General features: G+C 33.9%; 1 protein-coding gene, 1 long non-coding RNA gene and 1 pseudogene across 2 annotated transcripts; 1 reads left to right on the top strand and 2 right to left on the bottom strand.

The window, feature by feature from the left end:
• Positions 1 to 39518: 39518 nt before the first annotated feature.
• LOC149551974 (putative sugar phosphate/phosphate translocator At2g25520 pseudogene) lies at positions 39519 to 40082 on the top strand (annotated as a pseudogene).
• A 16113-nt stretch (positions 40083 to 56195) lies between these two features.
• Positions 56196 to 56994, bottom strand: LOC149551973 (uncharacterized). The gene is made up of 2 exons (XR_016353344.1): positions 56587 to 56994; positions 56196 to 56463 (listed from the first exon to the last, which is right to left on the bottom strand). It is a non-coding gene; the product is annotated as an uncharacterized LOC149551973 (long non-coding RNA).
• Positions 56995 to 60365: 3371 nt separating this feature from the next.
• LOC149551972 (lachrymatory-factor synthase-like) lies at positions 60366 to 61659 on the bottom strand. Its single transcript, XM_089787461.1, has one exon. The coding sequence runs from the start codon at positions 61323 to 61325 to the stop codon at positions 60852 to 60854; it is 474 nt and encodes a 157-aa protein (XP_089643587.1). The 5' UTR covers positions 61326 to 61659; the 3' UTR covers positions 60366 to 60851.
• Positions 61660 to 72089: the final 10430 nt, after the last annotated feature.

Raw genomic sequence — 72089 nt, 5'->3', positions numbered from 1 at the left:
ATTAATTGTGTATTTAGAGATTCACAATGACATTAGAGGCTTAAGCATGAACAGTAAAATAAAATATACAAAGAAACATATATAAAAAATAATAAAATATACAAAAAAAATATATTTAAATACTAAAAACATATAAATTTTAACTAAAACAATAGAAGAAGGGAAAAAACAAATGTTTCATACCTTTTTTGGATGGTTGATAAGGCGGATGCCTGTCTGTCTCTAACTTTCGATCGAAATAATGAGACAACCGGCTGCGCCCCTATTTATGCCAGCGGATTAGGGTTTACCACTATAATAACCCCAATAGGTTATAACTTCTTCAAACACCAAAAATCTTTATACTTCAGTGGTTTGACATTTTGTCAAACACTTTACAAGCAAGCTCTGATACCACTATAATAATCCTGCTCAATTTCGACCTTAAAATGCTGATTGAAGGCTCGAAGAATTTTGTCAAACACTTTGCATACAAGGGGTCATATGACTGATATAACTTTTCAGATTGCTGCAATGACTCTTGTTTCGATTTGCATCAAGGAGAATGCTTACAAAAAAAACTCCAAAGTGTCTAAACAATGACCTAACATGAATGTGCAACTAATTTTGACAATATTCAATACAAATATGAGACTTAACTACTTGCAATATGCAACTACAGCTACTAGTGATTATGAAAAATACTTTGGATGCAACCTAAGATGGAATTAATGCACTTACAACCAAGTGTCATTAATATAAACACTTAGTATGCAAAATTATAACATTATTAATACCAAAAAGAGAACTTACAGCCAATTGACATTTTGTCAAACAATTGGCATGCAAACTAATAAGCTGATCATCAAACTCTAGGTTTGCAATATAGATAGTCTAAAAATTACAATGCTCTTTCAATTGCAAAATCCTAGCCTTCCTTTGATACCAATAATGCCAAATGGCAAACAAAGACAAGTATAAGGTGAAATAATGAAGTGCTGAAGCTATATTTTGTACTCAACTAAAAACCTACATTACTCAGAAAATATGCCAAATGAGAAGTGAAGAACCTAATTGTGGATGGCTGTAATATTTTCCTTCGATGCTGCCCCTTCTGCTTGCTTTTTTTTCCAATCTTCTTTTTCCACTTGCTTTTTCCGGATTTTCTTTTTTCATTTTTCTTTTTTGAACTGCTTTTCGGATTGCTTTTTTCGGAGCTGCTTTTTCAAATTATCTTTTTGACCTGCTTTTTTTTTTGTTTTGCTTTTTCGGCCTGCTTTTTTCAGACTGCATTTTTTGCGATTTTGCTTTTTCGGACTACTTTTTCCGAACTGCTTTTTCAACTTGTGGACCTGCTAGAAATGACCTCCAATAAGTTCGACCCTCCTAAAAAAAACCTCCTAAAATGCTAAAATGCTAAAAATGGCCTTAGGCCCAATGATACCCTAGCAAAAGTGACTGAAGTATCACCTCCAAATGTGCAACCCTTTAGAAGATATTTCACTTCATCAGTTATGCAAATCCAAGGGAGTTTTCGTTCTGAAAGATCAACTGACTATCTGAAACCACTTGGCTCCACAATAAACTATGTGACTGAATCACAATTTGATGTCAAGAGAGAAATAAACAATTGGATGAAAAGAATGAAGCCCGAAGTGCCTATTTATTCTTTTTTCTCCACTTTCTCTAGAAGCTTCTAGAACATTATTTTATTTTATCTATTAAGTGACTTTATAAAATATTTTATGATTCAAGTCATTTTATTAAATTAATTAAATATAAAGTTACCTTTTAATATTTATTTATTTGATAACTTTGTAAATAATTAACTTAATACCACTTATTTATTTAATTAAAATAATTAATTAGTCATCCTCATAAAATATTCATTATTTTGGATAACCTAATCAATTAAATTAATTAAATCAAATTGCCTCCAAAATGGGGACATGACAGTCCGCCCTTCCTGAAATTGCTTGTCCCCAAGCAGTGGCTGAACAATAAACCAATCAATCCGCCTGGATCCCAAATGTCGTCATGAACTATGCTATTGTTAATTAACACAGGCTCCTGTAATACCCTCTACAATATAACCAAGAGGAATCCATAGTCAAACTGACAATTATAGCTCAACCAAACTCCAAAATCACAATTGCCACAGTCTGAAACCCATGAGACACAAACTCTTAGAAAATCAAAACCCAAGTAAAGTGGACAAATCAAACTGCCAACATAGTAAATACCATCAATGCATCCCACTAGCCTATACAGAATGTACAATCCAATACTGCAACAATGGTGAACGCTCCTGAATGAAACTGTACCAAGTATGGAAAATCCACACACTGTACCTATTGCCATGTCATGCCCATCACAACTCTCATCCCGAGGCATCAAATCGTCCCATAACTGATGACAAGCACTAGGAACCAAAGTACATCTCTGTATCATCATTTCGTCAACATGGTCATCAAAGGTAAATCGATGAGCATAACTCATAGTGTAATGCCGATAGAATGCACCAATCTCAGTCAGTGGCTTAGACTGCAATCCAGATGAAACTAACTGCAATCGATCACTAACCAAGTTGGAATTGACTACTACATCCGAAGACATCGCCAAGGGAGTAGTATTACTAGCAGGAGCCATGCCAACTGCTGGCTCACCAATATCACACATGATCTTTGATACAACATCTATAGTCTCTGTGCCATCAGTACTAGAGGCCACCACTATGTTAGGCATACCACAACAATCTGCGACAACACCCAACTCAACTGAACCTGACTCTAGTGGGAATGAACCCGATATGCCAGTGTCAGTATCAAGGATGGATGCATCCCCATCTCCACTGTCTTTGACAATCTCAACCATGGACATCCTTGGATCACCAGACACCACAACTTGTGACTGTACAAAATTTGGTAAAGACTGTAGTTTCTCTAACTCCATGGTCACCTTAGCCAAATGAAACTATGACTTCTCGTAAGCCAACTATGTACTCTCAAGAATCTCAGAAGTCACCTCGAGCTGCTGAGTAAGCTCACTCTACCTCATCTTCCTTGGCCAATAATGCATCATATGTTGTACTCCCCCACTCCATAAGATAATCTCTGTCGGCTACCAACTGCATATGATTCTATCTCAGAATCCGAATAGCCTCCCATAAAGAGTGGATCTCTGTCAAGGAAAGATAACTGCCTCCCTGATCATCACTAGTAGGAGAACCCCATCCATAAACTGCTAACAACTGACGAGCAGCATCAAAATGCTGGCAAGTGATAGCAATGTCTCGCTCACTAACTCTCAACTAACTAGACACATGATGACACTGGCTAGACTGTCTCCTATAAACCTCCTCTGATGCACTGTCTAAAGGAGTATCCTCAAAGTTACTGGTCTCTAGAGTATTACCATCCATATCCTGTGAATGAACTCCAAAGCTCATATCAACATACAGAGTATCAAAAACTGTAGCACTGTTGTCCAACTCTTCTGTACCAAAAGAAACTACCAAGGAAACTAAGTCTTCAAAACTGCCCACTGCATCCTCTTGGATGTCATCAATGCCAATATGATCCTAGGACTCATCTGTACACACTGCCAAATATGAAGGATCATCAACACATTCTAGCAAGAATGGTCGACTAGATATATGAACAAAGCCCAACATCGGTGTATAAAAACTAATACCAACATCAGACAAGCTGCTAGTGCAAGAAAAGACAACACCGTGCAATTTGCTAATCAAATCCATGATAGCACCCAAACAATCACTGCTACCAAAAAGTGTTAAAGATCTCCAATCAACTGAATCCCAAATGCCAATATAACAATCTTGAGTCCATATCCGTAAACTAGAATCAGCTAGTAACTCAAGCAAACTCCTCACCTGAGTAATATGACCAATACCAACTAACTCCACATACCTATCTGACATTGTCCCTGTATCCTAGATGTGAATGCAAGATGAACTCGCAACATTATCAGTGACCACATATGATCCGCCTGCCGCAGAAAGCTGAGTATCAGGAGTGCAAGATGAAACTAAACTCAACTTCATGCCATGCTTATTCCCATGTCTCTCCCAATCCTGTAATGCCAATGGAGTATTTACCAAAGAAGCTTGAGTGTCCTCAAGCTCGCGATAAAGCTTGTCAACTTCCTCCTCCTTCCTCCTCAAGGCATTTGAATAGTCTCTGACAAGGCTAAGAAGATGGTCATGATCTGATAGAAGATGTAAATAACTCAACTTCATCGTTCCCATTTTTTCCCTAATCGCCTGTAAGTCAACACAAGAAGACTTTGCCTGAACTCCCTTATGTCTACCCTATAACTGAATCATCTGAATGTGATCCTCTATCATATCTTGCATCCTGTCATGATGAGATAATGAAGTCACAATACTATCTTCGCTCACCTTCAGCTGGCTGGACAAATCATGTGAAGTACTACCAGCCTCAACCTCATGTGATGAAGCATCTATCTGTGCCTAGTACTCTCTCTCAGCAAAGTCATGAATGCTCAATGTCTGCTCGTCTCTACCAGGTATCTCACCATCATGATGATCCATCATCAAAATATGAAAATATGAATTTTTTTTTAGGAAAATCAAAATATTCCCAAATTAAAATGATGAATGATGAAATTTGCTTCAAAACATTAACAACAATAAAATGATAAAATCTGTTTCACTCACCCCAAGGACAACAATGCCAACCCCACACCATTCCAAACACCATGATGATTTATCCTCACCCTTTTCCAAAAGCACTATCAAAGCAACAGTTTCAGTGGATCCCAAAAGTGCTATGAGTGTTGACAGGGATAATGGGGTTGGAAAGCTTTTCATTGTCTTTGTCTGCATTGCATGCTCTCAATTTTAGTCATAACTCAAGAATACAACTACTATATAAGAAAATAGCTTTATGAATGAGACTAATGTTTCTATTATAGTAAGAAAGGACTAAAAATTAGGAAAAGAGGATGACAAAATCAAATAGAACCAAGGCAAGAGTCTACAACATATCTATGAATTGTGAGCCTCTCAACTCAATTAATCATGAAACATAATAATAATTGATCTTAGTTTCCACTTGTACAATCATGGCAAATGACATGATTGTCACAACTGTTAAGAGGTGAATGCATCTAGTGATGGTTTTGTTTAGATTCCCCTCATGTAGAAAGTTAGGGAATTGATGTTTTTTGAGGGAGAGTCTAATGAAGGCTAGAGCTGGCTTATAGCAGGACCATGCAGGAAACTCATGGCCATGGCTCTAGACACACACAACACTTTACCCACAATCTTGAACTAGCTACTTGCAGACTTAATGTCTACTTTCTCCATCCTACAAACACAAAAAAGTACTAATTAGACCATAAGAGTATAAAAACCCAATATTTGAAGAAGTAGAAAACATGTGATTAGAGAGTACTACTCACCCAAAATACTCGCTTTCTCACCATCTTTCTCACCACCTTGTTTATGAATACTTATCTTTCTCACCATCTTGTTTATGAATACTTAGCTCCATACTTAGCATTATTTTGTGTCTAGAGTGTCATCAATGTTTTTAAATGTAGAATGAAATGGTTGTAAGTATGCATTTCTACCACATGCAAATGATTTTGAGATACATACCTGTGCAATCCAATCTCCCAAGGAATAGACAACACCACTTATCACCATCTTTGTCAAAACAGGATTTGTCATAAATCGATGTTAGAATAGTTACTAAAATGGTCATAAATTATGTTCTTATAGTAAAAGAATAATTTGACTTAAGAAAAAAACTACACAATATTAAAACATGATATTGTGCTTTAAAAACTAAAAAGGTGCCTGTAACGAAGAACTTCATTTGGACTTGCTAATTGGTTGTCACTATTAACTATAAGCTTATCTTTAAAATTTTAGCTTCACTTGGTTTTGAGAATAGTTTAATATTCTCTACTAAACAAGACCAACCATGTGAAGGTGGAAGCTCATTTGGCCCCTTTCCCCCCTAACATCACTCTAAATTCCCCATTAACATTTAATAACATTCATTCATTCATCCATTTTTTAAATATAACATTCAATCATTATAATCACATGATAACATTCATTAACATGTAAAATTTATTAACATACAACATTCATGAATAATTCATCAACACAAAATTCATTAACATGCAACATTCATGAGTAATCCATTCATGAATAGTTTATTAAGAAAAAATTCATTAACACGCAACATTCATGAATAAGTCATTAACACATAAAATTCATTTACACACAACAATCATTTCTTTTTGTCTTTCTTGCTTTTTTTTAAAAATAAAATTTCTAAGAGGAATATCAATGTCCTCATCATCCCCCTCCTCTACTAGTTCTAATTGCAATGCATGTCTCCTCCTCATCTCTTGAGGAACATGAGGTTGCTGCACCAAAGGGGGGTCTGTTGCAATAACAAGTACTTCATGAGTTAAATTCACACCATTTTATATTAGTGAATTATGAGTTTTTACTTAAGTAAAAGAACTATAAATCAAAAAATTAATTTAAAAGAAAAAGACATAGATTTTCTTTACCTAAATGTGCGACATGAGCTACCTGCTGATTAGTCTGAACATCCTTTGGCACTTGTTCATCATGACATGATTCTATATCCTCTAAAATATACACAAAAAGGTTACACCAAGTTCAATTAAAGATGTTAAATTGTATTAATAATTACATAATTAGTTTTAAATAGCAAATGAGTACCTCCATGGATAGTACGATGCACATCAGGGGCTTCATGATGCGGCGTATGATATGTGTCATGATTAACAAGTTGCATTGCAATGTCATGCACATTATTATCAAATAGATTGTTGCTCAAGTATTCAATCTCTAATATATTTTTTGGCATATTTACTTGAGCACATGATGCAGGAGACTATTCGATTGGGGCAATGGAAGTTTGTTGTAGGCGTTCAGCCATGGTTGCATAGCCTTGCTTAAAGGCAATTCTTTTGTATTCTTCTGTGGCCTCCAGATTAAAATCAGTGCCCTGCATTTTTTTATTAATTAACAAAATTATTTACATTTTATAAATAATTTTTCTCTGCAATTCATTTACTGCTACTTACAACTCATGCTTTGATTTTAGAATATCCCCGAGAGCCAAGTCTATGCTGCCCAACCTTTTCCAGGCTGGCCTTTGTTGCCTTTGATGTATCTTGCAACCTATGAAAAGTTTGAAATATGTTAGATGATATAGATATAAAGATCAATACTAATTAGTGCATTATTACATTAATGTACTAGTAGTTAATACTATTGCATATCTTCTCACACTTGTTGGTTTAATTTGTCTTCGACCATCTCCTTTCTCCTTTGCATCCAAAATGAACTCATTCCATTCCCTCACTATAATAAAGGGAGGATGCTTGTACTTTGGGTTTAGGATGAGAATCTTTGTATCTGAGTCCCTCACAACCTTCAGATTTTTGCAAGCTTTTTGTAACATTTTCTTATGATAAAAAATATTAATACCAAACTCATGCTTTAAATCTTTGATGAGCTGATCTTTTAATTTGTTATCTTGAAAGTTCCACCTTTTAAGAAAAAACACAAAATTGTTAGCTATAGCTAGTAAAAGAAAAGACTCGAATGAAAAAAAAAAAGTGGGATAAAATTAGTTCACTTATGATGTTCCACCTTGTACGTATGGTGGGTCTGAATGTTTGCGGTGTGAGGTCATAAAGCTTCTTATAAAATGTATCATTTCATGCAAAAAATGTCATGGGATAATCAATCCAAAGCTTCTTATGAATAGGTAAATACATATTACAATATAAAAAATAATTATTTAAAGTACTTGGAATCTTAGGACATTTTAAAGGCATCGATTCATCATTGTCAATCAAAAACGATATCTACATAGCTCCCGGGTTAGAAACATGGATAGCTCCAGGAAATGATGGTGAATTTTCATCAATACACGCACTATGATCTGTATCTGGCATAGCAGATGGTGCATCTCCTACCAAAAAAATAAATCCACTATGTGATGCACCCAAGATAAAAGTACAAATTATCAACTCATAATTAACACAAAATCAAATATAGCAAAATAAGGATTTACTAGCTAGACTCCCCTTTGTTGCTGACATTGTAGCCAACAATCTCGTATGGACATCCATCGACCTCCTAGGAGTCTCCTACACTTGATGACCTAAACAATACATTGTTAGCAAAGACATTCTGAAATAATAAAAGAGTTAACTTAAGAAGTTTTTGAATGTTCAAAAGAAAAAATTCCTTGTAACTTGTCAACTAAAAGATTATTTTACCAGTGGCAGTTGGAGCTCTGCTAGTACCAACCTCATCATGTTGTCTTTGACCAGGTTCTGGATCAGTTGCTAAAAAATCCTGTAACAAGAACACATATTACATATTTTACTTCACAACATAACAGATTATACAATATAAATCTTCATTGAACTTTTGTTATAACTAAAGATTCATTACTGCTTACTTCATAATGATGAGCTTGCACTCTCAAATCAAATAGCCTCTTCATCATCTCCTCAGATGGAATATTTGCTTCATCCAAAATTATCATTATTTCTAAATTAATTTTTAAAATTTTTTTCTTCGACATTATTGTTACATTGGGAGTTTCTGTAATATCATCATCAGAAGGGGTAGCTAGTGGCTTTGTACTTACTGCAAGTGTTTTTCCCTTATCTTGAATATCAAATTGTGAGAGGAATATCAGTAAAACTATCGTAAAATCTCAAAAATCATAAATAAAATAATATAATAATATAACATATTTCAACTATCTAATTTATACAATTTCAATAAGGTTTACCCTTGCTAAAGAATGGGTGGGAGTAGCATCCTTGTGGCCTCTATCATCTATCGGATCCATATCGTCTTGTCACAAAGATTAAACATAAAAACTTCAGCTAATTGAAAGCAATAGACAATAAAAAAAACTTATTAATAAAATTGTATATAGTACTTACAACCCTCATGATAGTAACTTTTTTTATATCTATGCAATTTAAATGGTAATCTATTAGCAGTTCTTCCCCTGCACTTCTTGATTTTATTGCACAAACAAAAACTTCATTCCCCTCACATGCCTCAAATATGCAATTGGGTTGCTTACTAGTTGGGGAAGGTCACGTACTATTTATAAAACCTGCAATATTACCTGTTGCTTTTGGTCTCCCATCAATGTACATAGAAAATCTTTTACTTTGATCATTTTCTTTCCATTATATATAATTAGTTGATAGTGCATACCTACACATACTTTTTTTATATCGAACAATTTGCATCGAATCATTGTAATTGTAACATGGACCGACATACTTGAACAATTCGACAAATTTTTTGTAACATACCTTTATCCCATCCATGGAAAATAGGCCCAAACCATGTAATGAGGATGGAGCAATGTGATATATCTTCTCATTAACACAAAAATCTGTGTTAATTGGAGGTAGCTCATTGGGTACCCATTCTTTCTCAATGTGTGTGTACCGAAAGGGCACCTTGATGTTGCCTTTGGTCTCATCATCATAAGAACATGACCCCCCATTAGCAAGGAAAAATTTCATGCGTTTATCAAATTTTTTTCTAATCTTTTGACCTCGAGTTGATCTCCCTATTTTAGCCATACTACATGTAGAGCTTTCATCTACCATTTCCTCATTTCCCTCATTCGATGTAGATAGATCTGACATGTACCTATTTGGTGGGTCCTGCAATCCATCAAATAGAAATTTGATAATATTTAAATAATATATATAGAATAATCAAGTCGTGACTCATACATGCAGTTCTTCCTTGTCTATATGTGAGAGATATAAAATGTAGTAAGTTGAAAGTGATTATACAATTATATTTCTATATGGACCTTCTTTGTCTATATATACATTATATGATTATATAATATGTCTATTTATAACATACATGGTCAATGATAAACAAGAATAATATAAAAAAATTATGTCTATTTATTGACTTATACTTGCTGATCCATGTCACTGTGCACGATCCACACCAAAGGGGTCAAATTTTCAGCATATGTTAATCATTTATCTTAAGTTAGCTAAAAATTATATGATACGCATATGCTACAAATAATGTAGAAAACAACACGAAAAATATGCAACATCATAAACATGAACAAATTTACCTTATATATGGAATGCAAGATCGTCAACAGAAGGGGTGACGATGTCTGCAATCATTGATTATCTTCTTCATCATCCTCATCATCATCATCATCATCATCATCATCATCATCATCATCGCCATCATCACCATCATCATCACCATCATCATCGCCATCATCACCATCATCATCGCCATCTTGATCTTCATCATCTGCTTCTTCATCATCTTTAATATCTTCTTCTTCCATAACATTATACTTTATCGGCTTTCCTCTTGGATCATGTCTAACAACAAATGACCAACCCTATTTATGTGAAACCTCTGAGTAAAACATTTTCTCACATTGGCATGGAAGAACATAGGGCTCATCTCCAATTGGCTCAAACGACCTTGTATTAATCATTGTAAATCCATTATCATGTTGAATAACTGTTCTATTTGGATCATTTTAATTTAGTCGTAACCTATACCATTTGACGATGAATAGAACTACCTTGAAGGAGTTGAAGTCGCACTTAATTATATCATCCAAGATGCCATAGTATTTATTTTGAGATTGTTGAGCATGTATGTCATTTCTGGATGATATATTGGTGACCTAAAAAATTGCAGTTATCCCATAATCACAAGTTTTTTTGTGTCATCCAACTTTTTTATGTGAAATTTGCGGCCATGATAGTACATAGCTTTGTGGTGCTTGACCTACAATTTTTGAAGCATGTGTAAATTATTTTCATCGTGAGTTGATATGAAACATACGTCGAGTTATGATCATTAATAAATTTTTACATGCCTCTCCACCTCTTAAACTCTTTACTAGATCAACTACCATTGGCGTAACATTGGAATCTCCATTACGATGAGCTTCTATAACCAATGAAGCAACACCTTCCCATGTTAATGAGCAACCATTTTGTTGACATCATTCAATTCATACTATCATCCAATCAGGATTGTTCACAATATACAAATGTATTGCATCCCACTCTCGACCACCTGTATAAAAAAAAAACACCAATTATAAATAACTTATATTGAAGATTTATAAGAATTAATTAACTAGAATAACATCTTAGATTTACCTCTCACTTTCCTCAATCTACCTTTTTCCATCAAGTACTTCCCTTCAAATTTGTTAATTGAGTTGGGATCCCAAATGCGATCTACATGGATCTTTACTGCAAACTTAGGAAGATATTCACTAATGTACACCATGGTTTGGTATACCATATATCCCTCCACCATAGAACCCTCAAGATGTGCTCTCTGTCGAACCAAGCCTTTCAAAAATTTAAAGTTCCTCTCAACCATCCACATTGACTTGGTTGGTATAGGGCCACACAATTCAATCTTCTCAACTTGATGTATGAGGTAGTGTTCTTGTGCATTGAAAAAATTGGTTGTAGACACTTTTGCATTTCACACATAAGAAGAGGAATTTTTCTCTTCCAATATTTTATATCTTCCTTATTGATTTCTTTAGATGAAAACCAGCTCATGTATTTTTTAAGATCATATATAACTTGTTTGACATTGTTGGCAAAGTGGTGTGGGAGAGATAGAGGTAGAACGTACTGTAATATTCGATCTTGTCAATATTTTATAAAAGAATGCAATTAAAAATACATGCAATATAAAAATATATAGTGAATACAAAATAACATGAATTACCTTAATAAATGTATGCCAATTGTGTGTTTTCAACCTTGGCCCAAATTCACTTTTCTTTGATATGAGATTGCTTATGTTCATAGCAAATCCTGTGGGAAATCATATTTTTTTTATGACTTCTTTTATAGCATTGCTCTGCTGCTCTAACAATAACCAACTAAGGGCACTTCTATCAATTTGGTCTCCATTGTTATTTGATTGAATGCCATTTATCATTGCATGGTTGGATTCTTCAATGTCACTACAAGTTTTGACAATTTGGTCTTTGTCATGCCTTCCATCCAAGATTTTCCATAATGTCTCTGTTACATTCTTTTCAATATGCATAGGATCAAACAAATGCACAATTGGGAGTTGCTTGTAGTATGCCAACCTAGTAAATTGTGTATGATACATTTTTAGTCCTTTTGGAAGTTTGCCATTGATGCCTTGACAACCTTCACAAGCATCGATTACATCATCAGTAAACAAAACACAATATCAAAATATAAATTTGAAACAAAAACCATTAGATGGAATGACATTACCTTGATGATTTATTTTATTGTATGCCAACTTCCATAGGTGAGGTTTCATTCTCTGTGGCTTTGACATAGTCTCTTCTTTCCCATTGAAAAGATGTTTTTTGGTAATTCGGTACTTATGATTTCTGTGCAAAAAGTGTCTATTCTCATCAAACACCTGCTTTCTTAAACTTTTTGAATGACCAAATTTCATCTTTGGACCACAAACTGGACATGCAAATTTTCCTTTTGTCTAAAGACCTATAAGATTGTGTATAATTGGATTAAATGTGTTAACCTTGTGTTGTCACTATAACATACCAAAAAAGAGGTGTTAAGAAGAGAACATACCACAAAAATGTGTTAGTCTAGGGGCATCATGTATTGTCTATACAAGCATTGCATGAAATTGAAATTGTCTTTGTCCTATTGGTCTACAGATGTCATACATAGTAACCCCATTCCATAACACCATCAACTCGTCGATAAGGGGTTCAATATATACATTGATATCTTTAACTTGGTACTTACTTAGTTGAATGAACAAAAACATTACATAATTATTATGACCATTTTGATGGATTAGTAATAATAAACTAATTTAGATGACTATTAAATTAAAAAATACCTGAAACAATCAATCTCAACATTATGTGCTCTCTCTTTATGGACAACCAAGGAGTTATGCTATTGTTGATAACAAAAATAGGCCACACCGAGTAAGTAGATCTCATCTCTCCAAAAGGATTGACACCGTTTGCTGCCAATGAAAGCTTTAGATTACGAGGTTCTTCTTTAAAGTGTGGCCATTTTTCCTCTATTTCCTTAAATGTTGAACCATCTGTAGGCATTTGCATAATGTCATCTTGACTTCTATTGCATGCATGGTAATCCATAAATTGTGCCAAGCTATTGCACCTGAATAATTGTTGCAGACGTGGAATTATGGGAATATGTCGAAGAACCTTGCAAGGCACCTTTTTTGTTAATTGATCTTATTGATATCTACTAGTATGACAAATAGGGCATTGTGTTGCAAATTTATGTTGTTTATGATATATAATATGATCGTTCGGACATACATGTATTGTTTGATACTCCATTCCAATATCTTTCATGATGGCAGATAATTCTCAGTATAAGCGAGGTAGAATTTTTGATGGTGGTAACAAACTCTCACCTATCAACCTATGACCGAAAATATAATTTGTTAATTTCACAAATATTAATTGCTACATGAAACCAATGTTAATTGTAAGGGAACTACGAGTAAAATAATGAAAGAAGATGACATACCTTAACATACATGTCATTGCTATGTTTGATAAACCATTCATAACCTTCAAGTTCACCAACAACAATACAACAACAAGAAGAGTTGTTTTGGAGCCTTCATATAGGGACTTGTGTGCCTTCTCAAGTATAGGTACATCAAGCTCTACGTCAACATCATCAATATTATCATCATGTTGATCATTGTGATCTTCATCATCGTGGTCTTCTTCCATGGTATCATTACCTTCTACTTCAATATTCACACCTCCATGTTCCCTCATTTGGAAATCCACACTCTCTGAATTGTCATGGTCCATAACATGAAACTCAATGACATTGACCTATATGAAAATGATGACGTTATATTAGCCATGACCATGATGTCATCATCAAATCATGTCTTATGTAATTTATAAATTATTAAAATACATACCAATGGACAATATTCGTTTCCCCCTTCAATGTGACCATGTTGCCTACAATGTTCCTGAGTTGTTTTGATTATATATATTCAAGTCTTTAAGCCCTTACAATTTTTGTAAGGAGAATAACATTTTCCATCACCTTTTCTTTTTAAGTTAGACCACAGTCTAGCAATTTTCTCCCTTTTTTTTTGTGCGTTGATATCATCAAACATGGTCTTTCTTGAATGGAATGACTCATTGGTGGAAGAAGGATGATTTGTTTGCAACCTACAAATGAAGCAATAAGAGGAAGACACATATAGAAATGAATACTAAAGTGAGATAGATAGAAAGAGGTATAGATAAAGAGATAGATTGATAAAGAGATAAAGAAATATAAAAAATGAAAAGAAACAAATACTTAGTTGACCTTCCATAACTCTACCTCTACATATTGCACTTGCTACATACAAGCACTTTCTAAGAAAATGGGCAACAACAGCCAAGAAGGGAATTGGAGAGTCCATTTGGCTCAAGAGGAGAATGTACAAAGTGACCAAGGGGCAAGAGGAAATGCTGATCCAGAGAGAGGAGAGTCTCTAATGTTCTAGTTCGCTCAAAGAAAAAGACAAAATAACTGGCATTCTTTAGATCTAATATTTTTTTCAACATAAATGTTCTAGTTTGCTCAAAGAAAAAGACAAAGACCCTAGGAGAGTGGGTTTCACTTGGAAAGGTAGAGAGCCACATGTGGTAGGGCTTGGTAATACCTGTGTACTAATGCACAATCTATGTTGTGCTGTCAACCATCTCAATAAAGAAAAATAGAGAAACTTTGTACTTGAAATTAGATGGAGAAAGATGTAGCACATGACTTCTGAAACCAACGCTCGAGATCTATAGTATAAAAGGTTGGATTTTCAAGTGTAAAGAACTAAGTTTAAATGCCTGCATTTTTTTTAGTCTATAATGTATGCTAAATGCCATGCTATGCAATCAAGGGTTAAAATTGAAAACATATTGGTCTATGGTAACCTTATACAATCCTATTGGTCTATTGTAACCATATACAATCCTTTGCTATGTTATAACTCTTTAAAAAGGGTATTAGAAAGTGTCTTTAGATTGTTAAACATTTTGAGGAAAACTAAAGTTGTCCCCATTCCAAGCATGTAGCAGGACTGACAGGTAGGGTATTGTGCATTTGAGCCAAATTTATAGAAGTATGGTATTGTCTTAAAGTCTTAAAGATCCCTGTGCCAGTTAATTGGGTGTATAAGAAACCAAGTCAACATCTAGGAATATTGTGATAGACTTAAACAAGTTAATTCCTTGAAGAATTTGAAGTTGTCGATAGGCACAAGTATCTAAGTCTCTTAAGTTTACAACTTTTATTGTGTATTTAATACCAACCACCCTTCCTCTGCATCAGTAGTTATCATAGAAATTGCTCTAATTTGATTTCTAATTGTTGGAACACATCAACCTTTAGGAATCTATACATAACTTGGGGTCAATATGAAATGGTCTTCTATTTTTGGAATCAATCCCTAGGTGGATTCAAGCATACCCAACAAGGTGACTTGATGGTTATAGGGTTTGGATAGAGTATTAGTTTGATTGGTTTGTGCCAATCAAGGATTGGAGTATGTATAGAAATATCTAAAGGTATAGTTTCCAAGAACTAATAAGGATTTGAATCTTTTTGTGTTCCTTTTGAATCTTTGTAAGGCCTGTCAACAAGTAAAGTCTTAAAACCCTTGTAAGCAGGCTATTTTATAGGAATGAGTTATATGGAGGGGTTGAAGAACTAAAACCTTGAAAATATTCAAGCTCTCTAAAACCATAACTTAATTGGTATCTTCTTGAGTTTTTTTGAAATATTTTCAAAATGGAAAATTTGGAGGCCTAATTAGCAGTGCAGGGGCACCAAGATCATCCTATGAAGACACCAAAACACATCATGAAGACCAGAGGAGTGACTACGACAAGGAGATATCCAAGCAATACAAATGGACTAGAATTAAAAGCTATAATGGTTTTCATAACCAAACAATGTAATTAGATGATTTTATTTTGTAATTTCCTAAAAGGAATGAAAGTCATACTTGTAATGTCGTTAAAGGACCAAGAATTTGTTTGTATTGGACTAATGTTGTCCAAACCTAAGTTATGTTTACAAGAAGTTTAGAATGGGCAGGGGATAGGTCTAGGTATTAGAATAAGGGTTGAATATAAATTTAAAACCATTTTTGTTATTTAAAATTCAAATATTTAAAAACAAATGGCTATAAAGGTATTTGGAGGGAATTAGTGTTTGGGGTGTCTTTAGGCTTAAACTAAGCCTCCAACTAGTGAGAGTTGGTTGTGATAGTTTGGGGAAGTCTATTAAAGCATAAATGCATCTATTGTACTACAGAGATCTGGCTGTATGAGTTGATAAAAATAGTGAGCAATAAAATTCTCATTTTCCTGTTTCATTGATTTTTTGAACTCTTCATTGTTTGGATTGACATATCTATGAATTAGCAAGGCTTACTAATTCCATTTTAATCATTTTTGAATGAACCTCACTTTGTTTTGAGAAGTCTGTACGCCTGGTGCAAGTAAACAAGTGTTGATTTTGTTAGTTATCTTGTAATCAGTCCTAAGACCTATTACTTTATGGCCATCCCATGAATTCTAAGGGCCCAGACCTCATGGGATGTGTATTTATAACATGTATAATTGTCTTCTAACCTTTTAATTGTAGAGGAGAATGCAACATTGGTTGACTATTATGAAACAGTGCAGGTTTCCAAGAAGGAGTTCGTGGGTACAGAGTAGTAGTAGAGTTTTGGTCTGAAGGAGGAACCTATTTTATGGTTTGAACCATCTTAGTATGATCATCTAAAGGAGAAAAAATTATTATTTTTTCTTGGAATTGATTGGATATAGTGGATTTGAGAAACCCTTGGATTAAGGGTTTGGAAGTCATAAATTGGGGTTTTGGGGGTTTTCGGTGGATTGAGTCTTAACCCTTTGGGATTTGGTCATATTTAGCCATTATATGACTCTGCTGAGAGTTTGGAGTGATAAGGATGAGATAAGAGTGAGGATGCTCTATTAATTGATGGGATTTTATGCTACTTAAGGGTCAATTGTGCAGACAGTCAAACCTGGTCCAAAGAAGTCTATAGTAAGGTCTGGGTATGTTAAGGTACTTGGAAAAGGGTATTTGAAAATGCTTTTACTTTACCAAGTGTTTTGGGAAAAGCTAAAGTCATTTGGGATTTTGAGGGAGGGAAGAGCTATGGTGTATGTTCTAAAATTGTCCCATAGTGTCGTTTGGTTTGTGTATGGGTGGATGAATTATTAGAGACAATTGATGTTGCAAATTGAGGGAATTTGGAAGTTTGAGGTGGCATTTGTGCAAATTGGTGAAGTATAGGGGGTTGGAGCATAAGTTGAAGAGAGAAGTGAGTTGAAGGATCATATGCATTGCAACCATTAGAGCTCAATGCTTATGTCAAGGATCATTTTTTGGGTCTATGATGGGTTGCCTATTTGGATTTCCATCATTTCTCACTTTCTTTACTACACATGATCATGTATTTGATTCTAAGGAAGGGTATTTCACTTGTAGATTTATTACCACAAATCTTCTTGGACTCCCAGCTCGTGCCAAGATGAGGCTCTACCCAAGCTCAACTCATCAAGCCACATGAATACTTGCAATAGAAAATGCCAATTAAATTCCATCCCATCATTTGGGTTCCTTGCCTTTTCATTAATTCCACTTTTGCAATCAGACAATGAGAGTGTAGTTTATTTTAATGTAATGAGGTTGGAGTATGTTGAATTGTGAATTTTGAGTAACGTGATATGTGGAACAATAAGAAATTGGTATTTGTGTGGCTATGATAAAGCCTTATGTGTTAACTCCTCCCTCCATGTTTGCCTTTGTAAACTATGACATCAAGAAAAAGGAATTGAAATTGTACAACATGGAATTGATTGTGAGTTGGAAAATAAAATGGTCAAGTAAGAAAACCAATGTAAAAATGGGAGACATCATAGACCGTAATAGGTAAAAGTGATGGAAGATTGATAGAGATGAAGATATATAAATATGGAGCATGTGAAGCAAAGAAAAGGGGTAGATAAAGAGAGAGGAGAAAGGGGAAGATAGATATGGAAGAGATAAATATTTATAGAGGTGACATAAGAAAAGAACAAGAGAGGGAGATATATAAAGTTGAAGATAGATATAGGAAGTCGTGCATGGCATGCATGCAGGTGCGCACGTGCACACACACACAAAAGGGGGTGTGTTAGAGAGATATAAAGATAAATTTAATTAATTTGGTTTACTTAGTGACCATGGAATATGCAAATTTTTTTTATTAAAATTCCTAGAAACTTTCAAACACATGCAATCAACATGTAGAAAGTCAGTCTCAAAAACCTTTACATGCATTCTCCTTAATTGTGTCAATAAGGGAGCTCTCCAAAAAATTGACATCCACTATAACCTCATGGAAGGAAATTTCACTAAAATTTTAGTCATTTTAAGATAATCAATATAATTTTATATTTAGATATAATAAAAATATTTTATCTACCTATATCTCTCCCTCTCCATCTTCAACTATAGCTTCCTCTTTATCTCTCTTCCCAATCTCTATCTTTTTCACCATGTCTCTCTCTCTCTCCCCCCTCTATTTCTCCTAGTATAAATGTCTAAATATCTCTCCCTTGATCCATATATATCTCTCATCTCTTATTTCTTTATCTTTATATTTATCTCGCTTTCCTTCCCTCCTTTTTATCTTTGTCTCTTTGATGCAAGTAGGACTAATGAAGGCAAGGGAAGTCCACAATTGTTCAAGGTAAGCTAATACAAGGAATGTTTCCAATTTCCCAATGGGCCAAGAAAGTAGGTAGAAGGGTAATGGTACTCACAAATCTACCAAGCAACACAATCTCAGCTACTTCTACTCCCACACACAAAGATTCACCAAACTCTAAGATGACTCTTCACCTTTCTATCACTCACTAGCACCCCCTTAGGATCTTTCAATACCAACACCTTCAAGGCACACCCTAAGCATACCAAAGGCTTTAAGAAACTAAACCAACATAGAATCACCCAAATTCAAGATTACAAGATTCATTTCAAAACCACACAAGAAGAACTATTAATCCTATCTAAAAACATACCCAATTCAATTAGGCTTACATATCAAGTTTTTGGAAAATAACTTAAAATTCTTCCAAAAAATCTTCAAATCAAATTTGAAACTTTGATGTGTTTGGGATTTCTCTAGGATTCTAAAATTTTAGGTCTCCAAGATAATGCTATGTCACCAAACGTAGGTGAGAACAATTTTTTGATGTGTGAATACTAGATGTATGTCTGGGAAACTCCAATCGTGTATCATTTTTTATTGTGAGGTTTTAGATTTATTGTATGTGAGAGTGTGATTTCATGAGATAGAATCATCATTTTTTGTGAAGCTAGAGTATTGTGATTCATAGTGCAATTATAATTGATTTGAACTAAATATGGTTTTATGGTGTTTGATTGGCTATTTTCGTAGATTTTCCTTTTGACTCGGGCTGCTAATTCTGTAATATATTTTGTATCATGGAAGCTTTCCGGTTAAAATGTTTTAAATTTCATTCCAAGTTGATTGTGTTTTTATACTACAGTTTGGAGCTTGTGAATTTGCATAAATTAAAGAGCACGCGCTAACCTCTGGAAAATATGAAAATTTGAGAGTTGTTTGATTGAAGTATTTGGAGCAAAAATATTCGGCTTTGTCCCAACAATAGTCAACTTTTCAAAGGATTTTCACATGTTTTTAATTTGTAAATTCTAGACCTTGAAGTTGCATAAAATTCTAGCTGTGAAGATAAGCATTACTGTTATTTTTGAATTCCACTAAATCCCTACCCTAATCACCACTCTCAAGTCAAAATCATGGACTTTTCTTTAGAAAGCATTAATTTAGTGCATAGTTTTGATGGGCATGAGGAAGATCGGTTCACAAAACCCTAAGATTAAGGGTTTTATTTTTCTCCAAGGACATCGATCGTAAGTTGATAAGAAAATCGAAAATATCAATAAAAAATATCAAGATTGGAGTATAGTACTTCGCAGAATGTACCTTCATTCAAAACAAAATCCTTTCTTTTCTATTTTGAATGCTTACCTGATTTGCTTGATTTTCATGGCAGGATTCCCAGAAATGGTGCCTAAAGGATTTCTTGGGTTACATTGCTCATGACAAGGTTTTCAAATGCTCGAAGGATGCAGAATGCTGGAAAAGTGAAATGCTCAACTAATATGGTGCTCAAGTGAAATGCTCAACTGATTTGCTGCTTTTTAAAAAAAATCTTTATGTTGCCATGTTGGCTGCAATTGAGATCAACAAAAAATATAAAACATCGGTCACAATTGCAACCAACACGGGCATGTATTAAAAAAAAAAAAAAGTTTTCTTTATAATGTGACCAACCAAGCAATTTATATTTGATTGGTCAAATTTTAAGGTAGAAATTTGGGGTTAAATGTACTAGTGCCTAGATGTCCATCTGTAGGTGCATCGTGAAATGCCTTTAGTATTACTTCCCTAAACTGTGATGAAGGAATCAAATACATCCTACCCTGGAACTTAATCAATCCATCCATCACCATGTAATGATCATCATGTATGGTGCCTACAATTACTCTAGAAGCCTAGGTGTCCCTCACATACTCTTCTGTGATCTTATTTCTCCAATCTCTTGTAATCTCAACTAGAGCACAAATATGAGGTCTCCTAGATAAAGTATCTGCCACCACATTCTTCTTACCTTTGAAAAACTCAATGCCAAGGTCATAGGCCTTTAACTTTGTAATCCACTTCTGTTGTCTATCATCTAGATCATGCTGGCTCATGAAGTATTTGATATTGTTGTGATCAATTTTGATAACAAATTTCCCCCAACTAGGTAGGGCCGAAACTTAGCCAATGCATGCATAATGGCCAGCATCTCTCGATCATAGATGGAATAGCTCCTCTGAACTCCATAGAGCTTCCTGCTCTCAAAAAAAATGGGATGCTTCTCCTGCATCAAGACTGCCCCAATCCCATCTCTTAACGCATCACAATGAAGCTCAAATGGCTTTGTGAAATTTGGTAGAGCTAGTACTGGATTGATGACATTACCTTCATGAAATGGTCAAAGCTTCTCTAAGCTACCTCTATCCATGTGAGATCTGATTAGGATCTAGGACTATTACAGAGGAATGCTAATTTATCACATAGAATTAATTTAAAAATTTTAACGAATCAAATTAATGTAAATGAAATAAGAGAACAACAAGATTAAGCTGATAAAAGAGACAATGAGAGAAAGAAGACGCAAACAATTTGATCTCGGAGTTCATCTGTATGGACTACGTCTCCGGGTCCAGCTCCAATAGGGGGACCGATCCGATTATCTCCAAAAATCATGTACAAATGTTTACAAAGTCATTCCTTTGAAGTACAACAACATCACACTGTTTCAAAGTACAGGAATAAACGCTTCAACAAATCTCCCTTACTCTCAGCACTTCGACGTTCTCTCCTTTTTCTGAATGCTCCAATAGTCTCCTAAACCCCCCTTTTTATACATGAAATTAGCCAAAATAAGGCTATAACAAAATGATGTAATATTAGACCCTTCAATTAATTCCTCCCTTCGAATTAACCTTTAGCCATTTTTGAAAGATTTGGCTTATGTTAATTTTGGGGTCAAAATAGATAATAACCTTATTTTACTAAGGTTAGGCCATCGGTTTAAAGGGATAAGTTAAATCTGCGCTAAATGCATTTTAAATCGCCAAAATAGCGCATTGGCAGTTAAACGTTTTGGAAGAGGTGCCTGTCGGGGGTTCCAACCCCGCTGGCGGCCTCGTTTCCCTCCAAATTTTGGCGGGGACGGGTTATATCTAATGTGCGCCGGTCGTATATTGAAAATGATGCAATGGGCCATCGGCCACCAACCAAGCTTTAGAGCCGGGCGGTCACGGGTTCAAATCCCCCCGACCATCAACTATGATTTTGAATGGCATTTTAAATTTTTTTTTTTTTTAAATATATGTATATTTAAATGTCACACCACCTCAGACTTCAATCGGGCGCCATCTTCACATACGATCTCCGTTTTTGACAAAATGAACGTCGTTGGAGAGATCTTGACGAGACCTTCGATTTGATGCCGAATTTGACCAAATTTGGAGAGTCTATTTTTTTGCCTTTTTAATAGCCTCTGTACTTGAATTTGACCAACCTTTGACTGGTCGTAACTTTTGTGTATGGACTCCTTTCTCGCCCATTCAAATTGCGTTGGGTCCAAAATTTCAAGGAGTTTAATCTAATGTTGATTGTTAGAGTTTTGGAGATATTTGAATTTTGACAAAAATATCCCCTGGATCAAGCCTCCCCACTAAGAAGCTTTCGGACCACCAAAAGTTTGGATTACTCAGAAAGAAGGTGAGGGTATAGTTCCCTCACTTTACCAATCTCCATCCATCTTGCCTTGCTTGGATGCATCCCCTTCAATCACACTCGGAAGTATTCAATTGGTCCTCTTCGTGAAGTTCTGACATTCTTGTCTAGGATAACATCTTTTGGAAATTCTGACATATACTCTGGTGAAAGATCATCAACTAATGGAACCTGAACACTGATGTCTTCATCCAAGATCATTGGAGGTTCATATAACTTCAGATTCTCAACATTGACAACTGAGTAAATCTGCATGTATGGAGGAAGATTGAGGCGGAAAGCATTAGTACCAATCTTCTCTAAGATTTCAAAAGGACCATACCTGATAGGCTTGAGCTTCCTTCCTTCACCTTGCATTCTTTCCTTGCTGATATGTAACCAAACTCTGTCACCAACTTGGAATTGGTGATCAATGCAATGCTTATCATGGTGAGCCTTGTATTTTGCTTGGCTCTGCTCTAATTGTGCTTCTACTGCCTGATGGATTGCTTGAACCTTCTGGATGAACTTTAAAGCCTTTTTTGCATCATGGCATCCATCTACAACATTGTCCTTCACAAAAGCAAAATCCATTGGTGTCTTAGGCAAGTAATCGAAGCAAGTCTCAAAAGGAGACCTCTTTGTAGAAGAGTGTGTTGCATGGTTGTAAGCATGTTGCACATAATGAAGACTTTCATCCCACAACTTAGGATGTTTGTTGCAGTAGCCTCTAAATAGATGCACAATTGTCATGTTCACTACCTCTGTCTGTCCGTCAGTCTGCGGATGGAAGGTTGTACTCTTCTTCAGCTTGGTGTCCCTGAGTCCCCATAAAGATGACCAAAATTCCCCTAAGAATCGAGAATCTCGATCCGATACAATAGAAGTGGGTAACCCAAAATGAACCCATACATTTTGAAAGTACAAATGAGCAGTCAGTTCAGCAGTAACTTGCTTTTTACAAGGCATTAAAATACACATTTTGCTGAACCGATCAACTACTACATACAAATAATCATGACCCTTCCTAGAAATAGGTAAACCTCCCACAAAGTCCATAGATACACTTTCCCATGGACGGGATGGTACAGGTAATGGTGTGTACAAACCTAATTTCCTATTACTTGGTTTACTGGTTGCACACATTACACATCCTTTTATATACTTGGTGACAGTTTCCTGCATACGAGGCCAGTAACAATATTTCTGCAATTGAGCTAATGTCTTACTTACCCCGAAATGTCCTGCAATCAATGAGGTGTGTGCTTCACGGATTACATGTGCTTGTTCATTTCTAGGAATACATAATTTTCCCAAGTGGTACAACAAATTATCCTGCACATAGTAATCTTTCTCTTCTACATGTTTACCCTGGATTAAAGTTGCATAGATATCCTTAAAGTTCTCATCATTAGCATATTGTTCTTGAAAACTTTCATGAACCATAGAACTATTTTGAAGGATTATCAAAGCATTCTGAATAGGAGGTCTAGACAGCATATCTGCTACTTTGTTATGGGAACCCTTCTTATACTTAATTACCAAATGAAACTGTTGTAGAAAACCCATCCACCTAAAGTGCTTACTTTGTTGCAACTTAGATTGTGAGTGCAACTATTGTAGTGGTTGGTGATCAATGTGGATTACAGTTTCCTTTCCCATTAAGTAATGTTTCCATTTTTTAACACTCTGAACTAAAGCATAAAGTTCTTTATCATACGTAGGATAGTTACTTACTGCTCTTGAAAAAGTTTCAGAATGGTAGCAAACTGGTTTACCTCCTTGCATGAGTACAACTCCCATGGCAAACCCGCTCGCATATGTCTCAATCTCAAATGGTTGATGTAAATCAGGTAGAGCTAGAACTGGTGTGGTGCTCAACTTTTCCTTCAAAGTGTTGAAAGCCTTCTGTTGCGGACCTCCCCACTGAAAAGTTTCCTTGGTACTAGTTAATGCATGCAACGGTGATGCAATGAAAGAGAAATTTGCAATGAACTTCCTCCAGTACTGAACTGCACCTAAGAAACTCCTGATTTCTGTAACTGTACTTGGCTTAGGCCATTTTACAATACATTTGACCTTCGCAAGGTCTACTTTCAATTGACCATTCCCTACAACATAGCCTAAGTACACTAAGGATGTCTTAGCGAATTCACATTTTGACATCTTTACATAGAGTTTTTCTTTTCTCAATATATCAATAACTTTCTTTACATGAATTACATGATCATCCCAAGATTTACTAAATACAAGAATATCATCTAAATAGACTATGACAAAATCATCAATAAAGGGACGGAAGACATCATTCATGACTCTCATAAATGTAGCTGGTTCATTACAAAGCCCAAATGGCATGACCAACCACTCAAAAAGTCCCTGTTTTGTCTTAAAAGCAGTTTTCCAAATATCACTTTCTGCGATTCTTATTTGATGATATCCACTACGTAAGTCTAGCTTAGTGAAATAAATTGCATGTTTCAACTGATCAAGTAAATCATCAATTCTAGGAAGAGGGTACCTGTTCTTTACCGTTATCTTGTTCAGAGCCCTGTAGTCAATACACATTCTCCAAGTCCCATCTTTCTTTGGAACCAACACAATAGGAGAACCACAAGGAGAAGTACTAGAATGGATAACTCCTTTCTCGACCAACTCTTGAACTTGCTTTTTGATTTCTTCATTCTGTAACATTGATAAGTGGTACATGCCGATATTAGGAAGTCGTAAATCTTGCTGCAACTGAATCTCATGTTGTATCTCTCTCTTAGGAGGCAATCCTTTTTGTTCCTGAAACAAGTCATCATAGGCAGAAACAACTTTGACCAATTCTGCCTTATGTTTCAGATCACATCCCTTAAATGCCTCAGATGTTTCATCTTCTTTGGCTTTTACAATCATCAATACAAAATTCTTACTAGAGTTGACTAACCTTTTCATCTGACCAGCATTAACTAGTGCCAGATTAGTCTTAACCTTATGTGCCCGTACAATGTATTCAATCTTGTCTTTAAACAAATGATATTTATTTTCCCCCCTATAGAAGATAGCCTGGCGATCATACAAATAGGGACTCCCAAGTACAAGACCACATATATCTAAAGGGACTACATCAGCTTCTACCTCATCTACAAAGTTTGCAGTGATAGCAAATCTTAACTTGCATTGTTTAGTTACCTGTAACTGTGCATCATCGCAAACCCATCCAAGAGGGTATGGTTTTGGATGAGGTGTTGTATTCAGGTTAAGCTTTTTAACAACTTCCTCAGATATCAAATTAACTTGGGAACCTGTATCGAATAATGTATCAACCTTATTATGCTTGATAACAACTCGAATGTGAAATAATTCATTCCTTTGCTTATCATTCTTAGGACAAGATTCTTTACTTGTACTTGCACTTATGCTAGAAGAACTTGGAGCTGATGAAAGAGATATACCTTTTCCTTTACCTTGAATCCCGGTAGCAACAATCTTTGTCTCATCTCTGGAGTTAGATCCAAGATCTTGTTGAATTACAGTAGCTATTTTTTGTTTACCTTTGTTTCCACCATATCGCTTTGGTCTCTTTTCAAGATATAACTTCCAGCACTTAGAATCATCATGCCCTTCTTTCTTGCAATGTGAGCATGTGGGTTTCTCACCCTCTTTCTTTACTGTTGCTATCTTTTTACCCTTTCCTTTTCCTTTGGACTTTTCCTCAGACTTAGATGGCTTTTTATCAGACTTATCAATGAAAGTACCCTTACCCCTTGATTCTAAATGTGTTGCCTGGACACATACTTCATCCAAATTACAAGGATTCAGGACGAGAATAGAATGCCTTAGGTAAGAATGAAGACCACCTATATACTTGAGTAAGGTGTCCTGGGTATACAATGGGACATTTAATGAAATAGCCTTTTTGCGAAATTCATGGGTGTAATCCTGGACAGACTGACCTTTCCCTTGCCTAAAACGTTGCCAGTTCATCATTAACTGTTGCATATGGCCTAGGGGGTAGAATTGTTTTTTTAAAGAAGTAACAAATTCTGACCAAGACAAACTAAACTTACCATGTTGTGAAGTTTCATCCCGAGACCTACTCTCCCACCAAGTTAGGGCTACACCACCTAAACAAAGAGTGGCTAACTGAATTTTGTCAACATCATCTACAAGGTTTTGAAATCTACAGTAGACTTCTACTTGCTGAATCCAGTCATCTAGTTTCTCGGCATTTAACTCCCCACAATATTTTGGTAAGTCAAACTTTACATCCAACTTAATTCGAGGCTTATGTCCTCCTTTGAAAATATTAGAAGACTCAGAATGGGTAGAAGAAGGAGAAGAGGGGGAAGAAGGAGAAGAGGGAGAAGAAGGAGAAGATGGAGGTGTCTTTGGTGGATCACGATCAGCTCCTTTCTTTTTCCCTTTGTCCTTTCGAGCTACACGTCTTTGCATCTTCTCTTCTCTTTGTCGTACCAAAACCTCTACCATTGTCTACAAATTCTGAAGAGTCTTCTGAATACTCTTATCTTGAGAAGCTTGTCCACCTTCGTCTGCCATTTGTGATGATGGTTTAGTCCTTCATTTTCCAATCTCAGGATTGTATTCCTCAAGCTTTCCTTTGCCTTTCTCAATCCTAGATCTTGTTAACATTCAAATCTGTAATACTAGTCCAACAAAAGCTCTGATACCAAATTTGATCTGATTAGGATCTAGGACTATTACAGAGGAATGCTAATTTATCACATAGAATTAATTTAAAACTTTTAATGAATCAAATTAACGTAAATGAAATAAGAGAACAATAAGATTAAGCTGATAAAAGAGACAATGAGAGAAAGAAGACGCAAACAATTTGATCTCGGAGTTCATCCGTATGGACTACGTCTCCGGGTCCAGCTCCAGTAGGGGGACTGATCCGATTATCTCCAAAAATCATGTACAAATGTTTACAAAGTCATTCCTTTGAAGTACAACAACATCACACTGTTTCAAAGTACAGGAATAAATGCTTCAACAAATCTCCCTTACTCTCAACACTTCGACGTTCTCTCCTTTTTCTGAATGCTCCAATAGTCTCCTAAACCCCCCTTTTTATACATGAAATTAGCCAAAATAAGGCTATAAAAAAATGATGTAATATTAGACCCTTCAATTAATTCCTCCCTTCGAATTAACCTTTAGCCATTTTTGAAAGATTTGGCTTATGTTAATTTTGGGGTCAAAATAGATAATAACCTTATTTTACTAAGGTTAGGCCGTCGGTTTAAAGGGATAAGTTAAATCTGCGCTAAATATATTTTAAAGTGCCAAAACAACGCATTGGCAGTTAAACGTTTTGGAAGAGGCGCCAGTCGGGGGTTCCAACCCCGTTGGCAGCCTCGTTTCCCTCCAAATTTTGGCGGGGACGGGTTATATCTAATGTGCGCCGGTTGTATATTGAAAATGACGCAATGGGCCATCGGCCACCAACCAAGCTTTAGAGCCTGGTGGTCGCAGGTTCAAACCCCCCCGACCATCAACTATGTTTTTGAATGGCATTTTTAATTTTTAATTTTTTTAAATATATGTATATTTAAATGCCACACCACCTCAGACTTCAATCAGGCGCCATTTTCACATACGATCTCCGTTTTTGACAAAATGAACGTCGTTGGAGAGCTCTTGACGAGACCTTCGATTTGATGCTGAATTTGACCAAATTTGGAGAGTCTATTTTTTTGTCTTTTTAATAGACTCTGTACCTAAATTTGACCAACCTTTGACTGGTTGTAACTTTTGTGTATGGACTCCTTTCTCGCCCATTCAAATTGTGTTGGGTCCAAAATTTCAAGGAGTTTAATCTAATGCTGATTGTTGGAGTTTTGGAGATATTTGAATTTTGACAAAAATATCCCCCGGATCAATGTGAAGTCCCCTTTTCCGGTAAGGTCTATCAAGGGTGCAACAATCTGTGAAAATCTTTTAACAAATCTCCTATAAAATTTGCAGAGACCAAGGAATCCCTTAAGCTGTGTAAGATTTTTAGGAGTAGGCCAATCAGAAATAGCCCTAATCTTTTTAGGATCTACCCAAACTCCATCTGCACTGATGATATGGCCAAGGTATAGTAGCTCAGTCATCCCAAAATCTCACTTAGATTCCTTGGCATATAGTGACTCTTTCTCCAAAGTGGACAACACCATCTCAAGGTGTTGTAAATGCTCCTCCCAAGTCTTACTAAAGACTAAAATGTTATCAAAGAAAATCAAGACAAATCTCCTAAGTTTCTCCCTGAATATCTAATTCATGTAACTTTGGAATGTAGCACGGGCATTGGTTAGCCCAAATGGCATAACCAAAAACTCGAAGTGGCCATAGTGACACCGGAAGGCTATCTTCTCAATGTCCTCCTCCCTCATCCTAATCTAATGATACCCTGACCGTAGATCAATCTTTGTAAAAAAGCATGCATTATGTAACTCATCAATCAACTCATCTATTCATGGGATGGGATATCTGTTCTAATGATCTTCTTATTTAATGCCCTGTAATCGATGCACATGCGCATCGTCCCATCCTTCTTCTTTACCAACACTACTGTTGAAGCAAAGGGGCTCTTACTAGGCCTAATATGCCCTATTTCCAACAACTCCTTAATTACCTTCTCTATCTCATCCTTATGTTTCTTAGGATGATGATAGGGAGTAATCATGACTGGTTTGGCTCCCTCCTCAAGCTCAATAACATGCTCTATCCCCTTGTCAAGAAGAACCCCATGCAGAATCTTGCCAAATACCTTAGTGTGCCTATCAAGTATCTCTTGGATATCTGGTGGATGATTCTTTACCTGTGGCTCTTGTGAAGTTGGCATAGTGAAACATTCTGCTGGCCACTCTATGTTATTATGCTGAAAAAGTCTTTGCATTCTCCTCAGGGAAACTACTCTGCAACTCCCATCTAAAAGTCCTCTAAGTACAACAGTTCTTCCCTCATGCTAAAGCTTCATCTCCAATTTTGCTAGGTTAAGTGTGAACTCTACTAGCGAGGCCATCCATACCATGTAGAGGATGACATCATAGTCACCCATGTCTACCACATAGAACTCATCTTCCAACTCATAGCCATCTCCAAACCTGACGTGAAGATTAGATATCTTTTGAGTGCATAATAGTTTGTCACTATTAGCTACCATAACTCTAAATCCAACGTGCTCCTCAGTCTATAGGCCTCTCTTAGCTACCAATTGTGCATCTAGTAAATTATGTGTAGCCCCAATGTCAATGAGTGAGATCACTTTTTGCCCTTGGATAGTACCTCTGACCTTAAATGTGATTTCCTTCTGAGCCCTCGTCAATCATGTTAATGAATTCTCATCCTCAGGAGTGCTGCTCTCCTCTATAGTGCTATCCTCATCTAAATCAGAGTGCTGATCCTCCCTCTCTAATTGTGACTCTTCTGTTGAGAAATACTCCATTTTATTTGACTTAGCCTTGAGAGGACACTTATGAGATAAATCCCAAGGCTCTTTGTAATGAAAACATAACTTCTTCTTTCTTAAATCATTCAAGGTGTCATTATCCAACTTATCTCTTTTGAGTTGAGCATCCTTGTGAAAAGGTTTTTTGTCCTTCTCCTTGTCCTTTTTCATATAAGAATCCCTGTGCTGAAATCTTCTCTTAAATGAAGAAGGTGCTAAGTCACGAGCCTTTTTAGTGGCCTCTTGTGACGTAGCTGGGTCATGCCCCTTGACCCAACCTCGCAAGGGTTCTGAGAGTCCATCCATAAACAACACTCCTAACCTCCTCTTTGAAATATCTGTGACCAACACAACTAACCTCTAAAGCTCACTGATATACATCTCAACTGATCCCCACTGCTTGAGTTGTGCCAACTCCTTAAACTGTAATTCAGGATCCCTGGTATCAAATCTCTCTATGAGCTTCTCAGTGAACTCCTTGTAAGATGTGATCTGATTATGTCACAAGGTGACGATGCCATGGTGCCACCACTCATGTGCTGGTCCTTCCAAGTGAATAGTCACATACTTTATAGCCTCCTCTTCAGGCATAGGATTTAGTTACAAGTATATATCCATCTTCTGCACCCAAGCTCGTGCGGTCATCTTCCCTGAAGCATCATAATAAGGTAAAGAAAGTTTCCCAACTTTCTTTCTTAGCTCAAGTTTTTGACTTCGTCCTCCTGATCTGGGCATGTGTCTCATCCTCAAGTCCAAGTAATCTCTGAGAGAACTGTCCACCTAAAACTCCAATCCACTAGCCTCTCAATCCCTCCTGAACTAATCATGTAACTCTATAATTTGTGGTTCATTAATCAGCTAAACTGAATCTCTAGGTGGGAAGGTGGGCGGAAGAGGTCTCGAGTTGGTTGTTCGAGCTAGGCGTGCAACATGTCTAAAGTTATCAGCCTCATTTCTATTGTTGTCATGTCCATTATTACTATTAATGTTGTCTTGGCCTCCATTATCATTGCCCCTATTATTGTTGTTTCCATTGTTGGAATCACCTAGATTAATATTCATGCCCATCTGTCTAGCCATTACCTCCAACATCATATCCATTCCCTATTCTGCTTCTGTTGCATCATATCCATATGCTTATTCTACTCCTATTACATCCGCCACCCCTCCTCTAATGTACCTAGTAACTTGAACATTACATTTTCTTGATCTAGACTAGTATTCCTATCATCTTGGTCACCCATACTATTGTCTTGTTCAAAGAATGTCTCCTCTATGTCTGTATGACTGGATTGTATGTCCCTCTGCACGGATGAACTAACTTGTTAGTTATGCAAGTTTGAACTCCTACTTTTTCTTGCTCTGGTATTGCAAAAATTATAAAGCCCTTTTCGAATGCTCAAACATAAATTCTTAAGATCTCCACAAGATGGCAAGACTTATAGCTGTGATACCACTATAATGGGAACCCTTGAATGCCCAAAAATTGAACCAACTACCGAAATAGTTTTTTATGCAAACTGAAGATTGAACCGATGCTGAAATTATATTAATTCTCAAAATGATGAAATCAAGTACCAAGCAATGTATTCCAAAGGCCAAACACCAAGGGAATGATGTCTACAATGTTACAAGAGAGGATGAACGTCCTCTATTGCTAAGAAAGATATGTGATTCACACATCCAAATTCTTATCAAATGTCATTCACAAAAATCCCATGCTAAACAATGAGACTCTCACCTCTATTTATCTTTTTCCTTCACCCTTCTAGAAGGAACTAAAACATTAATTAATTGCAAGTGCTAGAAGCTTCTCCCCCCCCCCCCCCCCAATAATTAATGCACTCTCTAGAAACTCCTTCCTTGCAATACAACAATTAATTATGCTTCTAGAAAATTAAATTACTAGAGGCTTCCACCTTTCCAATAATTAATACACACTCTAGAAGCTTCTCCCTTGTAATACAATAATTAATTTAATTAATTAAATATAAACTCACCTTTTAATTTTTAATTTAAATTTAATTTACGACTTTATAAGAAATTAATTTAATTTCCTCTTATGCTCCACTTAGACTTTGAAGAACGTAAAGGTTGAAAGATGGGGTCATTACACAAATTCATAGATTTAATGGCAGGTTTTCTTTGATTCTTCCTTGAGTTTAGGTATTTTACAGGAATAGTGTGGCTAGGTTTATCAGATAGATGAGAATATGCAGAGAGAGATCATAAACAACTATTTTTTGTGTCACCCCAATAATTATTCACTTCAAATAGATATAGCACCTCGAGTTCTATGTATTGTCTGTAGTTGAGGGGAATTATATCTAGTTGTAATGCTCTTTCTTCTTGTGATTTGTGGAAGCACTAGTAATGCATGCAATCTCTTTGAAAGCATGCTTCCAAGAAATTTCCCCTCATGAATTCCATTTTAGAGGACTACACAAAGTGGATTCAAGTTTATTGATAGTGTTCCATGACATTTCCAACATCTTTCAAGGCTGTGAACATATTATTGGCTCACAAAGGCTCGTGAATGATATAACTAAAGTGTTGATCTATATGGATGTGAATTTATGTGTAACATGGGGTTGTTGTAAACCAAGAGGAACCAAAATTGGATATAAAAATTGTGGTAGAACACATATGATGAAAAACAAAACCCTTATATAAAGGGAACTAATTATGGCTTCAATGTTCAAATTTGGCAATAGCCTTGTATCCTAAAATTGGAAATTAGTATTAATTGATGGAGTTGGTTACCTTCATGTTACCTCTACCATATTTCAAGGACATTAATATATTTATAAAAGCCCTAGATATATAACAATTTGATTTTCAATATGAGTACGGTATAAGAGGAAAGGGTGTAATTATTTTACATAATAACTTACGATAGGATAAGTTGACATATTCCAACATGCAACAAACCCTTGTCAAAAAAAAGTGTGTTCTTTAATTGTGAGGTGTTTGTGGTGGGTAAAAGTTTGCACATGTATTATAACCCTAGAAGATGTCAATTGTGTTGGTTGTGTATAATAAAAGGGTTTTAAGTTCCTATAATCCTATGGAGATGTCTATTGTCTTGGAGGTTTGTACTTGTCCAATTAAGGACAGGAGATGAGATGAATATTGTAATAATATGGACAAAAATCAAGAAAGATTGATCATCAACAAAAAAGGGGGTTAGTCATGCAATAATAATTTGGAGAAGAGATTCAATAACAATAGAGGAAAGAATATCGTAAAGAGAGCTTTAGTAGAAGAGGATGTTTTTATTTTAGCCAAGTAGGAGAGTAGATCAATGTTACAAATCTAAATTGTAGTACGTATGATACCTTGAGGATTAAAACAATAATATAGAGATAATGTAAATAGTGAAGATGTGTTGTGACATCTATTTGTTACAACTTCAAGATGTCCTATTAGAATTTTTAAATTTTATGTCCAATTTAATCATTAGAGTAAGTATAGGGATGGTTATTTCTCTTTTCCTAATACTTCAATTTTTTAGAGCATGTTTTATGATTAATTTAACCAAATCGTTACAAGGAAAAACTAACATTTGAAATGTCAATTTCCAACTAACTATAGTTGCTCAAACTTGAGTTCAAATTTTAACTAGTTTGATGATATAAAACTTCAAGGAGCTTAATAGAATTTAAAAAAAACTTAAATGCAAGAAAATACTCATACTATATGGATTTTTAATTTACCATTAACATGATAATTTACTAAGACATGTCCATGGATGTATTTTCTATGAGTGTATCCTTTTTCCTTAATGGATTGACTTCATGTTTTTTGACACACACACACACACACACACACACACACACACAGTCACGCACGCATGCATGTGGTCATGCACATGCACACATGCACACTTTATGATCAACAACCAATAAAATTATTGAAAATTGAATTGCATGATAAATTCATACAACTATATACTGAAATCTATAACTTGACCGGCATGACACAATGGTGCTTTAAAAACACACACACACACACACACACACACACACACACACACACACACACACACACACACACACACACACACACACACACACACACACACACACACACACACACACACACACACACACACACACACACACACACACACACACACACACACACACACATGCACACACGCACAGACCCACGCACACACACACACACATGCACATGAACATGCATGTGCACACATGCACACTTTATGATCAACAAACAATAAAATTATTGAAAATTCAATTGCATGATAGATTTGTACAACTATATACTAAAATCTATAACTTGACCGACATGACACAATGGTGCTTTAACAAAATATTAAAATCTCCATGAATATTAAATGTCTTTGTAGACATAGAACATGATCATGTTCATAAGGACCTTCAAGAAACATTATTGATCATCTATTTTGCATACAATTAAAGAAAAATAAAATCACATGCATTCAACTTCAAACACAAAATGTAAAAGAAAATTTTTAACTAATAAATTGTGATTGAAAGAAACACCCATTAAAAAAGAACCTTCAACTCAAAGAATGCAAAATAGAGATAAATAAAAAATAAGAAAGTGATAAGTCAATAGGTGCTTATAGTAGATGACTCAAGGTTCATTGTCTTACTGAAGAAAAGAAGTCTCATTTGGGTCAAAAAATGCTCCATAATGGCTTGGAGGAACAACATTGATTTATGTGGAATTACTAACCATTCCCTACTATGAAATCTCCAAATAATGATAAATGACTAAGAAAATATTGTAGCAAGTGAAAAATAAGCCTTAACATGTCCAATTTTATTGTGAAGATTAGTAATAAATATGATAATATAGGAAACACATATTGTAGGGAAACGATAAGCAAAGAAGAAAATTTTGTACCCAAAAAAAGTTATCTAGATTAATGACTCTGAGTTCCCCATTACTAACCATTTATTTTATAGAATTCGTGTAGTTTACAAAGTGGATAAAAACATACTTTTCTCTGTATTGAAACAAACACTTAAGAATGATGGTTGTGGTTGTTGACATAAGTGAGGTTCATACCATTTAATATTCAAATGCATTGGAATTGGTACCATATGAAAAAGGAAAATGTAAAGTGACACAAAGTTGATGTGGATAGATGGGGGAAGGAAGAGATCATTCATGTTAAATGTGCAAGTGGGCATTTATGGTGGTACTTTTCTTTCTTCCTTGTGGGCATGGAAACATGTACCACTCTATTACCAATTATCAATGCGACAGTCTTGACCATGATCAGTCTGCACCCATCCAAATAGGAAACTATTTTTTTCACTCCACATCTACATGTAGTAGTTAGGTACGAGCACCATCATGGGGGACCAAAAATGGGGTCTTAAGATGTCACTTTTTTCATTCCTTAAGAAATCGTCAAATTGTAAACTTCAAAGAGAAAATCAAGATGATTATAGTAAAAAATGGAAAATGAGACAAGAAAAAGAGTTGATGGGCTTTGAATCTACTTTCTAATATTCCAATTTGCTACAAAAATGGTAGCGAATAGGTTTCTTTCCCTCTTCCCACGGAGTTCGTTAGGGTGACCCTCTTTCTCCATTCTTATTTATCAGTATGGCAGAGGCCCTCAACAGACTTATAAACTCTTTTAATCAAAAAGGGTTGCAGAAAGGTATCAATATTATAGGTACATCTTTGTCCATAACCCATTCTCTTTTTGCTGATGATACTTTACTTTTTGGATCATCTACATATCAAGAAGCACAAAGTATAAAGAAAGACATTGACCTATATACACAAGTTTTAGGTCAATGTATCAATGCAACTAAATCTAAAATTTATGTTTTTAATACTTTCTAATTGGTTTCTCAAAGAATAATCCATCTTCTTGGTTTTCCCTATGAACATTTACCTTCTACTTATCTTGATGTTCCCTTTTTTATGGGATTAAACAAACCCTCTTATTGGAAATTTGTGATTGATCATATCAAGAGTAGAATTAGTACTTGGAAGGTTCACTGGTTATCCCTCTCAAGTAGAATTTTTCTTATCAAAAATATTATTTCTGCCATTCCTAACTATCACCTCTCCATTCTCCAAGCCCCCAAAGGTGTCATCTCTCAAATTGAAACTTTAATCCGCACCTTTCTTTGGTCAGATAATATGAATGGTCAGAAGAAAATATGGCTAATTTATATTCATGCCATGTCAACCTCTTATAGAATAGGAGGTTTCGGATTTCACAACATTACCAATAGGAATATGGCTTTTGGTGCTAAACTTGTTTGGCAAATGTATGAAAAACCCTCTACCAAATGGTGTCACCTTTTGTAAGAGAAATATTTAGATAACTTGGAACCTTCTAGAGTTCTTACTATCCTAGACCCACCAAAGGGGCCTGTCATTTTAGATTTCATGATGGCTTCTCAAGAAGTTATTACTTCATTCATATCATGGCAGGTGAATAGTGGGGATAGTGTCATTTTTTGGTTTGATTCATGGAATGGGTTCCGCCCCCCCCCCCCTTGCCACTATTGATTTGCTAAAGGATTTTTCAAACATAGTGATTCAAGCTTGGGGGACATCATTCTCTACTTATGTCTCAGCTATTCATAGGTTCACAAGGATAATCATTTGGCAGGACCCCTCATCTCTTCCTATATCCCACAACCAGGCTGCTTCTTTCAAACAAGCTCTAGCTGAAAGGAATGTCTTTTTGTGTAATCATCTAGATTGCCTCTTTTGGGTTCTAGCTAAAGATAGTAAATACTCTATTAAACTAGGATACTTGGCTCTCCAACGCAACCAATTTAATCAGACCACATATCATGCTTTTGAGTTATCCTAGAATAGATCAGTTTTGCCAAAATCAGGATGCTTTGCATGGCTTACACTTAAGAACCAAATTTCAACTAGTGATCATCTTCATAGATTGAACATTTCTGATCCCTTTAACTATGTTCTCTGTCTACAAGCTATAGAAACAACAAACCACCTCCTCTTAAACTACCTTTTTGCCCAAGATTTGTGGCATTTTGTCCTTGATAAGCTTAATTTCCATATGTCATTACCTAATTCTCTATGGGATTTATTCCAAGCATGGCCAATCTTATACTCTAAATCAATGTTTTCATGTCTTTGGAAGTGCATCCCAACATCTGTAGTATGGGCAATTTGGTGGGAAAGAAACAAGAGAATTTTTAGACAGACGTCATCTCTAATATCTCAATTTTTGGAAGAATTAGAGAGATCAATTGTTGAGCTTGTTAATGCTTCAGTAAGTAAGTAAATATAAGGGTACAAACATGTTTTTTCTCCTTGGGATGGCTATATTATTCAGCAGTGGAAGGGTTTACTTTTCCCTCATCTTCTTGCTCCATTGTATCCATCCAAGATTCCTCTTATTTGAGCACAAACCAAGTGGATTCCTCCAAGTGAGGGTTATTTCAAACTCAATTTTGATGGGGCCTCTAGAGGAAATCTAGGTAGCTCTAGTTATGGCATAGTCATTAGAGATTTTAAAGGTCATGTGATTGCAACAAAATCTTCTTCTCTCCCTCAATGTACTAATAACAAAGCTGAGGCCTTGGCCTTGCTTTTTGGTTTGGAACTTGTAAAATCACTTTCTCTATCTAAGATACATGTTGAAGGGGATTCATAAATTATTATTAATGCATGTATTTACCATCATGTATGTAATTGGTCCATACAATATATATTGCATCAAGTATGTCTCTTCTTGATTCAATCTCTGAATGTTACATCATGCATACTTATGACAGGGTTTATATTAACTCTTTACTTTCCCCACTTAACCTCCTTGATCTCCCCAAGTTGGTTAATATTATGACAAAAGAATATGTTTAGAATAAGGCTGAGTCCTCATTTTTTATTTGATAGTAAACCATGACTTCTCTATGAGTTTGCATGTTTTTTCTTTTATGGATCTCACTTTCTCTTTTGAGATATTATATGTAGGTTAGGGTCTTGGATTTCACTTGCATCAGATGGCTTTCTAATATCATGGTCTTAATTGAAGTTTTGGATGTAGCTTAGGGATGGTAATCTCTATGACATTTTTTGCTAGGCCCTGGGTCTTGTCTCTGGCACCAATCAATGAATTGTATTCATATGAGTTTTGGGCTCTTTGTAATTACTATATTCTTGATCTGGAAATCTCTAGGATAGGATTCATTAGTGTTAATAGATACTTTCTCTTGATGCAATATTCCTTCTTTTGCATTCCTTTTTTGTGTTAGGCAATGATCAAAGTTTTTCTTTTCTGGTTCTTTTCTTTGGGAGCTCTTTTGAACCAATTATTATTAATATAAATGTAATGTTTCACCAAAAAGGGGGAGGGGAGAGATCTCACAAAGTGGTCCTGATTCTTTTCAAAAAAATATAACAGTGTCTGATGTACTCCCCCTCAAATATCAATTAAAAAATAATCAAACCATTCTCATAAGAAGATAATTGACACCTATTAGTTTATCTCATATATTTGGCCAATTGGTTGATTCTATTAAAAAAAATTGCTAGTTTTTGGATCTGACAGATCTTGAAAGATAGAAATTCAAGCATGTACCCCTTATTTTTTTTATAAAAACTAATAAACTAGTAGTTGCATGTTTTTGTGCTTGCAACAATAAAGTGATAGAAATTATACTTAATATTTTAAAAAAAGAAGTAATCTTATAAATAAAAAAATTATTAATAATTTCTAATATAAATAAAATAATATTTAATATAATAATTACTAATATAATTAAAATACTAAAAAAATAAACATATGGATAAAATCAAATACTATTTAATTATTTTAAAATTAAAGTTAGAAAGAAAAAATAGAATGACTCCAAATTATAAGCCAATGAAAAATGTGAAAATGACATTTGTAATTTTTGTAAAATATAAAATAAATATGGATTATAGTATTTTTTGATAGAATGTTTAATTCTTTATTGTGATTGGTTAAATTAATAGACTAATAGTGCTTGATACATTTCAAGATTGGTAATAGAGGGCTTATTTGTCTTTAGTTGTCTATTGTCAATATTGTTTGGTTAGTTAGAAATTTTATGTATCTCAAAATTTTGAATAGAATTTGATGGTTTGTTATGACTTTCTTTATATAGTTCTTAATATATAATTTTTAGTTCCTCATATCCAGTAGATGCTTTTATTTAACTTTTATTGAGCCAATCAAATTTTAAAATTTTTATCTTCCTATTTAGATATAATGTTTATTTATATAAACTTTATGAATATATAAATTTGTACCATGAACAGTCATTGTTCACTTTTTTTGAAAACTTTTTATTGGTCAGACAATGAAGTTTTCATTTTGACCTTTATTATGCCCACTTATAGCATAGTGCACTATGGAGACATGTAATTTGAAAGGGTTAGAAAAGATTTTTCTGAAGATTTGTTTCTTCCGTCGATGTGCTACTGAAGATTTATTTCTTCTGTCGATGTGCCTTAACAGGAGATATTTGTTACTTTATATAGTAGTCAGTGTTAAAATTTAATGCATTGTTCTACAAAAATCTATCGGCATTGAATGACAGGCACATTTCAATGTATTGGGGGGTCTTGTTGTAGCTTGGTGCTATTATTTTTGAAGCAACAAGGTTGGTTTTGATTTAGATTCTTCTCACGGCTAATCAAATTACATTGAATCCTATTACTACATTGTACTATGTTGCCCCTCGTTGTTTTCCATTCTTATGTATTCCTTGATTTGTAGTTGAGTATCTGGTTTTAGTAGCCTCTTCTTCCTCTTATCTTGATATCAAGTTCTTTAATGCCAACTTTCTTTGTGCCTTTCTGCATAACTTGGCAGTGTTTCTTCTTGTGGGTTAAACATCTACCCTAACTATGAATGTTGCAAGTGTGGTGAAGGATTAGATTCTTATTTCCATTTCATGGTTCGTGATCAAGGATAAGGTTATAGAGGTTAATTTGTTGGGGTATTTTTTGTCTTTTTTGGGGGTTTATTTTTACAATCATTTGAAATTGCAGTTGATGAATGGTAAGTAATCTAAGAAAAAGGTTTTGGATGGAGAGAAAGAAGCAAACAGTTTACTGGAAGAAAGCCCTAATTCTTAGAGTGAAGGCAATCATGGTGATATAAATTTTTAGAGACCATTGGATGGGTTGTTTATGTACTCATCAGATCCTGAATCAATAGCTTATAGGTAGAACACCATGTTTTATTCTATATATTGATGGATCTCAAAGCCAAAATTTTGGGGTTTTCCATATGGGAAATTAGATTCTTTATCCCTTGTAAGCAACCTATGTTAAAAAATATATTTCCCAAATTTTTATTAGGTGAACTATTGAGTATTGCATTCGTAAGTTTTACATTTGTTGATTTCAATTGTGGACTCTTGGAGATTAGGGTAGCTATAAATTTTGAATCTAAAATCAATATAGATTATCTTGTTTCACTAAAAGAAATTCGCATATAAGAGTATTGCATGGTAGAGACTAAAATTCATTATAATGTGCTCTTTGTTTTATGAAGTTGCAAAATCTGAATTTGAAAATTATCTATATTTCTTGTTCCAATTTCACTAAAAAGATTAGGGTTTACAATGTAGTGTTCAGGTATTTGTTTATATAAAGAGCATCCATGGAAGAGATGGTAGAGGATTATAAGAACATAATGAACAAGTGCTCTTGTTTATAAGAGCTTCAAAAGTTGAATATGCAATAATAGAGATTTCCATTCCCCCCCATCCTCCCCTCCAAAAAAAAAATGATCATTTTGTATGGGCTATTCAAATGCTTATTTAAGGGCTCCTTCAGGGTATGGATTTAAATAAATTTAGGTGAGCTATAATTACTAGATTCTCTTTTTCAGAGTAGTTGTTTAATATGAATTTAAAAAAAAATGAGATTTCCTAGGATCATAATGCAATTGTGAGAGCTTTACTATTGTTCTTGTTTTAGAAACAATGAAAAAATTAGATTTCTTATACATGCAGCCCTAACTTTTTCTTTTGTATCATTAAAGGAGACAATAAACTGCTAGGGTTGTAGCCATGGGTACTGTAGAAACAAGTTTAAACATTTCCAATACCTTTTATGATCAGTATAGAGTTAAGAAACTTAATACATTATGTATACTTAGAGTTCAAGATCATGTTAAATAAGGCAAGCATTCAATTAGATTTAAAGAAATGTTAGTTGAGGGGAACATCCAGCCAGCTATAGGAACACAATTCTCTTGAAAGATGGTAAAGCAAAGAATTTCATGTTCAACAACTGATGATGCTGAATATATTGACTATCATTCTCGATTTGAATTTATAACCAAGTATACAAGAACAATCCAGTGTTTACTTATGATCTCTCTTCGATGTATTACTTGAAAACTTCCCATCTAGGGAGGTGTAACAGACTTGGTCTTTGAACTTGTGTCAGAGAAGCACTATGGAAGCAAAAAATTGGATTCAAGTATTACTTTATTAACATTTTCAGTACTCATGGAAAATAGTGTTGGTTAAGTTCCAATCCAATGCAATTTCTTTCAAACTTGTTCTATTTCTATACTGAGCTCGCTACAGTTGGAATACGATTTCTTAGTTGATGTATATTCATGCCCATCTCATCTTTATATTAAATTTGCAATAGTTGTAGTAGTAGGGTGATGCAATAATTGTATCATGATGATCTTCGATGTTTTGTATTATATTTACAACAATGGTAATATGTTCAATTTAATGTCTGATACCTATTGGATTCTGCAACTATTGTAACACTTATAATACAATCTAATTTATGTTAATATACATTTGTTTTGTCCTCTAAATTTGTGGCTTTTATCCTTATATCTCTAATATAATGTAATATGCACTCACACCCTTTTGTTTCTATGCTATGTTTGCAAGAGTTATTTAATGTCATTTATCATTATATTTGTTATCTAATGTAATGCGACCTGACACTCACTTGATATACACACTGAAATGACAACTGTTGTAAGGATATATCCAATTCTCTGTAATGGTGACTACCATTTGATTTATCTGCCAAATTTGCAGCTAATTTATAAAATTTATTGATCTACTGCATTGTATATGGATACCCATTTGATTTTTGGACTAATGTCTTTTGCAAGGTATACGTCGAATCTGACCTAAAGTATTATGGGCACATACATATTGATTTTTTTGAAAGAATTTGCAACATTTATAAGAAAGTATTTTATCAAATATATACGTAGTGGCATCCCTATGATTTCTCTACTGAATTCATAACAGTGTGGTAATTTATGTAGTTAAACACTATATATGTTGATACCTATTTTAGTCTTTGCAATTATGCATTTAATCCAATAAAATGTGTATGGATGCCTTTTTTAATAATTTATCTATGTTGCTTATAATGGTTCCTAATGTCAACTCTTGCAAAATGCGTCTACCACACTATTACTTGACACTTAAATTGGCATCTCAATGGTGGAAAATGAATCCTTCTAAACAAATAAATTGTAACAAGTAATTTTATCTTTTAACGCTAAGCTTCAATTCAAAATACACTACAACAAGAACTAGATGCTTTGCATCCTTGTGTTAAAAGTCATTGAAAGTGATGTTTGAGATATGTTTTGTATTGCTTAATATTTCTATGTTTATAACACAAAAACTATAAGATAAATAGTATCTATTTATATGATTACTTTTTTTTCCCCTCAAAAATGAAAGATTCTTAGCACACTAAATAAATAATTTTTTAGTGGACCTTAAATTAACAAAATCAACTTCTCCTAGTTTGATGTAATGAGATTTGTATTTAGTATTAATTCATATTGAAATAATAGATAGTTTCAATTATTGTCTCTTATTATTTAATGGTTATCTATTTGTAATCTATTGTAAATATTGGAATGTTTCTCATATTTAATTAGTTGTTTGTTAATTATTAGCTAGAATATAATGTTTCTATTAATTTTGATCATTTGTAAAGAAACTTCATATATTCAATAAAATGTAAGATAAATTTTATATATATATCGAATATTATTATTTTTAATTATAAGATCATTCTTCTTAATCAAATAAAATTCACATTATTTTAAAAAAATGAGATCTCTTGATATTACATATAGATAAAGAGCTAATTATGTTTATAATACAAATTTATTATTAGATTTAAGAACATTCTTTTAATAGATAAACATACATCAATTTATAAAAATTGATAATAAAAATAAATTAAAGGATGAAATTTTACTTTTATTAAATTAACTTATATTTCAGCAAAATCAATTTAGATAGACTATTGACTTATGAATTCAATTATATTTGAGAGCCGTAACTATAATAACTAGTGGTTGTATGTTTTTAATACTATTTGTTAAAAAATTAATTAGTTTAAAACTATCCCTTTCCTCACACAAATATTTTATTTAAATTGTGAGATATTTATGTATTTAGCATTCTTAAAAACTTCTTGATATTTTAACATTTATAATCAAAATTTAGTTTTCTTTTTTGAATTTCATATGCAAATCATTTATAATTTATAAATAAATAATTTTTAAATTTTTTGAATTAATCAACAATAAATCTAAGAATAAATCTAAAACTAAAATCAATATAGATATTTAAAATAAATAGAACTATTTTAGTGTATTATGTAATTTTAGCACCAACCTTAAATCAACCCTTAGTAAACCCTAATACTATTTGTTCAAAAATTGATTAGTTTAACTCTATCCTTCTCCTAACACAAATTTTTTTTAAAAATTTGAGAAATATTTATCAATTTATCATTCTTAAGAATTATTTTATTTTTTTAAACAATTATACTATTTATATATTTTTAAAATTTTAGTACTAAAAATATTCTTAAAATTTGAATAATGATTACAAATTTAACATTTGTAATCAAATTTTAGTTTTCTTTTCTGAATTTCATATGCAAATCATTTAAAATTTATAATTACTTTTAAAAAAATTGAATTAACCAACAAAAGTTTTAGAATAAATTTAAAAGTAAAATCAAAATAGATGTAAAATATTCCTAAATTTATTATAGATATCATCTTTCCAAATCTATGTAATTTTTAAATAATAAATTTAAAACTAAAATCTAGATAGAAACATAATATTTCTATAGATTTCTAGATCTATTTAAACATTTCTATAATAAAAAACCTTAAAATTTGAAAATAAAAATAATTTTGTTAAATATCATTGCATAGTTTAACAACAGTCACTCTAATACCCAAATAAGTAGATGATGCCCAAAAAAATATAAAATCCAAATGCAAATATAACTTGAACAATATATAGAGCAAGCGATAAGAAATTTATGAAACTTAAAAACATAATTTGTTATAATGGACCACAATGGACACCATATCTATGGTGAAATATGCAATCAATTTATCTAAAAATATAAACTTTTTTCCCTTTTTTAGTGAGAAAATCTAACCATCACCAATGAAATTTCAAGAGGTCCTCCAATAGGACTTAAAATCTCTAATAAAACATCACTTATAACCCTAATTGAAAAATATAAAATGGTATCTAATATCCCTTTACAAGGCTCTAATTTTGACTTCTAAGAAACTTGGCAACAGGAGACGTGAGAGAAATAGTAATGGGGATGCGCACAGTAAAATGTGTCTAGTTACATAGAAGTGCAAGCATCAATGTTCAAACACTTGATGTTTCTTTCTCAATTTGAATTGTACATCCTCTTCGTAAACTCTCACTGAAGACAAAAGAACTAAGAAATTCGAGGAGAAAGACCTGAAATTTATGATATAGCATTCAAAAACTCATCACATAGAGAAACAAATGCATAGGGACTTGAACCCTTCAAGCCATTACCATAGTAGTAGAAGCTTTTAATCAAAATGGACAAATGATCAATTTGAAAGGTCCAAAAAGTTTCCCGAATTCAACATGTCAAGCTAAAAAGTTTGGCACGCAAAAGGAAAAAATAGGCAAACTCTAAGATGAGAGAAAATTAAAAGAAACAAGTATAATATTAGAAATAGAAATATTTAGATGAGGATTTGTCAGCAAAAAATTATAAAACTACCGATGATGTTGACAATTTACCTGTGAAAATTAGCAAAAATTGGGAGCAAAGCTCCCACATATAAACCTATCGGCTTAATTATGAAAACAATGTGAAAGTTAAATTTTGCTAAATTGGTAATTTATTATATTGATTTCAAATGAAAAAATGGATATTATATAAATTTTATTTTTATTTATACAATTTTTTAAAAATAAATTATAAAAGATTTTAAATCATTTTTTTTTTTGAAGTCTTTTCTTTTAGAATTAAAATGAAAAAATATTTTCTCTAAAATAAATGTTTAAAGAATGCTCAATATCATATTATATATCATGACTCTTGAAGTTTAGTCATTAAAAAACACATCAATCATCTTCAATAGTAAAAGTACATCCTTTCTATTAGAACTAAAATCAAAACTAATACATATCTCAATTCTTGAGAAATATCTTCAAAGCATAAGCAATATCCTTACAACCTAATTGTAGATAAAAAGAGGAAATGAAATACTCTATATATAATGAATTTTTTATTGCTCACATGAAGAATAAAATGGATGTGGAAAAATAGAAGGAAAAATCATCTTGCAATATCATGATGTGATACTTATGTAGCAAATAGCCAAAACAAAGAATGAGATATGATGATGATTCATGGAAAATAATGAAGCATGGTTTATTCATGATTATCCAAGACAAGTTTTTCTATGTCCTCCTCTTGTGATAAACTCTACAATTTTGATTGGATAGTCCCCTTTTTTTTGGTCCATGCAATAAAAGTCAGATCTTTCCATATATATGTTGACATATCAGTCAAGTTTGTTATTAATGACAACACACTTAGTCAGATTTTGTATGGCTACCAAGTTCATTGTATAGTTTATATTGTTTACCAAGTATATCAATGGTCACCGAGTAGATTCATTCAGTGAGAAGTCCACCAGTTCAAATTGAGCATTTCAGTATACACCAAGTTTATCAGTGGTTACTGAGCATTGCAATATCTACCAAGTTTGCAGTTCATGTAATGTGAAGCTAGTGCTAACCGAGCTTATGGTGATAGTGTTTACTGAGTTCAGTCATGGTAAACAAGTAATTCAGTTTATGCTAAGTTGCACAGTATCTACCGAGTCACTGGTGCAGACTGAGTTTAGGACTACTTTGAAGTGATCAGTATGGACCGAGCCTCTATGTCTACCGAATGCATGATAATGCTAAGTAATGACAGTGGATGCCATGTATTAGAAGTTCACCTAGTCAGTCTTTAACATCCGAGATTCTTCATTTGGGCCAACTTTGTAATATTAGTGTTAACTTGTATGATGGCTAACTTTGTTATTATGTAATTTGGATTGGTATATGTATGTAATGTGTTGTATCATTTCAAAATATAATTAGAGAAAGGATATGCATGAGAATGTGATTGTGCAAGTAATGCAATAGAAGAAGAGCAAATTATAAAGGCCATATCAAAATAAGGAGCAAAAGAGACATATCCATCATAGAAAGGTGATCAATACATTCAAGGAATCTCATTCAACAAATTTAGTTATAGATTAGAGATCTACTGCTTCATCCTAATAGGTGAACTGGTCAAAATCTTTTAACAAGGTAGACTTAACAGTCTTTCATAAAATCTCTTTACTGAGTGCATACTTTATTGTATGTTTGGAAAACCTCTAACAAGGTGGACCTAGCAGTCCTAATTGCTCCTAACAGGGTATATCATCAGAAGTGATCAATGTAAGCCTTAACTGGCCAACTTTGTGCTGTAGTATTGAAGTTTGTGAGTATCATCCCCACCCTAGTTTTACTTTCTATTTGGAAGGTTTTTGGGTCACCAAATCTATGTGCTCAAGTGTTATGGATGCTTTTATGTTTTCAGTTTCTCATGCATGCAAATAATTAGATATGATGAACTAAATGACAATTGGATTATTGAAATTAAGATATGTAATTGTTAAAGTTTTTGAAGTTACTGATTCAACTCTCCCCTCTTAGTAACTTAGCATAGTCTTGAATATTTCCAACAATTGGTATTAGAGCTTTGTGGTTCTCAAGAGAAGGTTTGACAGCTTGAGTAAAGATCAAGGATTATGGAGATATTTAGACTTGATAAAGCTATTGACAATGAAAAGCTAGATCTAGAAATGGCCATTGACCAACTCAAGAAAGCAAAGGAGCATCTTTGTCAATCCTTGAAAAGAAGGAAGGAACTTGCAAACCAGATGAATAATCATCAGTAAACTGAAGAAAGAACTGGATATTTTTCCCCTTCAAGCAGCTCAGATGAAGCAAACGATGCAATCAAAGAACGCCTAGAGAAGAATGGTTCCCTGCAAGAAGAAGTAAGGAAACTAAAAAGAGAACAAGAAATTCAGTCAGTAAGGTTATGTGAAGTCTTGGAATAGAGAAACAAGATAAAAGAAGAAATGAATGAAAGGAACAATGGAATTCAAAACCAATCCCTTCAGCAAGCAAACCTTATTGATCAACTCTCCAATACAAATGAGGAAATCATGAGCCTAAGATTTGAAAATGAAAAAATGAGGAATGATCTGAATTCTAAAAGACAAATAAATGAAAGATTGCAGGATGATCTAAAGCCTGAAATGCAACTCAATGAAAGGATAATGAAATCCCAAGTAGACATGAATCAGTTGAATGAGCATAATCTTTATAGACAAAAGGGTAAAGTAGGAATTGGATACAAAGAAGAAGGTGAATCCTCCAAACAAGGTGCTCAAAAGAATCAAAGACCTACTTGGAATCACTGTGGTACGATAGGTCATACATCAAACAAATGTTGGAGTAATGGAAAAGAAAAATTCAATGGAAAATGCTATAATTGCAGACATCATGGTCATAGGGCTAATGAATTCAAAGAGAAACCAAAATTTGAAGGTAAGTGTCACAAATGCAAGAAACAAGGACATGAGGCATAAGAATGCAAAATCAAGACATTCAACCCCACAGAGCAAACTGTGAAAGCAATATTTGGTTGGGACTACAATACCTAGTGTAGATGTCATTACTATGGAGAATTTGGAGACATTGGTATGAATTGTGTTAAACATCATATGAGGAAAAGAGATACCACCAAAAGATGTTTCACTTGTACAAAACTTGGTCATCTTGCCAAGAATTGCATGAATACAGGTAGAATTGAAGATGAAAAGAAACCAAAAGCTGACAACATCCAAAAATAGATGAGACAACAATGGATTCCTAAGTCTACCGAGGACAATAGTTCAAATAATGATGGTCAAGTCACTCAAGAATTGGGCAACTGTACCCCTTCTAATTAAGTTATCAAGGAATAACTAGAATTGGGCTATCATAGAAGACATCCAAAATAGTTCCAATTAAAAGGGTGACAAAGATTCAAATTTGTATATAACATATAAAGGGATCACTGAGAAAGATCGGTATCAATTATCACCAAGTTACCTTCTCTACCGAGTAAGGTTAGGTCATGGACTCTATCGAGCAAAGTCGAGAGTAACAAGACACACGTTGTTACCGAGTTAAGAAGTCTTCACCGAGTGAACCAAGAAAAATAGTGGACGACAACCTGTCAAGCATGATGTCAACTCATCTACCTTCCTACCGAGCATTAATGAAATTTTTTTAACAAAAGGCATGAAGACGAACTCATTTCTCACCATGAATTTTTATAGCTATTGCAAAGAAGCAATTTCCAGTGCAATCAAGTGACTTGAGAAAATTTTATGCAAAAGTTTTTCGAAGTTTTCTCAAGCTATTGAGTGAAGATGGTATCAAGAAACAATAAGGTCAAGAAAGGGCTGGACATGTTGGTTTGAGGAGTCGAATGGAAAGCATCAGATTTCAAGCTCGAGCCCGCGGTTGCAGAAACCCTAGATCTAAGTGGAGCTCAATCTCATATCCCTCCAAAGGTACTTCTTATTAATGACATTCACACTCATTTTAAATGTGCAATTCAAAAAATTGGTACTCTGGAGATGGATGATGCCCTAGGTCAGTTGTGTGTTGACAAAACCCTAAAATTTGAGCATCAACATTTGGAAGCAAAAGGATTAACTCATACTCCCTATATGCCTTGAGAATTTCAAATAAAATGGATTAGGTTCATTCTTAGCCGGGTGCATAATGGTTAGATATGGTTAGAGAAGCCAATTTTGAGATGATTCATCGAATCACTGGGCTTCCCATGCTTACCAAGGCCAAAGCAACAAAAACCCTAGTTTGGGCAGAACTGGAAAAGAAAACCCTAGTTGAGTAGGATGGTAGAGGTATGAAGATAAGCAGTTTCACAGATGTAGAACTAAAATTTATAATTCATGTCATTGCACATAAGATATATAGTTCAAGCCATCTTAACAATGTGTCATGTGAAGCTGTAGACTTGGCTTACAAGGTGGTGAAAAAAAATTTAGCTTTTGATCTTGACGACCTGTTGTTGAAGCAATTCAACAAAAATATGGAAAGTATCTGGACATCAAAGAATAACCCATGCAAATTTGGTTCACTATTGACCTGTCTATTCTTCTATGTCCAAAAGATTTTCTTGTCTAAAGGCACAATAGTCTGGAGAAAGGATGTGCCTCTCTTTTATTAGATAAATGAATACATTATAGATATGAGCGAAAACTATGCCAACATCATGGACAACTACTTTGATGCATTCAAAGAGAAAATGAACAATGGGTTCAAAATCCCTAAGAAGTTAGTTGAAGATTACAAGAATGATGTGTGCTTCATGGTGGATAGTGACAAGGTTTATATCGAGGCAGTCAAGCCTAGAGTGGTGTGGGTCAAACCTCTTGGTTATGAGGTGAATATTGATGAAACCAAGGATATCATTGAAGCTCTCATCAATGAACTAGTTGATCCCAAGGCACCATATTTTAGAACCTATGATGAAGCCAAGGCAAGAACAGAGCTATAAATAAAGCCCCCTTAGGCAGCTAACAAAAGAAAGAGAAGGATCGCCAAACTAAAATCAAGTGCACCTCTCATGTTAACTGAAAGAAAAGGTGAAGATGTGCCAAGTAAAGAAGCGAAGGATGAGGAGGAATCTAAGGAAGAAGAAGAACCATTAAAGAAGAAAGGCAAGGTGATCATCACCAAGCCACCCAAGCCATCCACTATAGTCTTTACAAGGTGGTCAAGGAAGAAAGCCAGAAAAGAAGGAGCAGAAGTCATATTTAGTAGGCCTCCACCCACCTTCTAGTAATAGATTGAAGGAGCTACAAGAAGGTGCAAGTATAAAAAATTTTAAGGCACTAAAATATGATACCCAAACTGAGGCAGAGAAGAAGAAAATTGAAAACTTGGTCATGGACAAAATAGGTAAGTGGAAGTACTCACTTGACCAGTTAGCCTCCCAAATTCCTAGTACCTTGATGGAGAAAATCAAACCAAGGTGGGAAAATACCAAGCAAACTGTCAGAGATATATACGGGAAACCTCTAAGGAAGCTTCTATTGAACATGACATATGCTAAGGTAAACAAGTCATTAAAGGAGAATGAAGATAAGATGACTTTAAAATTCAATAATTGTTTAATTTTGATGAAAGATATTGAATATGTTGTGAGGAATGCTGCAAATACATGGAAAAACATCTATCATCTTCACAAGCCAAGTGAACATCCAGTTGAAATAAGGGATGATGATAATGATGATGATGACAAGGATGAAGAAGATGATGAAGAATCAACTCAGTTTGTTACAATTGATTACCAAGAGTTCAAGGAGCAAGAAGCTAGCAAGGAAGACAAGGAAGATGATGAGGAAATTGACCCAGTCAAAATAGTTATGGTAGTCATTGCCTCACTTCCTCATTCTCCAGGAAAACCATTAGCTACATCAAGCGCAGAGACAACTTCAACAAGTTTGGTTGTGACTACTACAGATACATCAAATGTCCAATCGCTCTTTGCCCCAACTCAACGCAGTGTATCATTGACAAAAGTGACTTCCACTTCATCTATTGAGCTATAAACTTCTTCAGCTACCAAGTTGAGTTCTTCAGTCTTCACCTCTCCAATTTTGACTTCTACAGTTTTGGGTACATCAACGGTAAGCTCTCCAATTTTGTCTACTTCAATTTTGGATTCTACAATTTTGACTTCAACAATTTTGGATTCTTCAAGTATTCCTATGAGTATACCATCAATGAGCTCAATATCAGTCTTTACTACAAGTCCAAGCATATCTACTATTGTATCCATTTCTGATACAAAGGCATTAAGTACAAGGACAATTGAACCTAAGGCTCAACTGAGTACAAAATTTTTGGGAAAAGGAAAGGAGATAGTGGATGATATTGATTTAGATGAGGAGATAGTATTCCCAGATTGGGATATCTATAATCTTACTCTAGACCAAATGTAGATATTTGGTGAAATTCTTCAGAAAAAGGCAAAACAACAAAGATTAAGAGAGGAAAGAGATAAAGAGTATAAGATTATAGATGATACCAAGAACATTTTAGTAGAGGCAATAGGAGTTGAGTTTGATTCTTCTCAACCTATTTTATTTCAATTAGCAGATGCAGTCCAAAAATTCAATGAGGACACAGATGGTCAGGACAAGCTAATTGAAAAGGCTGAAAAGAAATTTAATAATAAAGTGTTGGAGCACATTGTTCAACAAATTGTCATTCATCAAGTTGAGCTTTCATCAATTTTGGTCAATCTTGAGACATCCTGTTCTAACGCGACATCACTTTTTGGGAAGTTATGTGATGTTACCGAATTTACAAAGGAAATAAAGGGAAAATTGTCCAAAATTGATGAGGATCTAAAAGCCAGTCCTCAATAGTTGCAACTTGACCCTAGTTCAAGCTCTGCACATCACAAAAAGATCAAATTTTTGTTAGATATGTAGGTAGAATTGTTAAGAGAAGAAGCAAGGATTCGATCAACATTGATTGACATTTAGAATATGATCCTTCCAAACATGGATATAATCCAGAAACATATTGCATACTCAAAAACCTTGATCCATGATAATAACTTCTTTGTTGCAGATCACATGATTGAAAGATCTCTAGAGGTACAAATTGAAATTCCTACATGCAAGGTTCTATAAGAAAATTGGGATAAAACCTTGGCATTCATTCTCAAGGTACATTATGGTTTCTTATCTCATTTTGGTGTCTATGTAAATAAGCTTTAAATAAATCTTTGGCATTATTGTCAAAAAGGGGGAGAGACACTATATATGGAGAGAAACATAGTATGGGGGAGAAACATGTTATGGTGGAGAATGTATATAGTAGAGGAGAATTTCCAAATATGATGTATAGTATATCTTACAAAATCAATTTTTAAAAATCTCAAAAAAAATAGTATATTCTACTGAGCTAGTATCACATGGTGATGAATACAATGTATTTAGTTTTTGGTTGATAAGTGTTTTTTTCACTAATGCCAAAGGGGGAGATTGTTGACATATCACTCAAGTTTGTTATTAGTGCAACACACTTAGTCAGATTTTGTATGGCTACCGAGTTCATTGTACAATTTATAGTGTTTACCAATTATATCAGTGGTCACCAAGCATTGTAGTATCTATCAAGTTCTTAGTTTATGTAATGCAAAGCTAGTGTTAATCGAGCTTATGGTGATAGTGTTTACTGAGTTCAGTGGTGGTAAACAAGTAGTTCAGTTTATGTTGAGTTGCACAGTATCTACCGAGTCACTAGTGCAGACCAAGTTTAGGACTACTTTGAAGTGATCAATATGGACCAAGCCTCTACGTCTATCGAATGCATGACGATGTCGAGTAATGACAGTGAATTTCATGTATCAGAAGTTCATCAAGTTAGTCTTCAGAACCCGAGATTCTTCATTTGGGCCGACTTTGTAATATTGGTGTTAACTTGTATGATGGCTGACTTCATTATTATGTAATTTGGATTGGTATATATATGTAATGTGTTGTATCATTTCAAAATATAATTAGAGAAAGGATATGCATGAGAATGCGATTGTGCAAGTAATACAGTAGAAGAAGAGCAAATTATAAAGGCCATATCAGCATAAGGAGTAGCAGAGACATATCCATCACAGAAAGGTGATCAATACATTCAAGGAATCTCATTCAACAAATTTAGTTTTAGATTAGAGATCTACTGCTTCATCCTAACAGGTGAACCAGTCAAAATCCTTTAACACGACAAACTTAATAGTTATTCATAAAATCTCTTTACCGAGTGCATACTTCATTGTATGTTTGGAAAACCTCTAACAAGGTGGACCTAGCACTTCTAATTGCTCCTAACAGGGCATATCATCAAAAGAGATCAATGTAAGCCTTAACCGGCCAACTTTGTTCTGCAGTATTGAAGTTTGTGGGTATCATCTTTGCCCTAGTTTTACTTTCTATTTGGAAGGTTTCTAGGTCACCAAATCTATGTGTTCAAGTGTTATGGATGCTTTTATGTTTTCAGTTTCTCATGCATGCAATCAGATATGATGAACTAAATGACAATTGGATTATTAAATTTAAGATCTGTAATTGTTAAAGTTTTTGAAGTTACTAATTCACACCCACCCACACCCGCCCCCCTCCCCCCGCCCCCCCCCTCAGTAACTTAGCATAGTCTTGAATATTTCCAATAATATATGTGTGTTTTCAACTTTCAATTATCAAATTAAGTTAGATCTAAAGAGTTTATGAATGCTAAATGTAACACCTTGTAGTAATTTATTTCATCTTTATTGCAGGTCCTACTATGTTCTTCACATTGAAGAGAAACTACACGTCAAGCTTATTAATCTCCTCTATTTTGATGCCTCCAATTTTTGCATAACATGCATTGTTGTAATTTATGTTGGACATAGGAAAAATACTTTATGCAGATGTTTACAATGGAATGAAGGTTAAGCACAAAAATTTAAAAACTAATCTTAAAACCCTTTCAAACCCTATTATTCAAACCATTGGAACTCTAAAGCCCCCAAAATACTTACACATCATCAAGAAACATGATAGCTATCATGACATTGGTAATAAGAAGTTTGTGCACATTCAAAGAATAGATACAAAAAGTTAATGGTAATAAAATGAGCATGTCAAGGTAAGCATATGACAAACTTAAAAATCCTTTTCAAATAAAATTCTATGATTAAACCAAAAAAGGGGGGAAAAAGACAAAATTGTAGAAATCTTTGGCTTCCAAATAGAAATTGGAGACAAAATTAGAAATATAGAGCATGCATGATAATTAGAAAGTGAGCAAGGTAAAGTTCATTATGAATAAACGTATCAAAGAATATAAAATGGACAAAAAATGTAACTTTCCAAAATGAAAAGTTGTTGTTTTCTATTGTAGGAAGCAATTATCAGCAAGAAGGGTTGATAATTTTCCATTGAAAATTTGTAAAATCCAGGAGCAAAGCTCCCACATATAAGCTTATTAGCTTAAAAAAACAAAATGTCTTTTTGAAAGTGTTTGAATTGGAGTCTAGTTTCTAAATATATAATTTGTTTCAAATTATATGGCCCGTGGAACTTACTTTTCCATTTTTATTTTCAACAAGAATGTGCAAAAATGATCTCAAATGTACTAAATTTGAAAGCTTATAAATTTGACTAGACAAATATTTTTCCATTAATGTTTATCTTGATGATTAATACTCAAATATGATGTAAAATGCCAAGTAAAAAATATGTATAAAGTAAAATGCAAATTATAAAATTTCAATATCTTTAAATATTATTGAGTGATAATTTTTGTAATTGTAGATATCATCGGGGGTAATTATGCTACTTAGGTAGTGATATTTGCCATGACTGGCTATCTTAAGCTTTAATGTAATCTTTGCTAAATTATCTTAATAGAAAAGAAAAATTGAGTGATAATGAAATACAAGACCCACTTTTCAATATTATTAAGCTACTAAAAGCAAGACTTTTCAAATTTCTAACATTTATTAAAAAATACATTAAAATTTTGAAGATGATATAAATTGATAAATGTAGATTAAATGACTATATTTTAAATTACTTTTTAATGTCATAAATATTAGAAATGTTTCATTTTATTATAACATAAACATCCAACGTAAAAAAAATTATTCAATTTCTAATTTAAAAAAATGTCAACTTAAATCTTACATTTAAAATAACCAACTACATATAAATTTCACCTAGATTACCCCAAGATAAATCTAGGCCTCAACTCAGTGAGCATCAACCATTATTATGTTGTTATATCAAGAGCTTGTTCCAGAGCTCCATGTGAACCACATTTAACTCATAATATTCTTCAAGAGCACATTGAAGAGGATAAATGGAGAAAACCAAGTATTATAAGAGGCGTTTAGAGCCATGATCCACGTCATGATATTTTTTCATCCTAGAGGAGAATTCAAATTGAGAAGAATAGTTACAAAGACGAGTCATTGCTAGAAGAAATATGCAATGAAAATCAATAAAGAATGCAATTGGAAGGTCACAAAAACCTAAGATGAAAAATAATAGTCATCACTAAATATCAAATTGTTAGCCTAATAGTGGAGAACTTGTATTTTTGAAAAGAAAGTCACAAGTTCAAATTTCATGAAGTGTAGAACATATATACAATACCATATCCTATAAAAAGACCTTTTCCTTTTCCTTTCTTGATAAAAGGAAAGTATACTTCCACTCAGAATAAATGAAAAGATTTGGTGTACAAAGATATTTATTTAATGGATTACACCTACAAAAACCAAATGCAGATCCCTTTTTATGTTTTCCTGTAAGTTACATTACTAGCAATCGTACCGAAAGGTGCGATAGGTACACTGAAGTAATGTTTGATGGGTTCATCTAAAATTGCATTAAGTTCAGTGATATAGATGTGTGGGGGATAGATGTGAGCAGCAATGGTGGAGTGGTGGAGTTGTTCAGAGCAATAAGTCAAATTGTGATATTGCTATCGAGATTTAACTGTGTGATTTGAGTCAAACTCATTGACCCATGTTTCATGAGCAATGATTCAACATGAATCCATCTCTCACAAGAATAAATGTAACACTTAGCACTCATTGGATCTAGGTGATGCTCATGAGGGATCTATTGGTAGAGTTGTTCAGAATCAGTAGGATGAATATAGTATAAGCTTATGAAGGATGTTTAGAATAGATAGGATGAATATAGTAGCTTAATCCCTCTCATATTTTCTTTTGGGGTTTACTACACAATATAGGTATCCACAAAATAGATTGGGATAGGAAATCGTTGATTGCATTATAGCACAAATTTATACATCTATCAAACTCCAACACAAATAACCTAATTTTGTTAACTTTTGCATTGCTGTGCCCATATAAAAATGATAATAGGCACTTCCAAAATCAAAAGAATTTGGAGCCTTCAACAATCTCAGACTTTAGACACTATACACCATTTTAAAGCATCAAATCTAGAATGACCCCGCTCTCTCCTCTTCAACTCCGCTTCCTTTATCTACACCTTCCTTCTCCATTGTTTTATATCCTACAGTGCCCTAACATAATGGTTAGAAAATTAGACGAAATTTAAAATGCTAAATGCTATTGAATTCTTAGAACATATAAATAAAAATAGATACACAAATAAATATTACTTCTTCAGACATACTTTTGCTAATCCAAGTGGGATGTCTACAATTGCACCATGGTCATAGTTGAAATCTGCTAGCTCATGGGGCAGAGATGAAGCCCTTAAAAGGAGTTATGCTTCTGTCTAAAATATTTTATCAAATAGATTAGCTTCTGTAGATAGAGTCCAAAGATCATCCAACACAACAATATATTTTTTCCTCTAAAGATCTCTTGTGTTAACCACAAATTTGTGATCTTTATCAGTCGACTGGCCAAGATTATCAAACAGATTAGCTTCTGAAGGCAGAGTCCAAAGATCATCCAACAAAACCAGAGATTTTTTCCCCTGAAGACGATAATGAATCAATTCAGTAGAGTTTTTAACAAATTGGTATTCCGATGGGTATCAGTTCTGAATTTTAAGGATCTGAAAATTTATTCATAGTCAAGTTCTTTGTTGAAAATTTATTTGCCTATTTCATACCCAAGTACTTTCCATGAACTTTTTCTTGTGTCTCAGAATTATCCAAAACCCTTAATTTACGTATAGCAACCAGATCAACAGAGCAGACATGTCAAGAGGAAGATATGCATCCACAACAAGAAAGGTGCAATCGATATTAGCAACCACACATTCATCAGACTTGACTTACTATTGAAGTGTTTACATATAGCATAAATGGGCCGAGTACAAATATATCATCTTATTGAATCAAATTCCTTATTGCAGATTTTGGTTGTGAACATCCTCTGCCACTGTCATATTTTAAGTTACAAATTTAAATCTATAGAAATTGCCTACAAAATCTATCTTTAATGTGTGTAATATTATTCCGCATTTTCATAATAAATTCATAATATATATATATATATATATATATATATATATTTTAAACAAAGTTTTTGATTTTATTCTATCTTCAACATCACAAGAAAAGAGCAGTAGTCACTTATTACACTTTAACTATTATACTACCTTAATTTGAGGTACATTGAATAGTTCATACTTCTCATAAATGTGTATAATGTTATTCCATATTCTTATAATAAATTTATAATAGAATCTTTATCTTTTTTAACAAAGATTTTGATTTTATTCTATCTTCAACATCACAAAAAAAGAGAGCAGTAGTTACTTATTACACATTAATTTTTAACAATTATACTACCTTAGTTTGAGGTACATTAAATACTTCAGACTCCTCATATTGCTAAATATGCAATTTAATCTTGAACCAACTTAATGATATTAAAAAAAATGGTGCATCGATTGAGCTCAGTAAGTGAAGAGAATCTATACTATGGTACATTAAATAGTTCAGAGTCCTCATATTGCTAAATATGCAATTTAATCTTGAACCAATTTAATGATATTAAAAAAAAATAGTGCATCTATTGAGCTCAGTAAATGAAGAGAATCTATACTATCTACTTTGGGAGAGTGTTTGCACTCCGAACTATCCCTTCCAAGAAGGGAATCAAGAAACAGTAAGTGTGATTTATGGGAAGAAAATAAATGAGATTGAAAAAGTTAATATTTGAAGGAATAGAAACATACAAGAACTCTTGTGATTTACCAACGGGTTTTCTCAATTTATTTGTCCTCTTAGCCCTTCTACCCTCGCTCACCTCTAATGCTGAGAGCTAAGATAGCTTCAACACGATATGCCAAATTTGCCTTAGAGCTTAATCCTTTTGATTCTCTACTATGTGAAATTGGAAGTACAATCCATATTAGATGTCTCATTAGTGAAATAATCGATGGTGCTTGAAAGTGTGAAAATTAATGAGCCCAAGGCCAACAATGTCAGAGAACAAAAGAATACAAGACAAGCTAGCATTGTAATGTTAAGAAAAGATGTTGAATTCATTAAGTTACTAGAGAAACCAATTCTCAAAATTCTCAAAATTTCAAATCATGCAAAACATGGCTTCCTTCCAAAGGGGAAAAGTCCCACTACAATGTTGATATAGTAATGTGAATCAAGAGACGTCCAATCGAATGATACTACTGCTTACAAGTTAAATTGTTTGTATAGAAACTTCTTCAAGAGACATCCAATCGAATGATACTACTGCTTAAAAGTTAAATTATTTGTATAAAGACTTTCAATGGAGAGCTCTGAATTGGAGTTTGCCTACATAAGATACTGTGCATTTGTACGTCTCACGGTTCACTTTAAAATTGACCCTGCATGTTTTCTCCCTACATTTCTGAGGAAATCTACACTTCATGTTTGTCCCCACAATCTTTTCTTTTAACAAGCTCCGAGTTCCCATCAATTCAAAATCATAGATGAAAAAGCACCAAAATGTGTAGGTTAAATAGCTATTGACGAGATTGTGAGCAATAGATTTCTAGGTTTACAATGTGCTATCTCCACTCAAATGGTAATTACAATTTCTTGGTATGTCATTCAACATTAATCAATTTGGTATATTACTATATAGTCATCCATATATGGTTGATCTCAACATTTGTAGAGGTCGCGAAAGAAAAATATAGAAAGAGTGCGTCCATCCTAAACATCAAGATTAAATTAAATAAGTAAAAAGAAAAGCCACTGCTGCGTAAACTCAATTATGGTTACAAAACATTTTTTTAGTACTACTAAAACACAGAGATTCTTGTGCTCGTGCAATACCTATCCAATCAAGGAATCAACTCAAAAGGTAAATCTAAAACCAATGTTTGCAACTATTAAGAATAAGAAGAAAAAGGTGCAAGTTGTAATTGTCACATAATATGATGAGCAGGAATGAAACATATGCCCAATAGACGAGGCCTTTAATTCCTAGATAGTTGTTTAAGAAATTAAGTGGTGTTTGTCTGTTAATACATATGCCGACTTATGCAATAATAAGGAAAGTAATATTTACCCTGGCCTTTGGAAAGCACGATAAAAGTGATGTCTAGATTTAGCACACTTGAGATCAAATGCAAAGAGGCTTGCAAAATGATGAGGAATTGTCTGCACCATGGTGTCCAGAGAAATGGAAATACGTCCCATATTAGAGGCTATACCGAATCTTGTAATAAAATTCAATACGTGTGGTTTCTTCATCTGTTTACACAATTTTCTATTCTACAAGATCTTCAGTGAGGGAGGGCATATTTACAAATTAATTCAACTGTATTTTCATTCAAAGAAAAACCACCATCAATTAAAATGCTGCAAAAATTTCCCTCCATTATATTACAGACACAAAATTTTATCCCTAATGATTATAACTTGAGAGTATATTCTATAATGCATGAAGCCATAGTTCCTTCTTAAATGTCAGCAGCTAGTGTTGCCTGAGATACGTTAGCAGCTCTTTGAAAGGTCTTTTCTAATTATTTAGACCTAATAAATCCCTTACTAAAGTACAATAAGTAAATTTATCTTCCAATTTGTAAAACAGAATTTCAAGGGATCAATAAAGTACATGATTGGCAAGTCATTGGTAAAAGGACAGCCCATTCTAAAGAAATTGATCTGGGATTTTAACAAAGATGTCCATGAAAATTCGAAATTCACAAAGTTCAATATACTTTTACCTCTAAAAAAAAGTTTAGGTAAGATTCTTCACATAATGGTCCAGTGTTGTATTGAAAAGTTTGGACCTTAAGAGGCCAAATGCAAAAATCTAGTGTTAGACGTGGCAGGAATTAGGATTCTTTACAATCAATACCGGAAATAGAAAGACCGAGATATCGCAAATGTGAGAAATATCATTTCAAAGAAAACCCCAAACCTCTTCATGAAAACAAAAGGCTACAATTAGAGCAAGAAGGGTGAAACTTTCAATAAAAAAATATACAGTGTAAACATATATCAAAACAGAGAGTAAATTTTATAAAAGAATTTCATCAACCTTGTAGCTACAAGGAAAAAGGAAGGATTTACTTCTAATGTAACCTAAACATTTAGGAAGAGAACGAAAACACAAAGAAGCTAAATCCAATATCGTGGCAGAAGCAGCCTTTTCTAACCTGCTCGCTGCCCATCACCATCACCGTCCATTGGAAGGTGGACGCTGGCCATTTCCCCAGACCAGTAGCCTCTTATTATTTTCAACAGCCCGGTTAAACCATGAAAAAATGGAAAAAAACCGGCAGACGATTCAGATTGATCTCATCGTCTTGCAAGTCTTAACATACAGCGTGGACCGTCGCAAAAACGAATCGAAATTGTTCGGCGTAATTCGGCGTAAAGATAACACACAAGCAGACGTACCTAAGATCTGAACTGTCAACAATAATGAGTAAGTGCAAACAACAACATATGATTGATTTCATCCCATTTGGTGCAGACTTAGTTACAGGGAAGAAGCAAATTGCTCGAGTGTGGTGAGGATGGATGCCAAACCAGAGCTCCACTTGCTAACAAATTCCGCTTCGGAACAGCCAGGAACGGGTTCAATTTCGAAATTCCATTTCACGGCACAAGATCCCTCTTTGCTCTCCGTTACCTGAAATGTAGCCTGATAACCTTTGAAACCCTCGATGTTGATATCGATCACAGCGTACGTGTAGGAATAGTTAATAGAGTCCATGGAAATGAGCTTTTCCTTGGCCCTCAGAATTTCCTCTCCGGAGGGCGATGAACACGCCCTGCAAATGTCGCGCACGCAGCCGGGACCCTGTTCGGGCGTCCCTTCGACTCTTTCGCAGAGGAGGAGCGCAGGGTACCATTTCTTCATTCCGCAGAAATCGCTCCCAATTTCCCACACGCGATCCAGCGGCGCCGACATCGCCATTTCTGCAAATCCCTGCCATTTGAAGCTTTCCATTTACCAAACGAGAAAACCCTAGCGCCTCGAAACCCTAACGCCAATTTGAGGGTTTGGACGGCAAGGAGTCGAAGCAATGGCGCATATTATAGAGGAATTCGTTGATGGTAAAATATAACCAGTCATTATTTTAATCAATTTCAAAATTTACATCTTGCGATTTCGCACACGCACTTGCAGCGGCGCCGCCATCGCCATTTTCGCAGAGCCTCGGCTATCTAGTCATATATGTCATGGCGCAGTATTCCATACCAACTGCACGACTCGAATGTACCCAACATATTTGTACATATGCTTGCACCCGATTGCGAGAAAAGATGGTAGTCTATATAAGATGCCTAACATATAATAGGACAGAAAAGGTATATAAACAAGTTTGCCAAACATATAATAAGACAGAAAAGGAATATAAACAACAACAAAACAGATTGAAAGTTGTTACAACGACATAACTAACAATTAAATTTAAGAGATCTACTTCCATACAAATATATTCTTATAAGAACTATTGAAGACAAAAAAACTTAAAAATCCAAGAAAGGAATTAGTTACTTTCTTTCAAATTTTGCATGTTCATGAGCGTTTGTTTAATATCTTACAAATCAAAATAAATTAGAATCCAATTATTTTATTTATTTTTTATTAATTAAAAATTATGATGAATGATTGTATGTGTATAAACATCACATAAAGATCACTTCTTTGACTTTGACATTCATTTTTTTTTTTATCAACTATATTCTTAGACATGAGCATAATCGAAAATGTACATGTGAAGATAAAATATTAAAGTACAACATTAAAAAAATAAAATAAATAAACTACAATATTTGTAATTACAAAGTGAGTTATGATTAGGGGATACAAGTAACATATATGTATTTAAAGTTTTGTAGCCAAAAAATGATACCAATAGTTTCTCCACAAAGAACACATTTATTATTCAATTTCATCATACATAAACATAATAGATGTCGAGAGTGTAATACACATGGAGGCTAGAGAATTGTGGTGTTCTTGCAATTATTGATAGCAAAGGACTTGGAGGTGCATCCACTAGAGTAGCATATGCCACTAGTGACCTATCCAAAGATGACATGTTTTCCCATCTGACACAACCAATGTGTCTCCTTAGTCTTCGTGGTGCAATTGAAAATAGGGCCAGTGTGCCTCCTTTGGAGGTCTTAACAAATCACATAAATAAACTACAATATTTGAAATTACAAAGTGAGTTATGAGTAGGGGATACAAGTAACAATATATGGCATCTTTTCACCGTACCTATAACACAACAACTTGTTACATTAGCAGATGATGATATTGAAATGCATAAATGTAGCCAATTAAAAAATTGATGAAGTAAATACACACAGTCATATAAATTAGAGGAAAATACTATATTTGTTACCTATCCACTCTATAGGGAGAATTGTTGCAATTGAGACTCTTCCTTTTTTTTGATAATGGTATATGGATTATCTTTCATTCTTGCATATTGACCAAAGGAGAATGGTGGCTCTATACGCAGGTTGTCAAGTGGTTTAACTCTTGATAGAGTTGTAAAAGTCAAACCTTGTCATTATGTTGTACCAATATCAATTATTGTTTGTTGAAGTGTCAATCCTTGGGATTTGTGTATGGTGAGTGCTAATGGCATAGATGGGATTTGTCTATAATTACCTAAGGTTATAGGTGTTATAGGTAAACCATTTGGGTCACCTTGGTCCCAAGGTGGGTCATTATAATTATCAAATCTAACAACCACATATAGAGGTAAGTCAGGGGGCTTACAACCAGGTGTGCACACAATATCTACCAGCTCCCCAAGTGATCCATTTACAAGGCCCATTTGAATCCAAAGGTTTGTCGTTAACATTGTTCGTTGGCCTTTACATAGCAATAGTTCTTTTGGAATTTGATCGACGTCACTATCAAGGTTTGGTTGTAAGTGTGTATTTACTACAATACTAAGTGCAACAGGAAGATTGAGTAATTTAAGCATTTTTCGGTTGTGTATCTTGACTAAATTATTTGTAGGGTAAAGGTGCATTGACTGATCAAATGCTCTTTGTTCAGAAACAGATGTTGTTTTATTTGTATGTTGCATAAGTAATTCTCAATCTTGTTCAGTCGAATCTGCATTTTGCATGTTTTACAACATGCAATGAAAGTCTACTTGAGCTTGAGTGTCACCTTGTTGGCGAAATATGGTTGTCAATGTGATAACCTTTATAAATTTATCCCAAAGGTATTTGGCATTTGAGTGTGATGCATATATTGGTTTATCCATGACAGGGGGTAGTTGTGCTAAGTCACCAACAAGAATTATAGATGTAATATTGAAGCATTTTTTTGTTGATGGGGGAAAGCCTCACAATATCTACTATCTATTTTCAAAAGCAATTTTGGCCCTACGAAGCTAAATTCATCAATAAGGAGGTATTTCACATGTCTCATCTCTTCTTGAAAGACTAGTAGTGATTGTCCACGTAGTGGGTACATTTCTCTTATTGGTATTCTAAGGGTAACATGTATGGTTGAGGCATGTGTGTTGAATGTTGCAACTCCTGTAGGTGTAACAGTAAGGAGTGGACTATTATTTTTAGATGTTAAAACCCAAAGTGCATGTTTGATGCAATTTATCAAGTATGATTTTCCTGTGCTCATCGTTCCTTGTATGATCATGTAGAGGGGTTGTTTTGAGGAACTATTATTATAATGCTCTCTTATAGTTGCAAGTGCTAGTTCTTGTTTGGGAGATAATGGATGTAGTGGAGCACACTCTGGTAATATGGAGTGGTGATCCATCTAGGATGTCTTGTTTGTACTTATGAGATTCTTTGTAGTGTTGTGCAAATGGGGAGGTATAGAACATTCATCCCAATTGTTGATATTATCAAATTCATGTTGACCAAGTATTTCAAGGGCATTCAAGTTCTCACCACTAGTAACTCCCATCTATGATAACAACTCCCATTCATACAGGGCACTTGTATTTCTTGGATCCACCTCACTTGTATCATTTAAATCCTCTTCATGGTCAGGCTCTGTAACTATCTGGCAGTCCACATACCAGACATGGTAGTTATTTAATTTCATTTGTTTTCAATTTCTAATAGTGTCATCTTTAGTGAGACTAATATCTATAATGATGCTATGATAATGCTTGTAAAAAAGTAGCTCACTCCAACAAAATGTCTCGAACTATTCAGATTCCTCGTCAAGGGTAATATAGAAATGAGCAAAAACATTCACAATTGCCTTTTGTTTTCTAACCTTCCACTTGCACCCTTTGCAAGTAGACAAAAACAAGAATGATCCAACAATTTTAATCAATGACATTAGTTCCATCTTAGTGGGTCATTCTATGTAGGAGTGTAGATAACTCACTAGTAATGTAGTATCACTTGGATTTTTGTTAATTTGATGCAAAACTTTATGTCCAACATTTAGTGTTATAAAAGAGCAACTACTAACAATGAGTGGTAGCTTTTGTAGCATATGGCACATCTCTTGCACTCTAATATATCATGATCTGCAATAATCTCGGACATAAATCTATGATATGCTGATAGTGGATGGTCTTCACCCACTTATTTCTTGCATATGCGCATTAGCATATCAATACAACTCTATGATTTTGTTTCTACCTTTGATGCATATTTTTCTATATATTTAAGAACAAGCAACTTTGATACAACTGGTTGGAAATCCATATTGGCCCTCCATATTGAAATCATATATGGGTTATGTATACTCAACCTATCATCATTCCGAGTTGGAGCATACATTTTTTTCTAGACTCATCACAAACCAAGGATGAATTAACACTTTCTAACCAAGGGGATTTATAGTGACACTTTAAAATATTACCTCATTTCTATAAGCACGTTGCTTCAGTACATTGTGTGTGTCGTTGAACATGGTTGATCAATTCCTCATAGTCAACACACATATCTCTAGAGAAGATAGTATTTGTTTCCAACAAGAAAGGATCTTCTTGTAATGACTGATGTTGTGTGTTGTTTCTACAAGATAGAATGTGAGGATTCCATGCACTCACATATTTGTCAAAGAATGACCTCGCTTGTTCTACCTCCTCATGATTGTGCTAGTCAAGTTTGTCCATGTCAGGTGCTCCACGAATCTAAATGAATCCATGTATATGTCATGGTCCTCGATGTTTCCATTCATATCTATACCAATAATCTGTCACATGAAAGAGTTTTTCTATTACTTCTTCATGAAATATTGTGAACCTTTCATGCAAGAATACAGAAGTCATATGTGGGTTATTAATAATGTTGTTTGTGCATTCTTTGTTGGTTCAAAGCATTGATGGAAGGCCATTTCAAAAAATTCATTGTAATTTAGGCCATTTAGTATCTACGACACTAAATGTGAAGAAAAGAGTAGGGGTTCCTATAGATGGTTGATCATATTTGTAAGTTCACCACAATGTTTACTCCAATACACATGCATTCCCCTCAAGGAAGATCTAAAGTGCATCTGTTGTATGTGCAAACAAAGGTTTTCAGTGGTGGTTGGGATGGAGTCCTCTAGGTTTTTCTTGACAAACATAGAAGAGATTCCTTGAGTTCAATGTTGCATCATTAGATTTAGTAAAAAATAGTAGAACCTTAGGTGGCTTCCAAACGTACTATCATGGTATCTCATTAAGTGCAACACATATTCATGCATCTTAACTTGTTGATAGTGAGGTTGCATTGGTAATACAACACCATTTGGGAAAAGTGTGGGAAAAGCCATATCCAACAGTCCTTCAGTATTGTATTCATTTATTGGAGAAGGATCAAGCTTTGGCCACCAAATAAGAGCATCATTTGCATCCGAAGTTTGCATTATTTCTTTGATGATATCTATCCGATGTCGTCTATTTGGTAAGTTAGCCATAAATGATGATGAGTATGTTATGTCATTTTCATTTTCATCCTCACCACATGGATATGTGAATTCAGTTGAGAGCTCATGTTCATTGTCTACATCAATAAAATGAAGCATGCTTGAAATGTCTATACTTGTATTTAGGAGTTGTTGTAGACATTCATCAAATATTATAACATCCTTATAGTATGGATCATATTCAATCTTTTATTTTAATGCAACCCAAACACAACACTTACTTACATAGCAATCATAGTAAGTTCCATGGGTCTAGAGTCTTCAAACTATTAAGACATCCAAATCCAAAATTTTGTGTGGGAGGTACTTCACTATTGATCTAATGTCTTGTTCAAAGCTAATTGTATGACCATAATATTTGTATTGCCCACCACGAGCACGGGTTACTTGCACTATTGGATTTACCTGTGCTATGATCATCTCTTCAACTTGGGTTAGATTTTTTAATTCATTTGGTTGTTTTCTTGGATTCATATTATTAGATGTTGCAAAGTGATGTCTCCCTTTTTTATGAGAACATCTAGTGCAAATTAAAACACAATCTGCTGAAGAGGTGTGCATGCTAAGGTAACATTCACTACACACTTCACACATTTGCGTGTTTGCTAATGCATCTATCCCAGTGCAAAAGTTTTTAGAAGCTATTGCAAAGTCTATATCACTTTGGGGTACAAGATTGCCTGAATTAATAGTTGGCATCTGAGTATTCATTCCTAGATCTATGCCACATGTTTTCTTTTTTATTTTGCATCACATATGACAATGAATACTGATTTCTTCTCTATGGTGAGCATAGTACTTGTGATCTCTTTTATGACACTAATTCTTTTTATTTTCAATTGCTAAGAGTAGTGTCTCACAATTTCAAGAGGAGGAGCTCATTATCTACAAACAACGTTAGACACTTCACGATAAATATTATATTGAAAATACTTCTCGAAATAAGATGTGAATAATATTAATGTAAAAAAAAAAAGCATTAACATTTTCAAATATGTATTGTAAACAGTGGATGTTGCAAGGTAGTAGAAGCATCATTTTTAGATTCAAACACCAAATATTTAATTCACAAAAAGTATATCATAACGAAATAAGTTGTTGCTAAAGATATCATTGGATTGAACTAAATACAATCATAAACATTTGAAATCGACCACCAATATTTTTATTGGCTAAGGATACAAAAAGATTGCTAACTTCAAAAAAATTATTGTAGAGGTAATCATTCACTAACATTTATTCCCTTATAATGGACTTAACTTAATGCAATCATAAACTTTTAAATTTACCAAATATATGTTAGTTTCATATGTTCACACATAGCATGAATGTTGGGGGGTACTAAATATAATCATAAACATTTAAATTCACCAAATATATCATAGTTTTAATATGTTGATACATAACATCAATATTGGGAGTACAATTATGTACTTGTTTTATTAGAGAAGAAGCAATAAAGATATATTTAAGCACTCTTGCCTTCCATATCATCGATTTAATTGATCAAGGAAGCATTTTCTTCTTCAAACTTTAGAGTGTCAACTTTGGTGATTGTTGACTTCAAACGACCCTAAGCAGCACTTGAGTCATATAGAACTAAGATAGTGAAGAAGAACTATTTGAAACATCCTTGTGTGATTATCGTATTAGCATCAATCTTTGCATCATGATTAAATTGGAGCATGTATAATTCATGGGCTAACATACCTAGAAGGTAGGTTGCAAGTTCATCAAAAGCAACAGCCCAGAGTGTGCCTGTATGATCTACTAGCTTTAGTTGAAGTATGTACCTGTAAATACAATATGCAAATGTGTCTTTGCACTTTGTACAAGTCCATGTTTCATCAAAATTTCTAACAAATATTTTCTTACATTGTTTTCCATCCAAGCGAAGGGGGCGAGATGGATAGTAAACTGAATTCATTTTAATGAATTGAATTGTTGTTTCTATAATGTACTAAAAAGGTTAGGAGACATTCATGGGTTTTCCCTCAATCTCAACAATTGTTTTACTTGGAATTTGTAGAGGCACATCTATAGCGTGTGTTGATGATGTTGAAATATCCTTCCCATCATCATCAAATCATAACCTCAATTTTGTTGCCTCTTCTATGTCTAGGTTTATGAAGAGTTGAGTACTAGCCAAAGTGTTTATGACCTTTCCATTATATTCAGTGGCTTTTCTAGTTTTAATTGCAAGAACAACAACATTGTGTAAATGGTACATTTCTTGGTGTTGTGACCCCTCTTTTTGAGTGGTTGGTCCCCATAAAGTTACATTTATAGTAGATGAAGACATATCCATCAATTGGACACTTCTTCCAAGAACTTCTATCTCATCAAACCTCCTTATTGTGGTACATGGATCCACATAAACAACTATGCTGATAACATCAAAAAGGAAATCATTGGTCACATACACAATTTGATCAAGAGGGATGAAAGTAAATTGATGTTTCGGAATTGACAAGCCATCATCTAAGAGAGAAACCATTGAGTTGTCTTCCAAACAAATTTCCAGCTGGCTATTAAGTTTTTTATAGAGCCTATTTGTTGTCTTGACGGTACCATCCGCTATTGTATATATAGATCCTACTTGGATATTTACATAATGAATATCTACAAATTTGTTGAAGCAAGTGATACATACTTTGGTTTTATCACAATATATAATATCAAATGAGAAGACTTTACCTTCTCCATATTGAGTCTTGAATGGGTGAATCTCTTTTTTGGCTGTAACGTAACCTCTTATTAGCCACCTTGTTTGATATGGGTTCAAGTTTCTAATCAGAGTAATAGTAGGGTTGATTTCTTTATTCTTTAATGAAGATGATATCCTAAGCACCACTCTGTGGGAAGGTAGTTGTGAAACATCAATTTTTTTAAGCACATCTATCGATGTAATACCCAAGTCTGGTGCATGTAATTCTAGGCCTTGTTCCTTGCATTGTAGATGGGTTCATCAATAATATCATGATTCAAACAAGCGATGTCTAGTTTAGAAACAAAAATCCACCTACACAAGCACATTGAGTTCAAATATTATACATTGTAACATATCACAAAAGGTTGGATTTAAAATTCTTTTTGTATTCATAACTAGAAATTATTAGATAAGTTTATAAAATTACATACCTAGATTTCCAAATAACAAGGCAACTATACCCTTTAAGTAATATTATAGACCTCTTTACAATTTCTCTCGAGACAATGTAATCATTATATTTCTTTGGAATGGTTGCTTTTTGTTTGGAAACTCCATCAGAGAGGTCTATTTTATATCGAGGTGTTGCCTTGCAATTCACACCCAACTCAACAATGTCTATGACTTGGAGGTGTGGTTGCAATTGTAGGTTGCCATCATTAATCATTGTAATTGTAGATTCAATTAAGGGGACCATTTAATTTGTTGGTAGGAGGTAATTTAGATCTATAAATGAGAAATCACATTCATTAAAATTTCCTTCTTGCAAATTTATGATATTACATTGTACCATACAAATTAAATACTGCAATTGAAACTATATTTATTATTCTATTCATAAATGCACTCTACATATACTTGTGTATATCTCATTATGAATGTTAAATCTTTTTATCTATGGGTCATTGAGAGTATAGATATAGACAACCAAAAAACAACAATATTGTGTGAGTAATACTTTTTTGTGGGTCTTCTCTTATGGGGACTTAACAATATTTATTTTTATTTGGAAGGCACCTGAGCATGCACTAAGATATAAAAGGTAGCTCAATTAAAAACAATGTAGATGCACTAAAATGCCCCCATTTAGATTCATTTGTTATTTGAACTTTGATATCAAACTTCAAATTGAAACTCTCACATTGTAGATACCAAAAATAGAATTTAAATTCAATTATATTTAAAAAATATATTTTAAAAAGCTAAAAAAAAAACTAATAATATCCCCACCCTAAGCAATTTGGGCTCATTTAGTGAACAAGCCTTTGACATCAATTATTTAAGTATTAATGCTAGTTGGTTAATTGTTTGAACTATATGATTTTTTAGGAAAAGTGTTTTTTAATATGAATGAGGTTAAAATTAGAATTTTAGGTTGTATAAGGACTAAGAGCTTGCCTATCTAGGTAACATAGTAAGCTCTTAGTCCTTATTCATCTAGATACACAGTTGATTTGGATAAGTAGGTATTTAACTCTTTTATTAATAATTATGGATGCCCAAAATGGGTCCATGGAATCACAATAAATAATCAAACCAAGAGTTTGTACCAAGAGTTTATTCAATTCAAGAATATAATAGGATTTCCATACAATAACAATATATCATATCATAAACATGAGCAAACCACAAGATATCTTTGAAAAATACTTTGATAATCAACATTCAAATTTCTAGGTTATAAAATAGGCATATGGATTTAGACAAAATTGTAAGTTTCATTATTAAACCCAATATAACTTAGAAGACATTTATATTTCACTTTCTAAAAGTAAGTCCCCATCAAAAAATTCACAGTCTATCCATCCTCATAATTGTTCAATTGAAATATCATCAATAGATCCTTCATGGAAATGCAAGGATAACTTAGAGTTCTTCAAGTTAGAATCAAGTATCTTTATATCTCATTGAAACTTATCAATGTGCTTATAGGCTATCATTTTTGTGGTAAGGATTAGTCAAATATTTATTCTTATATAAAGTCAACATATTCAAAACTAATATTTACTTCATTCTAATTATAAATCCTAGTTCACATTCCCCACTATTTCCCAATTATTATTTATAAGATTAACTTTGATAAATCTAAAGTTAGAAAATTAATGTGCAACATTTAATAATTTTAGGTTCTAAATATTTTGAAAGGAGAGTAGAAATATTTAAAAATTTGTAAATATAGATTCTAAATTTGATTGCATAAATTGTTAGTATCAACATGCATTAGAGTGAACACTATAAATCTTATATGGATTATATCATAGATTCAAATCAAACCAAATCTTATCTAGATCATATCATAGATTTAAATCAAATGCAATCAAATCAAATCTTTGATAGATAGACTTGATCTATACAAGTACTTGCTTGAATTCCGAATGCCTATAGATCATTGCATAATATTCTTAGGAAAAAGAAATAGTTTAGAATGCTTTTTGTAAGTTGCTACGCCCAATTTGAGATGTTTTCTTCTTACTAATTGAGATGACAAGTATAGCTAGATCCATGGGTCTTGGTGATGTTGTAAGTGCTCTAATTTCTAACAGTTGCCTAAGATTAAAGAGCATAAACCTTTCCTACTACACTTGAATGTTAGTGATGGTGCTCTGAAGTCTATATCACAATTGCATAAACTTCAAAACCTTGAAATCTGAGGTTGCTCTGGTATTTCATGTGCTAGTCTTTTAGCAATTTCTTTAGGATGCAAATGTATTTCTGAATTAGATGTCAAAAAGTGCTACAATGTCAATGATGTTGGAATATTGTCCATAGCTAATTCATACCAAAATTTATGGCAGGTAATTATATCATGTGATGTACCTTTCTGATTTATGTTCCCTTGCATATTTTACACTAAAGCTATGGTTTTTTGTAGATAAATTTTTTATATTGTGAATTATTTATTCATATTCCCCTGCATATGTCACATTGAGATTGGTGGTATTTCCATAGAAAAATATTTCATATTGTGCAACATTTGGAATCATGTTCCCAATCAAATCTTAAAGTGGAATTTGTGACATTTCTATAGGTAAATCTTTCATATTTTCCAGTCTCAAACATTGGATTATTTTGACTAAGAGAGTTTGGGCATTCCATAAGAGGATTGACTAGCTTAGCTCAAGAGTATACAT

Source organism: Cupressus sempervirens, chromosome 6 (genome assembly GCF_028749045.1).
Source record: "Cupressus sempervirens isolate cs-2001-9-10 chromosome 6, ASM2874904v1, whole genome shotgun sequence".
Classification (NCBI taxonomy): Eukaryota; Viridiplantae; Streptophyta; class Pinopsida; order Cupressales; family Cupressaceae; genus Cupressus; species Cupressus sempervirens.
This window is presented reverse-complemented; position numbering and strand designations above follow the sequence as displayed.

What these genes read in the sequence shown, in the direction of transcription:
- LOC149551972 (XM_089787461.1), bottom strand. Translation starts at nt 61,325, where the DNA reads ATGGAAAGCTTCAAATGGCAGGGATTTGCAGAAATGGCGATGTCGGCG.